The 71,162-nt window shown below is 37.1% G+C and overlaps 3 protein-coding genes, 6 long non-coding RNA genes and 2 pseudogenes across 14 annotated transcripts; 5 read left to right on the top strand and 6 right to left on the bottom strand.

Annotated features, from left to right (window-relative positions):
- Positions 1–239: 239 nt before the first annotated feature.
- LOC148737805 (DNA-directed primase/polymerase protein-like) lies at positions 240–19,981 on the bottom strand (annotated as a pseudogene). The gene is made up of 18 exons (XR_015996324.1): positions 19,799–19,981; positions 19,628–19,717; positions 14,824–14,902; positions 14,059–14,154; positions 13,444–13,490; positions 12,669–12,760; positions 11,875–11,948; positions 10,067–10,145; positions 9,557–9,755; positions 8,722–8,793; positions 8,514–8,608; positions 8,330–8,412; positions 8,103–8,197; positions 7,472–7,599; positions 2,658–2,731; positions 2,073–2,155; positions 1,347–1,390; positions 240–1,212 (listed from the first exon to the last, which is right to left on the bottom strand). The product of XR_015996324.1 is annotated as a DNA-directed primase/polymerase protein-like (transcript).
- Positions 3,565–4,330, bottom strand: LOC148737806 (uncharacterized). The gene is made up of 2 exons (XR_015996325.1): positions 4,125–4,330; positions 3,565–3,844 (listed from the first exon to the last, which is right to left on the bottom strand). It is a non-coding gene; the product is annotated as an uncharacterized LOC148737806 (long non-coding RNA).
- Positions 4,621–6,284, top strand: LOC148737807 (uncharacterized). Its single transcript, XR_015996326.1, has 2 exons — positions 4,621–4,758; positions 4,949–6,284. It is a non-coding gene; the product is annotated as an uncharacterized LOC148737807 (long non-coding RNA).
- A 692-nt stretch (positions 19,982–20,673) lies between the features above and the next one.
- LOC111340125 (putative pre-mRNA-splicing factor ATP-dependent RNA helicase PRP1) lies at positions 20,674–31,200 on the top strand (annotated as a pseudogene). Its single transcript, XR_015996323.1, has 8 exons — positions 20,674–20,843; positions 25,157–25,289; positions 26,647–26,897; positions 28,347–28,601; positions 29,232–29,495; positions 29,667–29,865; positions 29,965–30,087; positions 30,825–31,200. The product of XR_015996323.1 is annotated as a putative pre-mRNA-splicing factor ATP-dependent RNA helicase PRP1 (transcript).
- Positions 31,201–36,615: 5,415 nt separating this feature from the next.
- LOC148737808 (uncharacterized) lies at positions 36,616–37,568 on the top strand. The gene is made up of 2 exons (XM_088750346.1): positions 36,616–37,054; positions 37,132–37,568. The coding sequence occupies exons 1-2, from the start codon at positions 36,849–36,851 to the stop codon at positions 37,250–37,252; spliced, it is 327 nt and encodes a 108-aa protein (XP_088606472.1). The 5' UTR covers positions 36,616–36,848; the 3' UTR covers positions 37,253–37,568.
- A 9,821-nt stretch (positions 37,569–47,389) lies between these two features.
- LOC148737809 (uncharacterized) lies at positions 47,390–48,324 on the bottom strand. The gene is made up of 2 exons (XR_015996885.1): positions 47,946–48,324; positions 47,390–47,550 (listed from the first exon to the last, which is right to left on the bottom strand). It is a non-coding gene; the product is annotated as an uncharacterized LOC148737809 (long non-coding RNA).
- Positions 48,325–52,446: 4,122 nt separating this feature from the next.
- LOC148737810 (uncharacterized) lies at positions 52,447–54,621 on the top strand. Its single transcript, XR_015997415.1, has 2 exons — positions 52,447–53,434; positions 54,229–54,621. It is a non-coding gene; the product is annotated as an uncharacterized LOC148737810 (long non-coding RNA).
- A 5,860-nt stretch (positions 54,622–60,481) lies between these two features.
- LOC148737811 (uncharacterized) lies at positions 60,482–69,955 on the top strand. Of its 3 annotated transcripts, none has more exons than XR_015996661.1 (3): positions 60,482–60,956; positions 66,975–67,052; positions 67,588–69,955. XR_015996661.1 is itself a non-coding variant. In XM_088748768.1 (3 exons), the coding sequence occupies exons 1-2, from the start codon at positions 61,075–61,077 to the stop codon at positions 67,032–67,034; spliced, it is 342 nt and encodes a 113-aa protein (XP_088604894.1). In that variant the 5' UTR covers positions 60,970–61,074; the 3' UTR covers positions 67,035–67,052; positions 67,588–69,955. The 3 variants fall into 3 exon arrangements, 1 of the variants encoding a protein (XP_088604894.1); XM_088748768.1 differs by lacking the exon at positions 60,482–60,956 and adding an exon at positions 60,970–61,356; XR_015996662.1 differs by lacking the exon at positions 60,482–60,956 and adding an exon at positions 62,483–62,621.
- LOC148737812 (uncharacterized) lies at positions 61,736–63,070 on the bottom strand. The gene is made up of 2 exons (XR_015996663.1): positions 62,700–63,070; positions 61,736–62,616 (listed from the first exon to the last, which is right to left on the bottom strand). It is a non-coding gene; the product is annotated as an uncharacterized LOC148737812 (long non-coding RNA).
- LOC148737813 (uncharacterized) lies at positions 63,821–69,117 on the bottom strand. 2 transcript variants are annotated; one of them, XM_088748765.1, is made up of 13 exons: positions 68,984–69,117; positions 68,387–68,469; positions 67,580–67,853; positions 66,813–67,010; positions 66,368–66,641; positions 66,081–66,122; positions 65,413–65,472; positions 65,276–65,335; positions 65,141–65,200; positions 65,009–65,068; positions 64,881–64,940; positions 64,684–64,755; positions 63,821–64,382 (listed from the first exon to the last, which is right to left on the bottom strand). In XM_088748765.1, exons 1-13 carry the CDS (start codon positions 69,005–69,007, stop codon positions 64,348–64,350), a joined length of 1,302 nt encoding a protein of 433 aa, XP_088604891.1. In that variant the 5' UTR covers positions 69,008–69,117; the 3' UTR covers positions 63,821–64,347. The 2 variants fall into 2 exon arrangements, with proteins under 2 accessions (XP_088604891.1, XP_088604892.1); XM_088748766.1 differs by lacking the exon at positions 65,141–65,200.
- LOC148737814 (uncharacterized) lies at positions 69,488–71,118 on the bottom strand. The gene is made up of 3 exons (XR_015996664.1): positions 70,646–71,118; positions 69,960–70,110; positions 69,488–69,620 (listed from the first exon to the last, which is right to left on the bottom strand). It is a non-coding gene; the product is annotated as an uncharacterized LOC148737814 (long non-coding RNA).
- Positions 71,119–71,162: the final 44 nt, after the last annotated feature.

Below are 71,162 nucleotides of genomic sequence, written 5' to 3' on the forward strand. Positions count from 1 at the left end.
TCCTTTTACCAACTGAAGACCTTGAACCGGCCATATTTTTTATATAAGGCTTTCTAAAATAAATGAACATAGTACGCATCTTCTGATTGGTCAATTCAGTTTCCAAGCGGATGCTTTTTTAAAGGGGCCCGCATTTGATCGGTGACAACTAGTTATGTCATAAGAGCAATGAAAAACCTTTTTTCCGGGCTCTAAAACATGATCAAATAACTGGGAATGTGAGAAGAGACGAAGGCGAGTGATTTTTAAACTTCTTTTTTAAAGTTTTTTATTTGGGTTCTTACAGCTTCTTTTGAAAGCCTCTCTTTTTCAAAGCTTTCTTTTCCGTTAAAACCAGCTGATCACATATTTGAGAACTGAGATAACTCAGCGCTACATCGTTTACCACTCATTTATGTAGTTAGAAAACACTTCTCGAAACTGTCTTTGAAATCAGGGCTCTACAGGACAACATCGAATTGAACTTAACAAATAACTTACACTATCTTTGAAGCTTTTCCTGGTAAAGAGAGTTCTCACATAAAAAAAAAGTGTGCTAAACTAGTAGGTTAACTTAGGTAAAGCCGTACTTTCGGCCTCATCCGCAGCCATGGACAACTCTAAATCACCAAGAGATTCTTCATCCAACCACTCAGAAACTTCCTCTTTTGATAATAATTTTTCCCTCGCATCATCAACGCAATAATCCTCAAGTAATACCCCACCACACATATATTTTCCACTCATCCTGGCTTCTGTTTCATCCTGACAAATCGCATAATTTGGTGAGAGGTCAGTTCCAGCCGTTTTATTTATTTTGGTTTTGTTGCTTCTCTCGTCTGATAACTTCCATATTTCGTTGGTGTAATTCTCATTATCATGACAAGATTGTAACGTATGGTTGTTGTGATCCCTAAGGCTTCTTGTATGTGAAACTGCACCCTCGCTATCCCAACTGTGGTGTGGAATCTGAAGCTCAAGCAGTAATGCATCGTCCAAGTCATTACCGAAGTCACAATCACCAACTTTAGGTTGCGTAACACAACCACTATTGTCAAATTGCATTACATCTTGTTTATTTCTTGGGACACCATCTTCGTTCATGTTGTTCTCGTTTGTATTTAGCATTTCTTCCATTTCATCATTCCTAGAATCATTTAGCCTCTGCTCGCATTCAGATAACAACTTACAAAGCTCTTGGTCATCAAAATCATTACTTGAAAACTCGTAAAACTGAAAAATGAAAATAAACGGTTTAGAAAAATTTTTAAATTAATTAACAAAAGAGCTACGAGATTAATCAGCGTAAACTACATTTCATGAATCGTATTCAAATTTTTTACACAGGAGAGTGATTATTCAATTACCTCAAAACTTGACAACGGATTGATTTCCTGTGGTATAGGCTTTTCTGAAAGTAACCACACGATAAATGGTTTGCAAATTGCTTTTTTGAACATACGACAATAGGCTATGACTAGTTTATACGGTAAAAAGTCTTTTATCCCCTCAATGCTTCCACAAATAGCGCAACCGATAAAGCTTTCCCAATGTTTGGGTAATTAATGGATGAATGTGAAATTTAGTTAGGCCCTTCTCGCCGTTAGGAATAGACTCCAGACTTCTCCCTGATTATTTTTTAAGGCTGCATCTTTATTTCCATACTTTTGCGAAGTCTGGAAAATTTTTCGCAAAAATACACACCTTTCTTATAATTTTAAGAGTTAGCGTCTCTTGACTATCTTTTTGAAGGACTGTAAAAAGCTAGAATGATGCTGGTAAAGATTTGAATATAGATAGATAGATAGATAGATAGATGAGATAGATTAGATAGGTAGGTAGATAGATTAGATAGATAGATAGATAGATAGATTAGATAGATTAGATAGATAGATTAGATAGATTAGATAGGTAGGTAGATAGAAACTGAAGGTTACTTCTCCAGTTCCTGGAAAAAAACCCTGCCATACTTTGCATTTCAATTGGAATCTGCGCGAGAACTCTCCATGAACCGTTCTTCCGCATTCTCGATTTTTAAGTCTGCTCCCCGACAAATCCTACAAAATGATGTGCTTTCGGCAGCCAGAACATACCAGGGGAACGATAGTCAATCCCTCTACAGTCGGGGTCGTGGCATTTCTGGTAGTAAACACCAAGTCTCAAGTCTGCCACAATCCTAGTATAAAAAAAATTAACTGCGTGTTGGTGTATTTTTCATAATCATTGATTCACCTTTCTTATAATTCACGGACGATATTTTGTTTATTAACCTCATTTTCTTTCAAGGGAGTTTGGATAGAACAACATAAGCACCATGCAGTAGAATCGTCGTGATCCAAACCCGAAGTAAACACACTGTAAGGCAAAGAAAATACATGCACTTTATATGATAAGCTGAATAACACGTGCATTCTGATTGCTTCTTACTTATGATCTATTAGAGGACAGGCGCATAGATGACGTCACCATTTACATTATTTGCTCTCTAACAATATAAAACAAATATATTTCGTGTTGCAGAAGGTCTGTACAGTTATAGATCACAGAAGACGTTTAAATGTGGAAAGACTCTATGTTCTTACCACATTTTGACGTTACCTGTGATCTATTACTGAACAGATGCACGGAAACAGAATCTGCCTGTTAATCATTACTGAAAGAGTGGCTTAATGGCTTACATCACGTTATTACTCTTGTGCGCTCTTCCGATGTTTTCACACCAACGGTTATTAATAACATCATAAGTGATTAACTTTCCAGTTGAATAAAAAGAAATTTGTTTGTTTACACATTATCTCTAGAAATTCTCTGCACTCATCACCCTTGCGAAATGGTTTCCTAGCTTTCTAGGATTCCTAGGAATTTCCTAGGAATTTCTTAGGAGTCAGTGGAATTTTCCTAAAAACATTTAAGCTCTCTAGAGGTGTGAACAAACATTACTAGGTTCCTAAGAATTTCCTAGGAAATTCCTAGGAATGATTACAGGTAGAATTTACATAAAAAAATAGATTCTTGATCCTTGGGAAATTCTTAGGAATTTACTAGAAAAAATTATTTTTTAAAATAAAACCTTAATTAAGAATTATACTTGTGAGTTTAGCTTTTGAAAGAAAAGTGCCATTTTAGATGTTTCAAAAAGTCACTACTTGCAATATACCACAAATTTTTTTTATTTTGCATTATAATTTACAACACATTAATTTTAAAGCATATATTCTTGAAGTTTATACAATTTCCAATAAAACATTAATTTTTTATCCTTCAATTGCATATCACAATACATTGAAATAAAAATTTACTGTAGTAAAGAATACAAGCAGAAAACTAAATCAAATGCAATTCAAGTGGGCTTTCAATCCATGTGTTTGGTGCTCCAGTCAGATAATAAAAAATGCTATACTGCAAGGACAGCGACTCTGACCACACTGAAATACAAAGTTATATCAGCCTGAGGCATCCCTGAAAAATGGTTTATCACAATGTGTAAGATTCAGCCAACATAATTTTGCACTGTCTCCTGATTTATTCCAATTATATGGTGAATTCTACATACTTTCCATTTAAAGTAAACTTAAGTTCAGTATAGATAGTATCAAGTATCAATTTATTTGCCAGATTAGAATATTTTATACAAAAAGCTTAAGAACATATCTTTACTTAAATATTATAACAAGGAAGTCTTATTTGAAGCGATGGGAAATTTCAAATCTGGCATATTGAGACTTAAAAAGTGATATTTTCTTATATCTAACCACAGACAGCATTAAAGTTTGGAAATCTTGTTATAACATGGTTTCTGGAATTGCCATTTAGAAGCATAATCTTCTCCAAAATTTCAGTGACACTCTTTGCTTTCAGGTCAGACCTAAAACATTGAGAATAAGAAATATCAATGCGATGCTTCTTTTCAAAAAGTGCTAGAGGGATAAAAGAATAGTTGTAGGTTCAGAAGGAACAGTTGAGGAAGAGAGGATTTTGAAATTAATTTCTTAAGCTTAATTGCCATTTTTATAAAAGAATTGCTTATCAATTCTATAGTTTTTTTCGTACTTGTTTTGAAACTTACAAGCATCATTGAAGCTTGAAGTGCGTTGAGACATTGTGAAATGCGCTATAAGCTTAAGCATTACATTACATTTTCTTACCCGGTCCAACGTAACGATGCACAGAGCGCATGTGATTTTCCATTGTCTGTTGTCGTGAGAGAACACGTTTACAAGCCGTACATTCATACTTCTCTTGGCCGTTAAGTTTGACCAATTTGTAAATTTGATGTTCATTCCCATCCATGGTTCATACTAGCAGGCGTTAACACTAACTTTAAAAGTCATTAATCGCTACTTCGATCACCGTTCATAAGATGGCGACCATGGCGCTGAATGGATCACACGATCCCTAGTCCCAGTCTTTCATGAGCAAAATCTTCACATGACCGACACATGACCAAGTATAATCCAATAAGGTGAAGTTTCCAGGCTTGCCGCTCAATTCAACGTTCTATTCCGCTCTACAACGTCCTTTACTCGAAAGTTTTGTGCGTTGCAGCTGAGTCTTGCTGTGTTCTTCTCTGATCTAAACGTTTTAAAGCGTTCGCAGCGTTATTTGGGTTCTGGTCGAATGGATCGAAGAAGGTCATAGCATAAGCGTCTTAAAAGACAAAGACATAATACGTTATGGAAAAGAAATCGCAACACGAATAGAATAATGTCGTGGAATTGTCGCCATACGAAGTAAAAGAGGGCACTCAGATTTTCAAGGCGAAAGTTATTTCTGTTCACAGTAAGTATTACACTTTTATTTGGTTAATCGTTGTCATATGTATCATTTCTACTTCTATCGATTGATTGCAGAACATATGAATAAATATGTAAGAATTTTAAGCTTAGCTTTAAAAGTAGCTTTTCTAAGTTTCATTAGTTTAAACTGAATATAATGGTAATAAATGCTTCTTATTTGTGTCATTTTAAAGGTACTAAAGGTGAAGCTTTAAAGCAAGAACTTAGTTTGCTTGTTCCAGGTAATTTTGAGTTAAAGGCTTTTCATAACTTTTGCACGTGTGACAAAGCGAAGCGCCATTTTGCGGGGTGACGACGTTACAGCGGACCAATCCTTTTCCATCCCCCTAGAAAAAAGTATTTCTGCTTTAGAGTACACTTTAAAGCTTTTAATAGCCCATAGTCTTTTTGTATGCCTAGATCATTTGTGAAAATTCACATCACTTTTGGTTTATTTATACGACAAAGATCCAATATAAAACCTTCGCAAATTATATAGGAACTGTCTCAGAAGATATTGAAAGCATGAGAGACACCAGCGTTGCAACTTTATATCAGAAGTCACTGTTTATATGTAGCGATTATTCGCAGAGGGTGAGGTGAATATCGTCGAATAATCCCCGAGACGAAGTCGAGGGGATTATTCGACAATATTCACCGAGCCTGAGGTGAATAATTGTTTTAGTATAATTTCAGAGCTGAACAATAGAGAATTTTCAAAAGTCATAACATTTTAGTAACATTTATTAACATTTTATTTTAACACTTTATATAAACCGCACAGAGCGGTTTATATAGCGTCTTAGTATGATTTCTGAGCTGAGCAAAGAGTTCCAGCCATCTGATTTGTCGAGCAGTTCCTTATATGATGCTATATAAACCGCCCCACGCGGTTTATATAAAATGTTAAAATAAAATGTAAATGTTACTACAATGTTATGACTTTTGAAATTTCTCTGTTGTTCAGCTCTTAAATTATACTAAAACAATTATTCGCCTCAAGTTCGGTGAATATTGTCGAATAATCCCCTCGACTTCGTCTCTGGGATTATTTGACGATATTCACCTTGCCTTCCGCGAATAATTGTTAAATAAGGAACCACTCGAGCAATCAGATTGCTGGAAACTCTTTGCTCAGCTCTGAAACTATACTAATTAACAATTAAAATGATATCACATAAGAATAACAATCTTAATTAGTTCAGATGCCAAAATAGCATTGACATGTTTGTGCGCGCATTTTATCAGCCGGAATGAAAACATGCTCCACTGGAAAATAATGATTTTGCCAAAAATGTATATTTTGATCCAAACTTTTCAAATTGCATCAGCCTTGCACGATTTCTGATAATTGATATATGTGAATCCTAAGTTGTCAATTTATTAATCCTTTGAATGATCTTTTACTGTTTGTTTTGCATTCCAAGTAATTTTGTATATACATGTACAATCTATAGTAACAACAAAAAGTATTGTTAATTATAATGTTTATTTGAGTTGTATATAATAAATTCAATTCAATTCCTATCATATGGTGTTGTATGTTTTATGCAGTTAAGTGCAATTTAATGGAGTTGACAATGTGGAGCACAAGTGCTACCCGGCGCAGTCAGCGGTCTGGCATGCACCTGTATTCCTTTTGTTCTTGGTCCACGGGACGTTGTTCAGTTTTGTTAGTGTTTTAGTCAGTGTTTTTCTGAGCGTTAGCATTTTTCCCTGTTTTTCTCCTTCTGTGTGGGGGCTCATGGCTGGGTCGCCTGGATTTGCCATCCATGGGAGCAGTCTTCATCTAGGAGCTGGCTGCCAATAGTGGAAGCTCCTGGATGTCTCAGGCACCCTATCTCCACTTTGTGGGGCAGTTGTTAAAGTGTCTATATTCTATTTTTCCTATTTTCCTAAGAAATTCCTAGGAGTTTCCTAGGAATTTCCTTGGGGACCTAATCTTGGTCAGACAAAAGTGAAATGTGTATCCTAAGAAATTCCTAGGAATTTCCTAGGATTTTTTTCGAATTTTAATTTTTTCACTCCTAGGAATTTCCTAGGAAATTTCTAGGAATTCTTTGAATTCTTCGTCCCAATTTACTGTGAAATTTCACACCTTATTCCTAGGAATTTCCTAGGAATATTCTTAGGAAATTCCTAGGAAAATCTTAGGATTTCCTAGGAATTTCCTAGATCTTTTTGCAAGGGCACAGCCTGATTCACTGAATTTGAAAGAACAGCTGATCTCCTGTTCCTTACATTCATTGTCCAGAGGCACGCCTCAGACTGAACTGAATGTATGCACATCATAAATATTGATATAATGTTCCTATATGTTCTAATGCTTTAGAGATCAGAGATCAGTGATCCAGTAGCATCATCCCATATCAAACTAACAATAAATAGTACCAGTCAATACTTGAAAGAAAAAAAAATGAAAGAGAGGAACTGTCGTGGAGACTTGGAGGCTTTTCAGAAGGCTCAGTTTAGACGAAATGTAGTTTCGAGATTGTTGTTCAACCAATCGCGCATGTTTGCCTCTAATCGTCTCTGTAATAACCTACTTTAATGCTTGGCTCACAAACAAGTGATCTGTGACTCACTTGGAAGAGCATTCAATGGCAAAAGCGGAACTGATTGCGACTTCAATTACTAAAGATGACTCTTTTCTTGACAAACGTATAATCATTAATATATAGATAATTTTTTTATATGTAAAAGCTTTTGTCTAAGACGGTACCTTGTGGAAAATAAACCCATCTCCTGATTTGACCCTGTACTCCACCCTTGGTGAGAACACTTAAGATAAAGTTGTCAATTTCAGGATAAGGGGAGTGTTCATATCCATGCTGAGAAAGCGAACCTAGCAACAAGGAGAAGAATTTTAAGTGAAGACAAACTTCCTTCTTGTGATCAACTTTCTTTAACATCACCGAAAAAAGAGACCACAGGAGAGGTATAGAATCTGCTTCAACTAGTAACACATAGGTCAACAATGGGCTACAGTCCGTCAACTTTCAGCTGTAACTGTTGTTTAATTGTCGGCTAACTTTCTGATCACTTCCGGCTAAAATTAATATCCTTTGATCGTCACCTAACTGTCGGTCCAAAATGGGCTAAATGACCAGCAAGAAAGCCCTTGTCAAACGCTTCAGTGCCAGGGTTTCTTTGCCTGTAGGAAAATAAGGACTTGCGCAACGAGAGATGGCGATCGGTTTGCGAGGGGGTTAAGCACCAATACTGAGAGCCAGAACCCTGGTAAACCTCTCCCTGACTTGTCTTCAATCTTCCCATCGGCAGAAACATACTACAGGGCCGTTACGTCTTTACAAATATTCTTGATAGACAATTAACTACAAGACATACTTGAATCGCGTGCATCCATTCGAGAAGATCTTTTGCAAGATTTCTCCCAGCTGCCACATGTTAATACTTTGACATCTTTTCCTCCCACTTGCATACTGTTTGATAACGAAAAGGATTACAAAACAGAAAGAAACACTAATTACAGATTGAATTAATTTTAGAAAAAAGTTACACCGGGTGAAGACTCAAATTTGTCATCACACTTGTCAAACAAGTTGTGTGCTCACCTGACATTGGATACTAGTGAATCAAGAAATAGCAAGTACTCAGAATCTTTGGAGAAACTTCCTTTCACATTTTTGAAGCTAGGCTGTTACGTGACAAACAAAGACACGAAAAATGTGGTCAAACTCTCTCCATCTGACATGTGTTAATAATAAAGGCACAACAGAAAATTCCTTTATTACATACCTTATAGGTGTTCTGTCTGGAGAGAACCAGATGAGAATCTTTTCCTATCTTTGTTGACTTGAAAATTCGAAAGTTTCTATTTCTTGTATAAACCCCTGAAAGTTAAAACTAGTGAAGTCAGCAAGTGACAATTTTCTCATCTGCACAAGATCAATGCAACATTTACATTTATTGGCTTCTGATTTTACTTTCTTATTATTAAACACACCTTGGTCACAGAAAATCCCTAATTCACCTTTTACATCCTTCACAATAAGTTCTCTTAGTTCTTGCAGGTTAACTACAAAGGCAAATGAAAGTGCTACAATTACTCTGTGAATTTAGCTTCACAACAAAATTGATTTTTTTTTTGTGCATGTGCTCCAGACGAGAAGAGCGACTCTCTCTACTTTGAGATAGAAGAGGTCATCAGGAAACTCAGCCAAGTGATGAATGTTACCTGCCAACACATCAGTCAAATATCTATGCCAACATTGTAATGACCAGGTGGCATACTTTAAGGCTGTCAGAGCCAAGTTATGTCACGGCACTAATTACAAAAAAACACACAAGCCAATAAGTCACTGTATTTTACAAAATTTAATGAATAATTTTCTTGTTCGGTAAACCTCAAAATAGGATGGTAAATGTAAAGGAAACCCTCACCTAACTAATCTTTGTGTTTGAAAAAGTCTCGTGAAAGCGTTTTCTTTTCCTTACTTTTGTTTCCTTTTAAAAATTTCTGAAAATTCTTCAAATTCCATTTGCTTATTTAGGGAGGCACTGGTTGTTTCTTATATTTTCCTTTGAAATTTGGGCAGAAAATTGGTGAACAAGCAGCCAAAAATTAATCCCAATGCACACACTTGCCATTTGACAGCAGCGTTTTACCTTCCAAGGACTAGCTACAGAAACCTGGAAAGCTCTGGTAATGAGGGGCCATAATGGTCACAATGCAAATTCTCTGTTTCAGTGTGATGAATTTAAACCATACTTTATACCAAACATCAATAATATAATAAAACTGACTTTGCAAACACTACACAATCAGTCCAAAACTGCACCTGAGGTAAAGATTTCATGTTGTGTCTCTTCTTGTATTTTTGCATTAATTTCAGATATGTGGACAGAGTCATTTCCAGTCAAGACCTCACTCTTTGGATAAGTTGGTTGATAAGAGTCAGAACCCACATCTTTGTTTGCAGAAAACTCAGAACCAACTCTGAGCTTCCTTTCCAGTAATGTACAAATGTGTCGGACAAAGTTTCGTGAAAATCAGAGTTCTTGATCAAAATCAAAAATTGTCTCAATTGAGTAATACAGTATTATACACAACAACTTCATGTCTGGATTAAACATAGCTAAGGCCACAAAAATTAAGCAGAAGAATTAGGCAGTCAGAGAAAATCCATTTTCTGAAGGCTAATGAAGACCTTCAAATTGTTCCACTACAAAATAAGACAAGAGCAAGAAATCCTCAATCCTTCAAATTATCAGCAGAATTGCAGACTCTGAGTTTCTTAAAGTAGCATAATAGAGTAAATATTATTTTTCTGTGCCACAAACAACAGCATTTTACCAGCATGAATGTTATCTTTAAATACAGCACCAGGTAAGTGGAAGATCAGATGTCTCGAAAACTTAGAGGAAGTACTGAAAACAAATCAACAACAATTTACTTGTTAATGACTCAAGGGATTACAGAGTAATTATATAGATCAACGGATCAAAATTATTATTTAAAAATGAAGTTCTCTTGCAATTTTGGCAATGTGAATAAATTATAGGTAAAGAGATACCATGTTAAGGTCAGGGTTTGGTTGGGTCATTGTGACCTAACATTTCCTCTGACAATGTTACTTTATCATCTTAGCTGAACAACAGCAGTGGCCAAAGTCAAAGAGGAAAATGAGAGAAGCTATTGAAACAACAAAAGGAGGCCAAAACCTTAAAACAAAGAGGAAAAAACTGTTGATACATGAACAACATAGTTGTACTTCGGCATGACGCACTGAATGAAAGAGGAGCATTTCTCTTTGAAACATCTGAAAAGACCAAACCAGGCTCTGAAATAAAGTATCTCTATATTTTTAAAGTGATAATTATCATTAAAATTGTTGGAATCCCAAGTATGTTAGACCTCAGGAATACTTTCACTTGCACTGAAGAGAGCAACTAAGTTGATCAACTACCATTTTTTAATCACCAGTATATAATAATAATAATAATAATAAAATCTTTATTACCGTGTCAATGTATTTAGCTCATAGAGCTAATTGGGGACACCTACTTTTACTAAATTAATAAAAAAAAAAAAAAAAAAAAAAAAAAAAAAAACTATGTACAGTATCATAATAAGTAACAATACAGCCGATAAACTATGCATTAAAATTTTAAAATATTTAGAAATATCAACAGTGTTCAGATAACATAAAAATACTTGTACCATGCAGATAATTAAAAAAAAAAAAAAAAAAAAATCACGTGCTGCAAAGATTGCAGCAGTTGCCACTGTCTTCCACTAGGCTTACCAGGTCAACTCTACGGATTCTAGTTTTAAAGATACTAAGGCTTGGTAGTTCACGCATACCATTTTCTAATTTGGACCAAATATATGGTCCTTGATACCTTAGTGTGTGTTTACCATAGCGTATAGTGTTAAATCGTGGTATTTCAAAGTCACTATTCCTAAGGTTATAACGAGTACCCTTTCGAGTAAATATCTCAGATATGTAGCTGGGTACTAGATCGTTCTTTACTTTATACATTAGTGTTGCTATGTCCTGTAAGCGTCTATTATGAAGCGTAGGTAACTTAGCACGCTTAAGAAGTTCCTCATATGTCTCTGTTGTTGTTTTGAAGACCGCACGCAGGGCTCGCTCTTGGATGCGTTCGATTTTGCGCCCATCTGAAGATTTACAAAAGTTCCAGACTAAATGACAGTATGTTAAATGTGGCATTATAGCTGTTTTATACAGTATGAGCTTAGCTTGGCATGGTATTAGGTTACGCAAGCGCATGAGGACTCCTACTTTCTGGCTGGCTTTAGTGCATATTTCGCTAATGTGTTGTGTAAAGTTAAGGTTCTTGTCTATATTTACTCCTAATAGCTTGATTTCTTCAGTTTTCCTGATCGCGTCATTGGCGATGGTGAGAACGCTGCCCTTCTTATCTGCATCTATGTTTCTTGGGTTAATCGTAAGAGACTGAAACTTATCTGGATTTGCCAAGAGGAAGTTGTCCCTATACCATAACAGTGCTTGTTGACCCTGAGTCAACAAGAAATCCTAGAAAATAGTAATAGCACTTCCCAAGGATAATAAGAAATCTTATCTGAATCATGCATTTGCATGGAAAGAAGCATTCATTACTAGAAACTAACCTTGAATCCAAATCTATAATATATTTCCTGTTGCAATCAACACCATAAATGTTTTTCAGGTGGTGACAAACATACTGAAAAAGAAAAAAAAATATTCATATTCATTCCATAATAAATAATGTCCCCCTTTTAATGCTCCTCAGGAATGAAAGATCAGGCTAGGGTTTAATGCTCCCCAGGAATGACAGATCAGGCTAGGGTTTAAAGCTCCTCAGAAATGACAGATCAGGCTAGGGTTTAATGCTCCCCAGGAATGACAGATCAGGCTAGGGTTTAATGCTCCTCAGGAATGACAGATTAGGCTAGGGTTAAATGCTTCCCAGGAATGACAGATCAGGCTAGGGGGTTTTCACTGAGCAAACATTTCAGAGAATTCTCTAGTTACAACCCAGAGTTCGCCTGATACATTTGCATTACCTGGGTTATTTCATTAAAAATTATTTTTAAAGCATCAGGGGACCTGAATCTTAAATCCTAGGATCTGATCGAGTACAGCCTTTTACAATACATACAACTGTCTAGTATTTATCCTGTGTCGTTTGCTCCACAGCAGAAAAAAAGCAAGCCACCAGAAAAAATAGATATTAAGTTATTTACTGGTGTAGATCAGTCCATGTGACAAAAACTGTACCATAAGTCTTGAGTATTACCTGACATTGGGTGGTGCACTAGACCTTCAACACAGTTTTTCCCTATGCAGACCTTCCGCCACACACATTTACTCAGCAATGGAAAATATTCTCTTGTTTGTCCACATTTATTCTCTTGCCTTTAATCAACTGTCCTTTACTCACCTTGATGAAAATGTCTACCATATTGGCTCCATCCTTTTGTGGATTAAATTCAGTTTTTAATTCCAGGTCAAAGTATAGTCGGCAGGCAGCCCCTAGGATCATTCAAAGGTCAATAATATTGCGACAGAATCTTAAGTGTAAGATGTCAAACCAACTCCACAATAATTATAGTTGCTAGGGCCAGGTTGTTCAAAGGTGGGTTAAGATAACCTAGGGTTAGTGCGAGATCAGATTTAAGATCTGAAAGCTTTAAAAAAAAATTCAGTGCAATTCTTTTTGTCTACAATTTGATGACTGAACGTCCTTCAAAGAATAGAGAAACTCATCTGTTGTAAGAAAGCCTTTTGAACAAAGGAACAAAGAATCCTGATTAGAATTTAACCCTGGGTTAGCACTAACCAGCCTTTGAACAACTGGGCCCAGACCTCTATTTTGTTATCAACAACTACAATGGCCACCTTCTTCATCTCAACAGTATTTTACCAATCTAGAACAATTTGCTGTCTCAGTTTTCAACAGTTTTGATCCCACTTTACCCCTTAATTCCCAACTGAGTGACCATAACAGAATACCTCTCTACAACATCAATTCAATATCAAGCAGACAACTGATGAGAATAGTCAATCCAACAACAAATTCTCCAAACTAACATCACAAGAGAGTACAGTAAAGAGGCTTACTAATAAGATCTTGGAAGTGAAAGAACGAAGTCTGTGAATGACTATTTTAAAAATATGTATTAAACAATTAAAATGATACACAGATTTAAGAGTACCTTCTGGTATCACTTCATAATAATTTCTGTCCTCTGGCGAGCATATCCTGCCAAGTTGAAAAAAGAAATATCAGGAATGACAAGGAAAGAATAAGGTTTTTGTTTGTCTTTTTTTTTTTTTTTTTTTTTTGCACTTGTATCAACTTTCTTCATTTCGAGCTATTTGTACTGGAGATTTTAGAATCTGCGTAAAGGTCAGTTGAACTCTTCTTTGGTCAGCTTCACCTACCCTTCCCACCAAGCTTTTGCACTGCCAGAAGTTTTAAATATACCATGCCTTGTAGGGGAGAGATCCAGGGCAGGGATGCAGGAGATGTGCACCCCATCCCTCTGAGATGACCTGCACTTTTCTTACACCTGTATAAGAAAACTCAACAGTTTGTTTGTATTGGAGAAAAACATGAGACAGGATTGAAAAATGTATGTCTGATGCCTTGAGAATGGTAGTTTAGCATGGCTGTTTCAAGCAGTAGCCCTTCTTTTTGTCAGTGCAGACATCAGCTGGGTCATTTGTTAATGGTCCCACTGTGTCTTGAGAAAAACCCTGGATCCACCCATTTGTGCATTTTTTTTGAAGATTGCTAAGAAATGCAGTAAAATAAATGTGATCCTGACCTTTTGTATTTGTGCCAAAAATATGGTAAAGTTGCAACAATAATTATAGCCACGTTTTCCATCACAGACTTTCTCTTTGGCAAACACATGAACATCCTATCCAGTAAAAAAATTAAATTTCACTATAAAATGTGCTATTAGTTACAGTATTTCATTACTTCGTATCCTTATACTAGTTTTGCTTTATGGTGAGAATGAACCCAAAAGTACAGTGATTGTAGAAAGAGAAAAACAAATCCAAAAACTGCTATTCCTAATTAAAAGGTAAAAATCCAGTTACTTCACTTGCATTACAAGAAATTCTTTCAGAAACAAATAAAAATTTAGGTGAAGTAACTCTGCTGAATAAATTATGGCATGGTTGAGGCACAGAAAGAAATTAATGTTCTAAGATGAGAGGTAAACTGTAAACCTTCACTAATAATTGTCTGCCTTGGTGTGTGTTAGGAACAGCTACGTCAAATTTGTCAAAGGAGAATTCTTATTCTAAAATCTTGAGAAGCTGATCTTTTGTTAACCATTGAGATTCCATAAACTGCAGGTACGTTTTTCTTTGAGGATTAGAATTGCCTTTCTGAGTGATACTAGGCCTAGACCTGCCAATCACAGGGATATAATAGTTGAAGGAAGCTTTAAGAAAATGATAATTTTGAGGTGACAAAAAAATATATAATTTAAATAATATTACGTTTGCTAAAAAGTATGTCTTAACTCCCAGAAATGAGAAGAAATTAAAAGAAACTTTTAAACCTTTAGCTCACCTACCTCTTGACAAGTCTCAAGGTAATCAAAGGCCATCTGTTGTCGTGGGAAAGTTTCAAAGATAGGTGGAGGGTCCTCTATCCTAAAAAACATCATCAATGTTAGGGACGTAACTTCACAACTGAGTTGTAATTTAATTACCAGCAAAGATAAGAGTAAAGCTGAACATGCAGCGTAGTGGAAGTGACAGAGTAAGTCTTTTCTAAAGCACCCATTACACCCACTAGAAACACATTAGACATTCAGTCTTTTCTAAAGCACCCATTACACCCACTAGAAACACATTAAATATTCGGCAGCTATTACACCTCAGAGGACAGGCCTAACTTCAACAGCAACTAAGAGATTTAAAAAGTTCAGATCACGATGAGGAGGGGCATTGGGATTTCTGGTCTTGCAGTTTTGGCTATTTTTTAGACTGGTTTTCAGCTTTAAGCCGAAAAAAAATCTGCTTTTCAGTTTTGGTGCTCATTCCAGTTTGCAGATTTTCCATTTCTTTTAAAATGGTTTTGGGTTTTTATCAAAAAATTCCAATGGGTTTTGCATTTGGTATCAGATATGGTTTTTGGTTTTTCCTATTAGGTTTCCATTTCTCTTGTCTCACTGCATTAGGGTTTTGATAACAGGGATGTGGAAATTGAAATCATTTTGATGGTTTTACACATGGTTTTCAGCTTTGATCTGCTTTTTTTTCTTTTTTTTTTTTTTTTGCGGTCTTTAATAGACCCCAATACCCCAATGCAACATTGGTTCTACCTGCACACAACCTCATGGATCTTGGAGTGCTGTATTTTGAGGAGAAGTAAATAGGAAGGAAAATATAGAAGTCCATGCTGGCATTTTAGTGAGATTCGGAGCAAGCTAGGTTGTTTTCTAATCATTATTATCCCTTTCCTAATGAATTACGTTGATAAAATTTCCCATTAAACTCCTGCTTTATATGATCATTTTCATCTTTATCTTTATCTAAATTGTTTGGTTCACTGATTAACTATAGCATAATCGTACATCTTAATTTGGTGATGTATTAAATTTATTGAAGCCAAAGGTGTAAATTGGAATTGTGTAGGGACCATTTGTAACTAAAGATGACACGAGGGTAGGATTTCCGCACTGCACAGCCCCATACTTATGTATTATGTATTATGTACACAGTGTATGGATAAAAAAAACAATGAAGAAAAAGCAAATTGCCTTCAGGAAAACGTTTTTAAACTAATAGAAAATTGCAATAAAACATTTTTTATTAAAACATTAGAATACGTTTGACATGCTAGACAGGGACATTTTGGACATGGCAGTAACGTCATTATCCAGTCAAAATTATTCAGCTATTAGATACTAAAAGTGGTTGAAACATTTGCCAAAAAAATAAATAACTAAAGCTAAACAAAAGTACACTGATTCTGAAACTGAAACTATGCACTTAGATACAATGAATATATGAAAGTTCATATTTGAATATATGAAAGTTCATATTTGTATCTGATTTATCATCATGGGTTTATTAAGAATGAACTTAACGGCCTGCTCCCACTTGGCTTGTTAGCTCAATTGGTAGAGCGCTGCACTAGTATCGCAGAGGTCAGTGATTCAAATCCCATACAGGCCTGATTTTTTTCAGGTCTGATTTCCGCTATTGCATAAATAGCGCTCTGCATCATACGTAACTTTGCACTGAGTTGGTTATAATATTCTAGTTTTTAAATGTGTAAAAATCTCTGTGGGCCGGCCTCTACTTTTCATAGTAGCATTTCGCAAACGAAGCTCAAAAATCAGATATTGCCTAAATTGGCAATGTTTACATCTAATGTTGTCAACAATAAGCATTTCACACAAATGAAAAGTGCAAAACTTTGAAAGAATGTTATCTTCTGAGCAATATCCCAAAGAGAAATCTCATCTCTAGCTGTAATATTTTAAAAAAATATTACATGGAGGACTAACCAATGTAACTACAATCATGTAACTTAAATCGTGTACATATCATCCAGATTCTAAGTAACGTACCTTCTTTCATGTGAATTTGAGCAAATCCGAAATCCTTTGACGATACACCAATATACTTGTCTGTCATTTGAAACAAAGTCATGTTGAAGCTGGCTGATCTACACGAAACTATCGTAACACCCGTCATTTGTCATAAACATGTACATTATCACAATGGCGTGAAAATGACTTTCTCCATGAAGTTTATATCAGGTCGCTCCAAAGAAGAAGAAAAATTGACTTTTTTTAATATTAATTTTCAGCAGATTGCCATGCATTTTGAAGTAAAACAACCAAAAAAAGAAAAGGGAGGAAAACCTTGATTGAACTTTCATAAACACTGAGAGTGAGAGTATACATGTAAATTGCAACTTGTCAGTGGTAGTACTACACATAAAACCCAGTTGCCACAATATCAATTTGTACAACATATTGCTTCTTTTTACAAACAGCAGGTTCAAGCAGATGTCATTTCCGGGTGACAGGAACTGAGATGTTTCGAATCTGAGACATTTCGAATCATCTGAAAACTGTTAGAAAACTGTCAGAAAATTTGCACAAGATATGATAACGAGAGACTTGTCACCGCCGCAGTGCAATTGAGTCAGACAATGTTTCCTTCCATGTCTTGATCGATAAAAAATCAAAACAAAGTTCAAAATGAAAGATTCAATGAAATCATGTCATAATTCCACCTTTCAAACTACTCACTATCCACACGCAAAGCTAAATTTGTAGAAAATTATTGTGATAAAATCCCTGTTCCATTTGTTGTAATAAGGCCATACTGAGTTGTTCAAGGCTCACGTGGACTATGTGTGTAAAAAGGTGGCATCAAGGGTTAGTATTCTGGGCCGAATTAGAAGTTTCATCACGAAGGAGGTAGCAACACTTGTTCATAATGCTTTAATTCTTCCCTTATTTGATTACTGTGACATTGCCTGGAGTAACCTTCTACAGCAAGATAATTATAGATCGACTACAGCGCTTACAAAATAGATCTGCATGGATTATTACACATTGCTCTCGCTCATCTTAAGCAATAGAGCAGCTGCAATGGCCGAATCTTTCCAGTAGACGCTATTACCACAAGGCTAAACTTGTTTTTCTCTGTCTTCACTCATTAGTTCCTAGTTACTTTTCATCATATTTCACCAGATTTTCGAATATTCACAACTATTCCACAAGGCAAAAAATGAGGCTATACCTACCAAAAGTAAAACAAAATTTTGGGAAAAGGACCTTTCTTTTTACTGGCACAGAAATTTTTAATGAACTTCCTTTAAACATTGTGAAGAGTGAAAACATTTAAACATTCTGCCGCCGAGCAAGACATTTCTTTTTATCTTAACTTGATATTTTATCAACTATTTTAGGTCCTAACGGAGTTTTGGCTTTGTGGTCTTAGGCTGTTAATGTAGCTTTAAAATCCTTGTCATATATATAAATAATTGAGAATTTTGATGTAATTTATTTTTAAGAAACAGGGCCCCTATGGAAACCAGCCTTGTGCTGAATGGGCTACCCTGTGTAAATAAAGTTTTACTTACTTACTTCAAAATCTCCACTTTGTGATAGTTTTGGCATGAGTGGTTGATTTTGATTTTACATGCATTACTACCACTGACAAGTTGTGATTTATACTCTCACGCTCAGCATTTACGAACGTTAAATAAGGTTTTATTCTCTTTTTTTTTTGGTTGTTTTTACTTCAGAATGCGTGGAAATCTGCTGAAATATCGAAACAATTAATGTCCATTTCTTGTCTTTCTTGGAGCGACCTGATGGAAACTGGAAACTTTATGGAGAAATCCAGCGTCACGCCATCATGATAATGTACATGTTTATGTTAAATGATTGGTCTTAAGATAGTTTCCTGTAGATCAACCAACTTTAACATGTTTCAAATGACAGACAAGTGTATCGGTGTATCATCAGAGGATTTCGGGTTGCACAAATTCCCATGAAAGAAGATACAATACTCGGAATCTGGATGATACGCACATGATTGTCGTTACGTCGGGTAGTCCTCCATGAGGGTTGATCAACTGTTTTTAAATATTAAAAATAGAGGCAAGATCTCTCTTCAGGATATTGCTCAGAAGATAACATTCTTTTAAAGTCTTGCACTTTTTATTTGTGTGAAACATTTGTTGTTGAGAACATTAGATGTAAACATTGCCAGTTAATTTTATGTAATATCTGATTTTTGAGCTTCGTTCGCAAATTGCCACTATGAAAAGTAGAGGCTAGCCTGCAGAGATTTTTACACATTTTAAAACTAGAATATCATAACCATGAACTACCTGCATAGTTTCAGTTCCAGAATTGATGTACTTTTGGAGAAATTTAGACAAACGTTTTCCCTGTTTTACCCTACAGCAGAAGTGACCAAAACTGTACCAAAATAAATAGTCTATTGGTGTGTTCACGTCCACTCCAAGGGAAAATAGAATGCATTAAAGTAGAGATGAATGATGTCACTATGTATGGTAGAAGTACCAATCTGTAATGTTGCATGTAGCTTGAGATAGACAAATAAACATTTTACACTTCTTTTGCGATATTTTTTATATGAAAATGAGGCTCCAGGCCTCGAACAAGCAGCCATTGTTACCATGGCAACAGGAGTGCTGTAACCTTTAACAAGGGCATTTTTGTGCATCCCCACTGAGAGCCTAGGCGCATGCAAATTTGAAGGGGGGTTGAAAATTTTCATTCCCCAAGATGTTTGATTCTTACCGATGAATAACATTTGCATAATTTCAAACGTGGTAATGATTTCTGTCAAATAATTATACTAAAAAGTTGGGCGTACCTTTGACGTTTAAGTAAAATCGGGTGATCTCCGAATTCCCTGGCACATCTCTCCAATTTACTCATCTTTTTTTGCCAAGCTTCATTCGTTCTACAGCCAGAAAATTAAACAAACTAGCAGTAGTTGTAAATGAAAATCAACACAACAGCTGCTTAAGTGACGTGCAGGTACCTCTTTGAATTGTCCCCATAAAATGCCCTCGTAGTGACTGTACTTTCTGCCATCTTATAAGTATGTATCCATCACGATCGTGTTTCTACTCATAGATGCTAAAACTATTAATCTACCACACGAAAACGCGAACCAAACTTGAATTGTCGTCTGCCTCTCGTCTGCCATGTTTTTCAATATTTCGCGCGGTATACCGCTCGCCAGAATTTATGGGAAATTTTACCATATTTAGTCTCTTTTATGATCGCGGAGACTTGTGGGATAAAGAGATCAAAACGCGTGTCTTTTGGCAAGTAATTCATGGCAGTCTCCATATAGACTCCCTCTTACCCAGTCTCCGTATAGACTCCCTGTTACCCATTCTCCCTGTGTACCCTGTGTACCCTGTGTACCCTGTGTACCCTGTGTACCCTGTGTACCCTGTGTACCCTGTGTACCCTGTGTACCCTGTGTACCCTGTGTACCCTGTGTACCCTGTGTACCCTGTGTACCCTGTGTACCCATGTGTACCCTGTGTACCCTGTGTACCCTGTGTACCCTGTGTACCCTGTGTACCCTGTGTACCCAAAAACTGTTGGGCCACGCATACATTTCCCTCCTTTAGGAGTTTATTTCAAAATTCCAGACCAGCATCCCAGTCCATTTTATATGGGATTTCCCCCCAGGGTACACAGGGTACACAGGGTACACAGGGTACACAGGGTACACAGGGTACACAGGGTACACAGGGTACACAGGGTACACAGGGTACACAGGGTACACAGGGTACACAGGGAGAATGGGTAACAGGGAGTCTATACGGAGACTGGGTAAGAGGGAGTCTATATGGAGACTGCCATGAATTACTTGCCTGTCTTTTGCATTTCCTTAGCCGGCAAAATTCCATGGAAATCTCAGTGGCGCTTGTAGTAATATAACAGTTAGAGAATGTTTATTGGAATATTTGACTTTGATGTCCGTGCAAGATGTCGAAAAGGAGGTTAGATGTCGATAAGAACTCATCCAACTCGTTAACTACCGCGAAAAGGATTAAGGAGGAGTTGAGGTAGACTGTGATAAATATGTAAAGGACAGCTTTTCAGGTTTGAATATCGCCGAGCTTAAATTAATCTGCAGCTGGTTTTGGTACAGAGACTTAAATAAATCTATCTCTTCGATCACAAACTTCCTCAGGAAGGCAGTGCTCTGGAAATATTTGAATCACAGCTTATCTGGTTTAATTGTGGCCGTTTCTCGAATCTGCACAGCTGTGAAATTATTATGCAAGACGGTATTTTCCAAATCTCGAAATCATAATTGATTTCACAGGAGGTTCCCTTGTGTTATATATACTTAAGGCTAGGAAATATTGGAAACGATTTTCTTGAATTGCTGTCTAAATTTGTTTCCGAATTGATTACTATTCGCGCGATAGAGAACACCTAAGACATCGAATTCCCCTCTCGTGGTTTTATTAACTCTAGTCTGAAAACTCACGTTAGGTCGATTAAATTCATACGTCTTTCACTGGATTAACAGGATAAGATTCTTTGCTTTAAGACAAACAAATAATGAAAAGGACAAAAACAAAAATTATAAAAAAAAAAAAAAATCAACACATGTAGATAAGGAATTATTTTACAGTCAGAATGTCACAAGAAACTTCCAGTAATTCAGGCGATAGTTAGGTGAGACACGGAGAAATTACATGCCTATGCAAGTGCTGTTGGAGCTTTTTACTTGCCTTGGATGGGTAATTGTCTCTGTGGCTTTGTGTAACACATACTTGTAAGTTGCTGCTACCCTTCCCTTTTTTCTTGTGGCAATCGTTTTGTGTCAATTTACTTGGTCTTCAGCTGTTTTATTGGTAGGATGTTGTAGAGGTGGATGTCACTCATTTGGTTTTCACAGTCACTTGCTGCATCTGGTAGCCTGGAATTACGTTTGCTTAAATTTACTTTTCTATTGCCCTATAAGTAGTGTTCATCACTGTGAAGTTCCTTCTCTTATCCTTAAATTATTCCTTAGTTCATATGTATGATTTTCATTTATTCATAGTTATTTACAAACCAAAGTGTTAGGCAACCAGCATACTGCGTTAAACATAGGAACACTTAGATGCTGAGATCCAAATCCCTGAACAATTGCTTTGATTCTCTGGCTTAATATATAAAATACACAAGAAACTATAATAAATTATATACACAAAATAAAAGTTTCTTACTAAAGAAATGCACATTGCTGACTCATAATACGTGTATGTAAGTGTCAAAAAGGTGTTGTAAACTGTCCATAGCATCTTAGTGATTTTGTTATTGTATTGCAATGGTGTAAGGCTAACAAAAAATTGTAGAATCTTTAATAATGTCATTGTCATTCCATAAAACATCAAACCTAAACTTAAAAATGAGCTTATTGAAGTGAATTTATAAGTGCAAAGGTTGGTGCAAGCAAGTTGGTACCAGGACAGGGCTTGATACTAATGGTAGCCCACTAGCCACAGACTACAGTAGAAATTCAGTTTTGAAAAGTGGTTTTTGATTTCCACATGCCAGTTTGGCAGTAAACAAACTGAAATTATAAAAACATCGAAGATGTCACTAGTCACTTGGCTAGAAAGTTGAAAAGTTAGTGTCAAAAATGCAAGCCCTGCCAGGGAGAAATGTTTCGATACCATAAACCTTCCCACCCCTTAAATCTAGAATAATTCAAAAGAAAATTCTCTCTGACCTATTGTCAGAAGTATAATTGTGACCGGGCACAGGATTTCGTACACTAACGCTTTTCCGTTAAACGGGTAAAAATAAACGGTTTGTAAACGGATAGTAAACGGGTAGTAAGAGCATTTAAACGGTTTGCATGTCCATTTAAACGAATAGTCCAAAGCGTTAAACGGTAGAGCAAAGTCCAAAAACGGATTCTGTAAACCGTTAAAAGGCCGAGATAAAAAAAAATAAACGGATGGCTTAAAACGTTAAACGGTTGAACAACATCTATAATTATTTTATGGATAGCTCAAAACATTAAATGGATGGACAAAAACCTTGAACGGATGAGGAGGGCTAAAGAACAGCGGGAAGCCATGCACATATCGATCAGAAACCGTTGCGAACAATTATACGAATTGTTCATGCGGAACACTGACGTTTCATGCTAATAATATTCGACTGACAACAATAGAAAACTAAGTAAAATTAAATTACTAGCCTGCAATTAAGCTATCCACTGGCGAGTGAAGCGAGCAGAGAGCGAGTCTCGCCCTGGAGAGCTCGCAGTGCGTTTGAAAATTTGCATAAGCAGAGGAAGCAATCTGTCAATCATACCATGTGGACTGAACATTCTCGACAGAAAGAACATAGAATTGAGAAGCAAAGTGGTTTTTTTTTTATGTTCCTACATTGTTTCTTCTACGTATTGACTGAAATGTAAACGCACCGTCAAGTGAAAAACATTAAGAAATGCCGCTGATTTTGTAGATTTCACCGTCGGTTAATCGAAACAATTTTGCATAGGCATGTAACAAAACTCAACTTTCTTTCGGTCGTGTTTCATCTAGCATTCGATTTCGTAAAGTAATGTGTAATTACAGCTTTTATAAAGCAATTTCTGTTTCCTTTCAATCGATGGAAATAACAGATGAGAAACTCGATAGCCACAGATTTTGTAAATTTTGCCATACACGTCAATCGAAATAAATTTGCATAATCATGAAAACAAATCTCGCTCTCCTCGTTAAACGGATGCAAGTAACCATTAAACAGATGTATTTCATTTTAAACGGATAGGTTAACCGTTTAAACGTTTTGTCGAAAACGTTCAACAGATGAGCAAAGCGTTTAAACGGATGAAGAAAGCGTTTAAACGCTTTAATGATCCGTTTTAGACGGATGGTAAACGGATAGTAAACGGATTGATTCGTTAAACGGTAAAGCGTTAGTGTACGAAATCCTGTGCCCGGTCACAATTTATGTACACTATACCTCCTGATGCATTTTGGTCTCTTTTCTGTTGGTAGTAATCCAAGCAATCTTGGTGGAAAGATCAATCCTTTCAATGGGAAGCTATTCTCAGACAAATATTTTGACATTCTCAAGAAGAGAATCAAGCTACCAGTATGGGAGTACAGAGAAAAATTCATGGAAACCATGAAGGAAAAACAAGCTTTTGTTCTTGTTGGCGAGACTGGATCTGGTAAAACAACCCAGGTAATAGTTACATGTAGTATTTATTTGCTTTGACAAAGGGCAAACACTTGAAACCCTTTACAGTGAGCATTTTGCATTATCAACCAATGTAATAACACTAAATTATCTTAGTAGTTTATTAGAAGTTGGGTTAAATTGTACTCCTTATCAGATGAACTGTGGTTGGGGAAATTTGAGGAATTAGAGACTGTAAATATTTGGAAGAATTCAGGCTTCAGTTGGGCGTAAGGGATGCCTACTACATGTAGATACTAGTTAGTGTTGGTACAAATTCCAGCTGAGCTGCTGTGTGAAGCTAATTAAGGGAAGTGAGGTACATTTTAACAGATATTTTTTCCTTGTTCCTTGTAAATATAGTAGGGTCTCAACTGTTGTTGGTGTAAACTAAGTGTTTACCATGCATGCAAACAAAGTAAGTCTGTTCAGGTTTTTGTATTGAAGAGCACTCGATCACCATTTCCTCTCAGGCAAATTTGTTTTTTTTTTTTATTCTATACAGTTCCACTCTCTCTTTGCAGGGCTCAACACCAACTTTTCAACTTACAGTACTAGCCAAGTGGCTGGTGACATCTTAGATGTTACGACAATGTCAGTTCGTTTACTAGCCAAACTGGCTAGTGGAAACCGAAAACCACCACCCAAAACTGAATTTCTACTAGTCTGTGGCTAGTGGGCTACCATTAGTGTCCAGCCCTGCCTTGGCAGTGTAACAGACACTTTATTTTAATACTATGAAATGGTAATCATTAGGATCAACTTGTTTCTCACGATTACAGGCAGATAATACACCCAAGACTAAGTATTCCTAGGCTGTGTATTGTCTTGTATGTTGCATTGTTTTGCATTACTGTAAGTGCAGTTTGTAGTGAGAAAAGAAAAACAATTTTGACATTTGGGAACTTGGCTTGACTAAGTTGCCAAGTTTGGGGTGTGTCTTATAACCGAGTGCATCTTATAACCAAATAAATACAGCAATTAAGTAGTTAGGAGAATTTGGTTAGGTCAAAATGAAAATCACTAGTGGGAGATAGAGCGTTAAAAAACAGGAAGGAAAAGGGTGTGAGAAAATGCAATTTAAGGTTTAAGTTTGGCCTTTAGCTCTGTCTCAGATGTCTGAACAAATGAGATAATCATTCCTGACTGTAATTTAAAGCTCATTTTAATTTGTTTCCAGGTACATGACAGATGGTATGTTGTTGCGTGAGGCAATGACTGATCCTCTACTAGATCATTATGTAGTCATTCTTCTTGATGAGGCTCACGAGAGAACTCTTGCTACTGATATGCTCATGGGTCTACTGGAAGAGGTACAGTGTGTGCATGCATCTGGAGATTTCATATTCTTCTTACAAGAACTACAGGCAACAAAACTGTTGACACATTGACCTATTGAACCCGCCTGTTACTTCATTGTCAATCTCTTTTGTCCTAACTGTAAGTTACGTGGTAATCGCTTTCCCCCAAATCACTTTTCATCATCAGGGCTCAACATTAATGGTAGCCCACCAGCCACAGACTAGTAGAAATTCTGTTTTGGCTAGTGTTTTTTTTATTTCCACCTGCCAGTTTAACTGGTAAGCAAGCTGAAGTTGTCGTAACATCGAAGATGTCACTAGCAACTTGGCTAGTAAGTTGAAAAGTTGGTGTCAAGCCCTGATCTTGCTATTGTCAGTGATATTTTTGCAGCAAATAGGCAACTTTGAATTAGGGAAGGGGTGCTTTCAGTGATTTGCAGTGTGGTACAGATAGTGGTGTTACTTTACACATAAGAGAACTGTTTAAACACAAGGGGTCGGTTATTTGTACAAGGTCCTACCAAAAACATGGTTTTAGTCAATCAGTGGGCCTTACATAAAATCAAAGATGTCACTAGCAACTTGGCTAGTAAGTTGAAAAGTTGGTGTCAAGCCCTGATCTTGCTATTGTCAGTGATATTTTTGCTCCAAATAGGCAACTTTGAATTAGGTAAGGGGTGCTTTCAGTGATTTGCAGTGTGGTACAGATAGTGGTGTTACTTTACACATAAGTGAACTGTTTAAAGACAAAGGGTCGGTTATTTGTACAAGGTCCTACCAAAAACATGGTTTTAGTCAATCAAGTGGGCCTTAGGTTTCCCTTCAAATGGATCAAATGAACTAAATACATGTAAATGTTCTTTCCACTGTCAGCTTTTGACCCTCTTGACACTGTTCACAAAAATACATGTTCAGACAAATAGGTAATTAATTTTGGCAATATCAACTAAGTTGAAATGTAAATTGGCCACCGTAAAGAGTTAGAAAACTGATGTTTCAAGGGTTAGCCCTTTGTCATTCACTCTGACAAAGGGCTAACACTTGAAATGTCAACTTTTTAACTCTTTGCGGCAGCCAATTTACATTTCAACTTAGTTGATATTACCAAATTACCTTATTACCCACACCAATGCGGCAACATAGTTTCTTTAGAAACTTACCCCCTTTGTTCAGATAAATGGTTTGGTGCTAAATTGAAGATAATGTAGAAAGCAGTTTTGTTCAACAATGGCTAAAATTTGTTTAAATAATCAGACCGTTGTGCCTTGTAATAATGATGCTGATTGTACACGTGCAGGTGACAGTGCATTGGTCCGCTGTTACACCTGTAACTTACAGGAGTTGTATAAAATGCGTCGGTTTTCCACAGGTTGTGCGACAGAGACATGACCTGAAGATCATAATCATGAGTGCCACCTTGGATGCTGGGAAATTTCAGGAATATTTTGATGAATGTCCACTCATGACAATCCCTGGACGAACACATCCTGTAGAGATCTTTTACACTCCTGAACCTGAACGAGACTGCTTGGAGGCAACCATTAGAACAGTGGTACAGACTCACATGTGTGAGGAAGTGGAGGGTGACATTAATTTTTGTTGTTTCTTACTGGGCAAGAGGTGTGTGTTCAAAGTTCTTGATGCACTGTTGAGTTTAAATTGGCATGTTTTGTTTAATCCTTAAAAACCCTTTGACTCCCAAGATATCATTGGCAACTCTCTCTACTGTCTGTCATACAATTCTTATGATGTCATTTAGGAGAATTTGGTATCTGATCAATTACCGTAATTTCCAGCCGTTTACCTGCATGGCCAATTATTGCATACAATGAAAAAAAAAAGTCAACAGATTACCCGCACTGGTGGATAACCTACACCTTAAAAGCTAAGGAAATTTGTACAAAACTACTTGACAGAATGCAAATTCATGGACACATTTTGTGTGAACGATCATTCAGCGCCATGTTGATTTGATTTCTCAAAAAAATCGATATCTCTGGTTCTACTGGGCTTAACAAGTCCCTAAAGCAGGAAAATTTTCTTCAGCTCAAGCTAGTGTTGACTGGAAATTTGTCACTGATGCGCCGGTTATCCTTGGTTTATTTTTGTCACCATCAAGGTTTTGTTTACACGCATGCAGATAGTAACTTGTTCGTAGCGCAACTAATGTAATTGTGCGTGAAATAAACTTGATTGGGCATCATATTTTCATGCTGCTTTGTGGCACTTTTAATACAATAAAATTCACCTGAGAGGTGGAAATGCAGGTAGGTGAGAATTTTCTTCAATTCAACCGCTAGTAGATTTCAAAATTATCACATAACCCGCACCTCCTCATTACCTGCAGTGGCATGTGTTAAAGGAAAAATCAACAGATTACCCGTGGGTAAGCGTCACGAAATTACGGTAATAATCCCCTGATTGATATATTTTCTTTATTCTCATCACTTGTCTTCTTGATATTGTATTGTCATTGTAAGGAGAAATTCTGTCTTGGTCACTCGTGGGAGTTAAAGAGTTAATTAAACTCCTAAGAGTGATAAGCATCCAATTCTCCCAACAGCGTCACCCCTGAATCAAACATTTAAGGTCACGAGAATATTTAAAATGACCACAACTTAGAAAGCTCTTGATTGTTCAGAAAAAATTCTCCATGTCAGCACCTTAGGAAATGTATAAGAGAAAAACAATGCCGATGTAAGGAGGTAGTGGGTTAAAGGTGCTCAAATTTCAACATCTAAATTGCATTTACTTTCAAAAATTCTTTGATTAGAATGACTGCAGAGTTGATTAATATTAGGCCTGAAATAAAGAAAAAAAATCCTTTATCAGCTTTTGGTGTGTAATTGGCAAAAGTGGTGCAAGTAGATGACTTTTAGTTGCCACTATTTTAAACTAGAACTTAAAGTGCTATTTAACCCTAGCTTCGAAGGACCATTCATTCCTGAATGACATTTTGCAACAAATACGAGTATTGTATTAATTTTTTGCAGTTTGTATATATTTTAAACAAAGTTAAACTAAGTTAAAAGTAGCCTTTCAACATTATACTTTATTCTCTCCATTCAGGAAATTGAAGAAGCATGTAAGAGACTGAAGAAGGAAATTGATAACCTGGGACCTGAAGTAGGCGAGCTCTGCCGCATCCCTCTGTATTCAACTCTTCCTCCGTAGCAGCAGCAGCGCATCTTTGACGCTCCTCCAGCAAAACGCCCTAATGGTGCCTTTGGGCGCAAGTGCGTGGTGTCCACCAACATTGCTGAAACATCTCTTACCATTGATGATGTGGTGTTTGTTATAGATCCTGGATTTTCCAAGCAGAAGGTCTGTCTTACTTCAGTATTTGATCACTGTCTACTTTTCACAAAGTATTTTACCATTTTTCTTGTCTCTTAACAAGCATGGGACAAAGTAAACGTTCTGAGTTTCCATAAGGAATCCAACCCCAGACCATTGGATTCAGTGTGCAGGTACAGTTCCTCATGGGGTCTCAGAACTTTTTCTCTGTCCCATGTTTGTGACAAGATCAAAAAATATAAAAATAATAATAATATAATAATAATAATAACAACAACAACAACTTTATTTATCCTGGTAGAAAAAAACCGGTCAGTCAGTCAACAAAGGTTGATGGACTGGTAATAATCGGTGACCAGCAATATATGAGTATATAAGAATATTAACATGAAAAACAATGGCCTACAATAATGACAAAAACCCTAATGAAGAACTAAGCATTGATCTTACAAATATGATCAGCCTTATCCTTAATCATTAAGTAGGTAAAAGTTATGACCTTAAACTTACACTTAAACTGACCTTAAACTTAAACTTACCTGCTTTTTCTTACAAAGCTCAAAAATCTACATCTTTCTAATTCTGCATATATTATATTGTTCCTTATCAAGGTTGACTGAGTGTAAAGTCATTTTGTCTTTGGTTTGTCTATAATAGGTGTACATTCCCCATTTCCGTGTAGAGTCACTGTTAGTTTCTGCCATATCAAAAGCCAGTTCACAGCAGAGAGCTGGCCGTGCTGGTCGTACACGTCCTGCCAAGTGTTTCAGATTGTACGCAGAGAAAGCTTATCAACTGAAACTGAAATGCAAGACAATACCTACCCTGAAATCCTGAGGTCCAACCTTGGTACTGTGGTGCTACAGCTGAAAAAGTTGGGCATCGACGACTTGGTGCATTTTGACTTCATGGATCCTCCTGGTAGGTTCAGTGCTTGTGAGCGAGCTGTTAAATGTGTATTAGCCCTTGATTTGTGGTGATTCCCAGAAGTGTCATTTCCTAAGGAATGGCTCAAAGTCTTACAAGTAAAAGGTTGCGTACAAACCAAACAAAGAAAGCTAAGATTTCATTCTTTTTTTGTCAGTTTGATAGCACCAGAAACTTTGATGAGAGCACTTGAACTGCTGAACCATCTTGGTGCCCTTGATGACAATGGAGACCTCACATCACTGGGCTCCATGATGGCAGAGTTTCCACTCTACCCTCAACTTGCTAACTGAAGATGGTGATAATGCCAGTTGTGACCATAACTGCTCGAATGAAATTCTCTCTGTTACTGCCATGTTATCAGGTATACAGATATCAAGTCAACCTGTTGATTTACTTAAAAATAGCTTTTGATAAATTTTTATCATTATAATTTATTAATGATCCTGCCTCTGTCTGTTAGTTCCTCAGGTGTTTATGAGACCAAATGAAGCTAAAAAGGCAGCTGATGAAGCTAAGATGAAGTTTGCTCACATTGATGGAGATCACCTGACCTTACCCAATGTTTACCATGCATACAAACAAAGTGAGTTTGACTTGTAACCTGTACTTATATTGTATGCCAAGCTTTCTGATGTTATTGTGTGTGCATTGTTAACTAAAAAAACCACCTACTAATCTTGTCCTCTTAGTCCTTTCTGAACATTATGGAACCTTGTTTTTTTTTCTCCTTGGGGAAGATTTCTGCCACACAATTTGTCTGCCACACAATTTTTCTGCCACACAATTCTTGTAATGTTAGTTTGGAGAATTGGGTATTGGATCAACTCATTAGATTCTCTATTCTCATCACTTGTCTGCTTGGTATTGTATTGAAGTTGTAAGCCGAGAAATTCTGTCTTGGTCACTCGTGGGAGTCAAAGGATTAAACTTATTTGCAGATAATCTGACAATTCAGGTTCATGAGTAACATTGCATTTACCAGTATAAAGTACCGGTAACTCTTTGTTTGAGTTCTAGTGCAGAAGTTGGAGCAGTTTTCTTTCTGCAGTCTCCAGGGATTTTGTGGTAGTCTTAGACAAGTTTAGCTACAATCTCTTCTTTTCCTCCTGATGATCTAATCAGGGTTTACAAGGACCAAGAAAGGGGACTCATTTTTGTATAGTATTAAATATAAAACAGGGCCAGTGGGCTCATTTTTGGTGGTGAGATTTGCCAGCCTTGGGAAGGGTACTTTGCTATTCTGGGGGCTGGCTTGACACAGTCAAAGCCCAAAGATGTCCCAAGCTATTTCAAACAAAACTTTTTTATCCTTATTTTTAGACCATGAAGATACACAGTGGGGTTATGATAATTTTATCCAACATCGTTCTCTCAAATCGGCTGATAATGTGAGACAGCAACTTACCAGGATCATGGACAGGTTCAACTTTGCACGACGTAGCACTGACTTCAACAGATTCATGTGTGTTTGAAAATTACATCAGCAATTTGGACAGTGTAAAATTATGTTTGGCCACAAGCAGGTTCTCTTTTGATGCTGCCAACTCGTGTACAAGTACTTTAAGTACAGAATGTCCTACCAAAATGAAGAGTGGTGAGAATGGCATTTTTTTCCCCAAACTAATGCAGTGATCTAATTTGAAGTACTTCAGACACTGACCATTAAATCTGTAAATCCTACCTACCCACCCACCCATCCCTCCCATGTTACTGTTCTGATGAGAAGGTGGCTCATTTGGAGAGGTCTGGACACTACCTGACTGTCAAAGACAACCAGGTGAGACATTACCTACCTATTCTCTTTACCTACAGCACAAAATTTTCGTATCTATAGGTTATATAGTAATAGCACAACGTTGATTAAGCCCTGTTTTCATAATTATGCTGGGAAAATCCAAGCCAATCAGCAATTTCACTGTTTCCCAACTGTCCCAGATTTTGCAAATATAATTATTAGGAGATTGATGGATGTCTTTGCCAGATTCTTGGGTATGCCATTTTTCTTTGTGATGGGGGGGTACTGAAGCTAAGCAACTAGAGGACTGGTAACAAGCTAAACTACTGACATCACTGGCAGCAAAAAAAGAACTTGTCATGTGTAGGATCACCGAAGCATCATACTGAAAGCAGATAACTCCATGGGAAGGAACCCTCCAAATGCGTGGCTTCATAGCTCAGTTGTCAGTAGGGCCAAATAGTACCTGGGAGCCATGGGATTAAATCCCATCAGTCTGAGGTTTTTCCAGGCTTCTTTTCAGCAATTCTTAAAACTCCAATACAACTGCAAGGATTATACCCTTGCTTGATTTTTATCCGCAGGTCAATTGAAATTTACTTCACTATAATTATTATTTTATCAACCATTAGGTTGTACAACTCCATCTATCAACTTGTTTGGATCACAAGCTTGAGTGAGTGTAGTACAATTAGTTTGTTTTGACCACCAAGAGCTACATTCGGACCTATACAGACAGAAAGGTTGACCAGTAAGGTTAGTGGTACTCAAGGGTTTCTTGAGTGTATTGTTTTGGGGTGTTTACACAATAACCCTTTGTGACTGATCTGTGAAATGTTGTCACGAGTGCAACAAAAACAAATTCAACTGAATCTTGGTCAACTGTGATCTCCGGCAATTGATGATGTTATCTTTGTTTTCATCAAGACCTACTAGGAGGATCTAGTTTCTTTTTTGCCCATTTTTTAGGTCAGGTGTCATTTTTGTATAAGGTACAAGACGTGTTACAACAGTATCAAGCAAGATGACTTTATTAATCACGCATCAAGCTTTTTTTTATGGTGGCTCACTTATTGCACCACGAAGAAGACCTTCTGCTTTGGTGTCAGTCTGTTTAACAATTAGATTCCATATCGCCATGCATCTGTTCTGTTATAGGTGACAGATGAAGTCAAAATAGTGGTACGAACAAAGAGAGGAGCACTTGGCACTGCTGAGTGTAACTGAATGTTCTTACCACAATTTCACATCTTCTGTGATCTATGATTGAAAAGTCACACTGCAACATGGATTCTGTCTGTTTTGTATAGTAATGAAGTAAAAAACTTTCAATTATGCTGTAGTGAATGTGTCTGCCCTCCAATAGACCAATCATAGTTCAGCTTACTACATGAACAACAAGATGTAGCATTATTGCAGTAGGCTTGACACAGGAGTGCATTAGAACAGTGGATAGAATCAATTAAGCCTAGAATGCATAAGAGACCTTTTGGAAACCTCAGGAGAACCTCTGAACCTCTTGAATGACTACTGTAAGACATTTTAAGAAAGCTTCCTGCTTGATTTTTGTACAGGTTGGTGAAAATTACACCCCAGTACTATGACCGTGTGTGAAGCCAAGCGTGTCATGGAAAGGATTATAGAGAGGTTACAGAAGAACAGATAAAACTTCAAATGAACTGTGGACAACCTCAGTAAAAAAATAATAATAATAAAACTTGTGAAAGAAAGAACTTGTAAAAAACCTTATTGCTAAGAAAATCATGCCATCATCTGCATTTGGTTCTTTCTAACTTGAAAGTAAAACTAGATAATTATGCTTCTGTTTTTCCTCTGTTTGCTTCCTGAGATCTTTCCTCAGAAGTTTTTTCAGCTAACGACATAGAAACAGTAACATTCAGGCAAAGACTCAGGCCATCCAAGCGTGTTAAACAGTTTGCAGCTCCAAATAAAAGCTGCTCCTTGAATCCTTTAGTTGCTGATTTGTAACTTGTTGCTGTACATAGCTTTCAATCGCTTTCAATGTCTTTGCTATGTTAACTTTGAAACTCCAGAGACTGATTTAACTTCTCCCCTTCAGCTGCTTTAAATATTCTTGTAAAGTGTTTTCATCCATTAGTTAAGTTATTCCCTTTACCTGTTTTCTGATAGTAGTGGAGGTAATGTGGCAAGAAAAAGTTGCATGTTCATTACCTCTTGGCATTCATGGGTGAAGTAATCAGCTGCATCTCAGTTCTACAAACTTGATTTTCTTCTACAGGCTTGATTTGCAGGTCAGGGATCTTGAACGGAACCTTTCCCACTCCTTGTTAGATGAAACAATTGAAAAATTGCTTAATAAAATCCAAGGAACACACTTTCATTGTGTTGTTATTAAAAGGATTAACTTTGGGAAAACTGCAGATATCTTGAAGTAATTTAAGCAGCTCACGGTTATTGATCTTCATCAATGCTTTGCGCCACACATTTTGCCTGACGTTGAACATTGGGTTCTTCAAAAACTGCGTACACTTTCCAAGTTCTATTCTTCATTGCATCTGCTGCCGTTTTATCAATAGCAATGAGCTGTAAAATAAAACCACTACAAGGTTAATAGTTGAAAGTTCCTTGTTGACACCATTTCGTTACTGGGGGGCAGGAGAGAATGTGAATTGCTATAAATGAAAAAATAATTATTTACTCTCACTGTATCCCCTCCTTTAATGCCAGAAAGATTATCTTAAGTAAACTTTACTCCTGATGGACTGAAAAATACGGCACACGATAGAACACCCTGAAATGAAATAGTTGCAAGTTTCAGAATGTTCTGGAAAAGCAAACAGAAAAAGTCTATCTTCCAACCCCCTCAACTATGAATTTTTTCACTTGAGGTTACCGTGCACCTTCAGGGGTGTCTCTCGTGCAAGCGATGCATGTAGCGCGTCCGGTTTAAACTGCAGATGTCTAAACCCCACATTAAATTAAAGCTTATAGGACTGGCTATCAGACTGTACCAAAAATTTTGAAAAAAAATGAATTGTCGAATTTTTCACGACTTCTAAATGCGAGCGCCCGAATCACTTTTTAAGAGCTACAAGTCAAAGGGAATTTGTTTCATTGCTCTCAAATTTTGACAGGAGCTAGTTTTACATATAAACAACAAAACGTGTCTCTGAATATTTTATTTCTAAATACTTTTTTCTTCAAGAGCGATTTTTGTACGATCACTCCACATTTTTTAAATCCTATTTCAAAAATGTTCCGTAACTTTTCACTGAAATTAAATGTGGCAAATTGCAGACACGTTTTTTTAGCGCTTGGGCCCCGGAAGCGGAAGAACACATTCAATAAGCGAAAAACATCCGCCGGAAGTACAAAGTAGCGCTTTTGGGGCGCCGACAGGGAATACAATTTTTCACATTTTTCACACTAAGCCTCTTATGGACATAGTTTTATTTTACATTTACTTCTCTTTCGTTAATGATACGAATAAACGACGCTCTGAGCAACCTGCAACCTATAAACTGGGCAGTAATTAAACGCAAAATCATCAAAAATATTCTAGCAAGTTACTCTTTTTTCGAGATATGAAACTTTGCTGCAATTAAAATTGACTTACTTCATGAATATCATTTATGAGATTACCCTCACATGGAATCATAGACAATTTCACTCAAACACAAAATTAGACCCAAAATAGTCGCAAGACATATCGTAAGGTTGCCATAAGCATAAACAACAGCTGAGCTCCTCTTAAAGTAAATATCTAACATGAAACTTACTCTCGACAACATGAATGATGTTAATCCTCTTCAACTGACCATGTTCGTTCACCTCGCAACTGTAGTTTGTTCAGTAACTTTGATTCGGAGTCGCACACTAGTGCTGTTTTGTACAACAGTACCATTCATTCTCCAGACAATACGAGGAGCCGGTCCACCTTCCGCTGGCCACCATAAAGATGAAGAATGGTTGAGCAGGACAAACTGAGTCTTTGCGACTTCTTTTAGGCTTGTAGGAACTAAGCACAAACACAAAACTAGTGAGACATCGAAATCTGTACACCGAAAATTATATATCTTCATCTTCCTACAACGAAAATCGAGTATAAGACTCGGTGTCTAAAGTTAAGTACATCTACGCAAAATCGTTACTAGGGTAACATATCTTATTCTGTACGAAGGAGAAGAAGCACCCAAACATCATTTTTTATCTAGAAGCTGGATTAAAGTTTTCAAATTTGCGGAGTTAAAAACCTGCGCATAGAAAATCCTCGCAGAATTTAACCGCGCGAAACTTATTACCACATAGAAAATCTAAAACACAGAAAAAAGTGATTTACATGTAATAACAACAACATTTATACAGGATATGTATCAACAAATATACAAATTATAAACTACTCCTCCTGTAATTAATTATGCAAATAAGAAAACGAAAAAAATTAAACTTGAAAATTCTTACCTGTTTCATTCCTTACTTTTCCCTCATATCTAAGTCCCATTTAAACCAGTATCTATGCTGAGGTGAAAATCTTAACCACTTGTTATGTCCACTGGATCACCGAGTAAAATAAGGAGTGTCCCTTCCACAAAATACACCCAGTAGATTGGCAGACTGATTATAACCATCACGGATCTCAAGATACTCCTCATCAGCACAAGGTGCTCCAGGCGAAAAAAAGGACTTATAGATGCTAATTCTTATTTTCACATATTGTCCGTACTCCCCTTGAAGGAGCCGAGTTCTATCAAAGTCTCGAATCGTATATTGCCTGGTGTAAACCTCTTTGATTATTGCAACTATTTAAAAGAACATAGTTTGATGGAGTAAAAGTGATCACACTTTGTACATTAAATTAACTGATGACTGTCTTTCTCGTTTTCAAGCCTCTGTCATCGTGTACGTAAACGATAATGTAAACTCTTCCTAAACTCTGAGATTAGCCTCAGAGAAATTTTCCCTGTACTTTTCTAGTGCACCTGTAATATGAGAGGAATTTATTCTTCATAAATCAATGAGCAAGTGAAACTCCTACGTCAGTAATTAACAACTGTGTCTTCTGCAAGAAGCAAAGATCTGGAACGTTTAGGAAGTTGGTTTGAATCAGTTTTACAGTCAATTCTCCCTTCAATGGACATATAGAGGCATGTTACCCTCACACGAGCTCTTAGCCTGCGCACAGGCTCCCCGTTCAATCAGACGTGGGGACACAGGAAGGGGAGCCTGCACGCAAGTCTCCGAATACCGAATGTCTGCGTCCAAAATTTGGACGCAAAGCACTGATTGGTTGATTTTAATTTTTCATGCCGTAAGTCTTAGTTTTCAGTTCCGGTAGAGACAAAAATTAAAATGGCGGAAAGAAGCGATGCTGTTCTTCGCGAGGCTTGTGACCGTTTATCAAATAATTTGAAGTTTACGCTGCAATTGAAGCCCTAACAGCGTAATGCTGTGGACTATTTACTTAAGAAAGAAGATGTGCTCGCGGTTCTTCCGACAGGATACGGCAAAAGTCTTATTTTCCAACTCTTTGCTGTTGCTGCATCGATTGAAGGGGAAGAGCGGCAAATGTGTTGATTATTTGTCCTTTGAAAAGCATCATACAAGACCAAATTGCTGAGGCTGGGAGTATGGGTATCCCGGCGGCTTCCACAGAGGATGTCTCGGAAGACGAGTTGCGTGCCGCAAAATTTCAGCTAATCTTCGGTTCGGCTGTGACAGTTATGGAGAAACAATTCCTCGACATTATGAAAGATAACTGCTCTTCTCTTGACAGAAAGTTGGCCGCAGTTGTGGTGGATGAGTCCCATACTGTTGAGATGTGGACTGGAAAAAGGTATTATGTTTCTAACAAATCCTATTGGGGATACTTCTAACTAAATTGTTTCTCACTTGTTCAATGATCGTTCACAGGTCTGAGGCAAAACTCGGTGCAAATGTTGCTTTCCGTGAGCCGTTTGGGAAATTGTCGCAGATCAGATCCTTTTGTAAACAAGGAGAGTCAAGTTCTATAGTCATTCACCGAAAAGCTTAAGTCTGTGTTGCCGTGCCTGTTTACTTATTTTTGGAGTCTTTCGATTGCATTAATTGATTTCCTGACCAAGGCGCTGAAGTCATTCTTTACTTTGATTACGTTTAATTTATTCGTTTTATCTTTTTAAGGGACGCCAATACTTGCAATCACGGCGACTGCAGATGAAAAAACTTAAAATGTCATTATTAAACAGTTACTGTTAAAAATGCCTCCGTGAGACATGGCGCTCGCTCGCCGGGAGCCTGTTCGTTTGTTTGTTTTCTGTTTTGGATTTTGACTTCCGGCGCGCGCTGATTGGTTGACATTTGACAGTTAACAAGATGAGTTCTTGCGGGGTTCTTGTAGGAGGCAAACGCGATTTAGCAAGACGCGTGCAGGCTCCCCTTCCCCTGCTTCGCGCCGTTGTGCACCTCCAAGCCGGGAGCCTGTTCGCAGGCTAGAGCCGTCTCAGCTGTTTTTAAGTATCCACAACAGCTTGCATCCATTCTACAAGCATTGAGTCCAACTGTAGGGAATAAGAAAGATACACTGTAAGATACAGTGTTTTCGGTTTCAAATGAAATAAACTGCGTAATCAGGTTATCGTAAATAATTATAGCACTGCATTACACTAGCTTGCAGGGAATAATTTTTACTCGCGAGTAGCGAGTGTACTATGATTTGCAAAGTGGCGGTTCGCCTTTAAAGTCATGTTCCATAATTTCTTAATTGTCAACGAACACGAGCAATAACTTGAAAAAAGAACACGAGCGCTTTTTTTGGACAAAAAACAATAACAACAGCGCTTTTTTTGACAAAAAAAAACCAACAAACAAACAAACAAAACAAGCAAAACAAAACAAAAAGGCAAGTTAAATAAATAACATAGCCTTACCAGTATGAAAACAAACCACCGCCCAAAAATCGATATATAATTAAGTTCACATGACCTCGATGCGAAATTAAAAGAAACCAAACAAACTGTTGTCACTTACAAAACCATAAACTTTACAAGTGACCCCAGGGCTCTGGATGAATCTGAAGTGATTATTCAAGAAGCTCATAGTTATTAGAGGGGACTGGGTAGAAGACCCAGCGAACTTCAAAGGGGCATGTCTTTGTTAGAGTTTATTCGAGTCACGCGCTCTGATGAACGTGCACAGAATCGAAACATCTACAGAGCGTTCACTGAAAAACTCGAAGCATTGCAGAATACTTTGCAAGTTTCTATAGTTTTTAAGGCGTAAAAGTCATTTTTGAGGACAGCTTACTTCATGTGATGCCAGGGGATAACTGTGCGGTGTTTGGATGCGGTTTATCCAGACGATCGAGAGGAATCAGCATATGGAAGTTGCCTACAGCAAAGGACGAAGAGTCCAGAAAATGGCGGGAAGCCTGGCTTTACGAAATAACTAAAGCGAGAGAAATGGATCAGAGCCTTCAGAGCACAATCAAAGTACGACAGGATTTATACATGCGAGAAGCATTTCAAACCCGAGGATGTGTAAGTATGTGAGTATAAGCGTTATCTACCTTAGTAACAGCTGAATTAAGTAATGTTTGCCTACATTCGAAAAGTTCAGCTCGATCGCGTGCGTCGTGCGTCTTATTCGTTCATGTTCGAGTCTTTGATAATAATCTTTGCTTCTTTTATAGTTCAATCGGCGAAAGTGACAAGAAGGAAGCCTAGATTTGGTGCATTGCCTGTTCTTAATATGCCTCAAAGAAGTCACAAATTGTTGACACCGACACCGCGACCAGCAAGAACGATCATGAGAGACATTTTCCGAATTTTGTAAGCGGGATACGTGTCTGAAATCTTTAAATGAGTGGACCTGTAAGATGTTTCCCGATAAAGCGGTATTCAAGAACAAAATTGAGCCCTATCTTCCGCCTGAGTTCGAAGTCATTGTGGACGATAGCCTTGTTTTCACCGTGAAAGTGTTGGGATGTTACTTGGTTGAAGACCATCCACTGTACCTCAGATTTCGTCGCACCGTACGAAACGTAACTTTGTCAGTCCTGGTCAAAGAGTTAAACGACTGCACTTTCTGTAAAGGTGTTCATGCTTCTGAAATTACGATCAAACTGTACCACCATTTATACCTATAGATTCTTCAAAGGAAGATGAGGGAGGACAGCAGTTTCCACAGAAGGGAAGTTGGAGATCCCATGGATGTTCGTTTTTAATATGCGACATAGATGACTCTGTTAGTACTGCTTGCTCTAAATACCAGACTTCAGCAAATAATTCCATAAAGGCCAAACACAATAGGCGACACCTGCACATGTCAAAGAACCTGTATCCAAAACAGACCCTGAAAGAGTAAAATTGACATTGCAAAACCAGAGATTAAAATGTGCGCAGCTTGAAAATGAGCTTAAAGAAATGAGGACAGAACTACTGAAATCAAACATTGAGGTTGATGGCAAATTAAATGATGACTTGATTAAAATCATGGATTCTTCAAGAGCCAAAATTACACCTTTTATGAACTTATCGTATTCCTGAAACTTTCACCTCTCATCTTTGTAAAAACTAAAATTTTTTTTGAATCGTTTTCGGGATTTTCCGAGGTTAAAATATCTTTAAAGCCAACGTTTCGACCAGTTTTAAGGGTCTTCTTCAGGTTCTTTCAAAGGTTGTCATTATAGCGGATTGTTTAGTCTTTTAGCTTGGTGACCGCACATGATGTTTCTTGATCATTATACGACGTTTAAACGATGTCAAATTGCGCGGGAAATGTAGTCTGAGGTCTCTCAAGTATTTCTACTCTTTCGATAATTCATTGCCTAGTACAGTCTTTTTTCATGATCAAGGAATGAGTTTAGGACTGGTTTCCATGCTTCAACGGATGTTCCGAAGAACGCCTGTTGATTGGCGTGGCGCTGTCCATTGGAAAGGCCGAACAATGCCGCGCGCTTTTTATTTTTTGATTTTACTAATATATTCAGATAGGTCGTGATAGAAATAGGGTCATTTTTATTTTTTTGTTAAGCGCTCGCAGATGTCGGACTTATGAGTTTTTCTCTCGTTGTGGACTCGCTTTTTTTCGTTTAAAACACAATTTCCTCTCGTCGAAACAACGGGGTCAAAATTGTTAAAGACTCTCATTCCGCGATGTTTTTGTTGTAGTGACTCCATTCCTTCAAGAACTTTTCTTTGCCGTAATCCTCTCTCTGTTGCTACGATCTCTGCGTTTCCCCAGTCAACACCACGCACTTTGGCACTCCACGGTGTGTCGTGCTAGGCCTCCATCTTCTTTGCCCATCCATTTTTCGGCCGATAGAGTGTTTCCTTTATAAAGGTCCTCATTTGTTAGTCTCACTTTGTCCATGTGTTCTTTCTTTCTTTCTTGTTTGGAAACGGCGCCATGTTTTTTCTACATACACAGTATTCTGGCAGTTGCAAGTGTTAGGTTCAAACGGGTTTTTGTATATTTCGTTTACGTTAGTGTTAATGGTACCTGCTAAAAGTTTTATAGGACGTTTCGTTCGCTGGTCAATACATTACGTAATTTAGCTCGCTACGTAAGGACTCTTTCCGTTTTCCGACACGTGTTAGGTTTGAGGTTTGAGGTTTTCATTCGCGAGTGTATTCAGTGATTTTCTTGCGATCGGCTACGAGCTTAACGGCTATCTACCAAAGGTTTTCTTGCTATCGTGCACGCTGTTGTCTCCTCTAGGAGCTAGACCAAAGTAAGTTCCTGTACATTTATTTTAGGTTTGTTTTATCTTAGTTTCGTCACACAGTCCATTTTATTTTGGGCTTTTAGTTTTCTACATAGTCGTTTCTTTGTTCCTAGCGTTACGTTCTTGTAGCCCATTAGACTTCGGTAGTTGTCCTATTTCGTTAACAGTTCAAATCACGCAGTCACAAAGCTTTACCATCATAATTTCAAGCTATCGGCATGGTAGTCATACGTTGATTGTATTTACGTCTGCTGGATTAAACTTGGACTTTGGCATTATACGTGCGTTCGAATTCAGCTCCGACTCTATTTACGTTACACCAGTCGAGCTTTCCACAAGGGTAACCTCTCAAGGTTACAGCAAGGGATCCTATATACAAAGCATTTCTGCTTTTCACCAAGCGGCTCTCGACATGTGCGTTTAAACTCTTTTACTTTTCTTCCAGGCTTGAAAGCAACTCGAAAAGAGTGTCGGTAAGCAGTTCTTCTGAACTGCTCAGATAACCCTTTTAAATATGGTATGGTCACGACTCCACGATTTTCTTGTTCTTCCTTTTCTCTTTTGTCTACCTGTTGAAGTTTTTGTTCCATAAATCTTCTCACTGTTTCTCTGGGGTATCCGCTGGCTACAAACACGTCTTCGAAGTTGTGTAGTTCGTCTTCTCGGTGTTCTTCATCACATAAAGCCCGCGCTCTGTCAGAAAAACCTTTTATAATGGCTCTTTTCATACTTTCTGGGTGATCAAGAAGATAATGTACTCCGTCTATAACGAGAAGACTCACACAAACATAAATGTGAAGAGAAGGTCCAATCACCCAGAAAGAGGGGATTAAAGCAAAGGAAAGTTCTAGAAGGAATTGAGTCGCTACATGCGAGAAAAACATCACAGAATGAGAGTCCTTATAACAATTTTGACCACGTTGAAGCATGGAAACCAGTCCTAAATTCATTCTTTGATCATGAAAAAAGACTGTAATAGGTAGTGAGTGAATTATCGCAAAAGTAGAAGTACTTGATAGACCTCAGATTACATTTCCCGCGCAATTTCACATCGTTTAAAAGTCGTATAATTATTACAGAACATCATGTGCGGTCACCAAGCTAAAAGGCTAAACAAACCGCCATATTGACAACATTAAACAACCTGAAGAAGACCAGTAAAACTGATCGAAACGTCGGTTTTAAAGATATTTTAACCACGGAAAATCCCGAAAACGATTCAAAAAAACTTTTATTTTTTTTATGAACTTATTTTGGCAAGAACAGCAGAAACTGTTTTCTAAGACACCAACAGGAGTACGATATCACCCGATGATGATAAAATTTTGCTTTTCATTAGCAGCCAAGTCCCCTTCTTGCTACGAAGAATTGAGAAACAGTAGAGTATTGGTTCTTCCTAGCCAAAGACGCTAAAGGGGCTATCGCAATGCCATAAAGCCAAAAAGGGGCATCCAGAAGGAGGTGATCGAAGAACTGAAGGATGAAACAAATAATTACATTGATTTTCAACGATACATAGTTCTCCTCTTTGACGAATGAAGGTGACGGCAAACCTTGTTTTTGATAACACCACTGGAGAACTCATTGGGTTTGTAGACCTTGGAGATCCTGAACTGAACTTTGCCACACTAAAGAAACCCAACATGATTGCTACATGTTCTAGCTTTCTTCATCAGAGGAATGCGCACAGAACTTAAGTTTTGTTTTTCATATTATGCTACCTCTGGTGTCACATCTGTTCAACTAATGTCACTGTTCTGGGAAGCAGTGTGTGTGCTGGAAACAAGAGGGGATGCAGTTTGTTCTTACGGAGCGTTTTTTCCAAGACCCTGTTGAGGAATAGTTTGGCAAGCAACGCAAAATTGGCCGACGCAGTGATAACCCAGACATCCGCATGTTTGGGTACAACAACAACACAATCAGAATCCAGAGGTCAGTTTCTTGCCAGAGTGGCAACACAAGGGGTAGAAAGGACAAGAAACGAGCATGGGTGGAGGTTGTAGATACTAAATTGGCATGCCAAAAGAAAAGAAGGACTGTGTAGAAATATAGTATTGTATAGCAGTATCATGTAATGAATATTTCTTGATAAGACAAATTTTTTAATATGCTGTCAAGTAAATCAAATTTTAAAATAATTTTTGTTTGTAATAAAATTTGTTTAGACTACCTAATAGCAATAGGCCTGTAAGTTGATTCTAAAACTGAAGAAAATGCAATTTGAAAAATAGTTTTCTCAATGATATATTTAAATGTTTGCACATTTTTGTTGTTTGAAATAACATGGTGTTTCTCACATCAAGTGAAGCACACAACTACTTTGCACTCTGAGTATAATATTGATAATCTAATCAAAATTCATAAAACCTATTTCCACAAATTTTGATATGTTTTTTGTAACTTATAAAGATCATTTTATATTTGTATTTCACTTTCGCAGAAATTCTCACTTACGTTAGAAGGAAACTCTGCACACGCTGGTTCTACAGACTTGGACTGTATCTTTTCGGTTAACTTGACTTTATTCTTCCCAATCCAACATTACACGTTCTTTTCTATGAGCTATCTCAATCCCATCTTCCTTGAGTTACAAAAATGCTATGTTTTATAAGCTACGGATATGCACACGCAGATACGTAAGTCCGGAGTGGTAAGATAATTTAAGCTAAATTGACAAAGTTCCAGTTTTGTTTTACACATTCTTCAAGGATTCGTGGCCACTAATTTCCTGTTACATCGGCTTGCTCGACAATCATAGTGTTAATCTATGCATGCAGTTTTACTAGCGACTATTTGATTAAATACATCTTTGGCTTTGAAGGCTCGATTATACGACGCCGGTTAATACTTCCTTTGACATTCCACCAATCAATGTTGGCGACAAGAAATAATAACTCACTTAATCAACTACTAATTATACCGAAACAGGAAAACTTTATTATGAGCACGTGCAAACTTTTCACGACATTCACTTAGGTGAATAAAAATTGTTTTCCTTTAAAGCCTCCCTCATTTTCTCTACTATATTTCAACGAGAACAAGAACTCTATTTGAAATGATAATTTTATCTTTTTGGACTGTTTGCCGTACTCAAAGCCTTTGTTTCTACTCAATTTTATCAAAGTGGTCGGCCAAATCAGATTAAAAACAATTATAACGAGAATAGAACCAAAGGAATGAATATATATACAAAAACAGTCAATAAAAAGAACTGGAAACCAACGATAAGATTGATTAACGATACGATTAACGCGAGATTCAGGCACATCTTACTAAATAAACTACAAAAACAAGCCAAATGTGACATTTTATCACTCACATAAGTTTTATTAGGTGCAAATTCTTCCTCCAATGTCTTGAAAGTCTTCTAGTTATACTAAAACTGCAAGAAAATCGTCTCCAAACAAGCATATTTCTTCGTCACTGTACGCTATATTAAAAAGTTTGTTGTGCGCATTCAGCGAGACGTGAACTTTCAACATCAAAATCTAAACAAAAGGCCGGTCCTCGGAAGTTCGCTGGGTCTCCTAACCAGTCCCCCTCTACTAACTATGAGAAGTGTCACTGTCAATGAACCCTTTACAATCCAGCATTAGTATTGTTTCAGTGTGAATATTTGCAGACTCTTCGGCAAACATTTACCCTTTAAACTCTAAGAGTGACCAGTATCTAATTTCTCCCTACAATATCACCCCTAAATCACACCTCAAGGTCAGGAGAATTAAGGAAATGATCACCAACTCAAGAAGCTCTTGATTGTTACACCAATTCTCCCTATCGGCAACATAGGAAATGTATAGAGAATAGTAAGGAGAACATGCATTCTGATGTCAGGTCAGGGCGTAAAGGGTAAAGCAATTACATAGCAACCGGTTAACGCTAGTTACACTCCAATAATAAGTTTGATGCTTGGTGTTTCAGTCAGAAAACCTATTTCCAATTCATCTTACGGTAACATTATTCATTATCAAAAGTGCATTGTTTTGCAAGGATTTCAAGCCCTTATAATATTCCTAAAACTATGACAATTTTTACATGTGTTTGATACCTCCAATTAGCTGCTGACATGTCACTCGCCTTTCACATCACTCTGTCAGGATGATGAACGAAAGGAAATGCATTCACCATTCTCAATCAAAGGTCATTCGCAGTATTTCCTTGTCAGTAAAGGCCTATGGCGTTTATGTAATAAACAAAATAATACATGGTTGTTTGTAGATGTGGTCTGTTAATTTCTCTCCTTGTGTTCAACTCAATATCTCACGAGTGAGCGCAGCAAACGAGGAAATTTAACATAGACTTAGTGTTTGCCAGCATGCATGTTATCATGGCCAAGTGATTATAAAAGAGTTTATAATCTCTTCATTGTGGCATATCAGGACGCTTTTCATTAGTAACTTGTGAATGTGGGTTTTGGTGATCCGCTTCAAATCAAGTCAAACGTTTCCTTATATCCTCCCACACGTGAATTCACTGTCGGATGAATAGAACTTTATCAGACTGTAACACTTCTACATCCACCATCAGCTCCGTACAATCCGCCAGAATACTACTTCGTCGTGACTACATTTATATCCTGAATTCGGGGCAGGTTATTAGAGCAAATAAGAAAATTTAGGATTATTATGGCAGTTTGTTGAGGCACTGGAAATTTTCATTAAAAAAAATTCCCTCATGGCCTCTAAGCTGATAGAGGTACATCTAACATCAATATGCATATTCTCGAAACTGTCTTGAGAAGAATTTGTTTAACAATTGAGGGCTTCTGAATGTGACGATTATTTCCTTTATTCTGGTGACCTTACTGTTAGATACAGGGGTGATATGGTAAGGAGAAATTAGATGCTGGGAACTCTAAGGGGTCAAAGAGTTGAGGAACATGGGGGGAGGGGGTAAGGAGAAACTAGATGCTAGTAACTCTTAGGGGTCAAAGAGTTGAGGAACATGGGGGAGGGGGTAAGGAGAAACTAGATGCTAGTAACTCTTAGGGGTCAAAGAGTTGAGGAACATGGGGGGAGGGGGTAAGGAGAAACTAGATGCTAGTAACTCTTAGGGGTCAATGGGTTTATGGGTTAATGGATAGTTATCTAGAACAAACCACGATTTTTTTTAAAATTTTATTTATTTAGGCAGACATGCTTGACAATATACAGTGACTTCACTGGATAGTTGACAGTTTACCAACACAGATTTGACTGATATATATCACTCAGTTGATGTTCGTCTTCCTGCCTTTCTGTATTACGTCAGTAACATTTTTTTCTTTCAATTTGTACGAGCTTCTGCAAAATTTTCTCAGGAGTAGAGAGAGCAAAAAATCCAAATGAATAAATATGCGAGCCAGATACACATACCTCATCTGACTTGAGCACTTAGTACATGCGTGCCGTGGGGTAAATAAAATTTATGGCATAACACTGTTAAGAAATGCAGCCATCTACTAGTTACTTAAGATCTTGCATTGTTTTTTTAGCAAAGCATGAGTAAGATATCAATAGCCACTTAAAATTGGATAAATACGACTCAAGGCCTAGCATTGTTAAACCACACAAACTTCTACCAAACATAGCGGAAGTTACGATTGTGATGAAATAAATCCTGAGTGAGACATCATTAGTGAATTTAGACTGAATGAAGATGATTCATGGCTTTAAGCATTGTAATACAACACAGCCATTTATTAAACATATCAGATGTTACCACTGTTATGACAAAATCATGAGTAAGATAACTTCAGGTTGAATAAATATGATCATTGCTCAGCCTGCTACTGCATGCTTACAATAGGTATGATATTGATGGTAACTTCAAATTGAATAAAGGCAAAGTATGGCTTAGCATTGCTACACAACAGCCATCTACAAAATATATCATAAGACGTTAATATTGAATTTCAAAAATCATAAGTAAATTAAATTATTATGATTCATGACCTAGCATTACAATACGACACAGCCATCTACTGAGTGTCTCAGATGTTTAGGTTGAATTGAACAATTCATAAGTAAGGTATTGACATAAGCGTTAGATCGAATAAATACGATTTATGGCTTAGCATTGCCAAACAACACAGCCATCTACTTAAAATCTCACCAGTTTTAACAAATGACAAGTAAATAAGGATTGACAATAGTCTTTTCTCTATCAGTCTATTAAGTTTTCCTGCTGTTCTAATCAGAGCCTATATATTAAACAACTCCATATGCTGTTACTTTTTCTACACTTAGCACTAATTAAACTGAAATTCAATCTGCATCTGAAATAATTTTATAAATGATATAAACTCAAAGGTTAACTACTTATCAAGAAAGAACCCTTAGATATTAATGTTATGGGTCACTGTATCTGCCAGTCTTGAGTTGATAACCTTATGGCAACTGTATTTTGACACTATTTACGAGAACTAATACAGGTAACTACTTAATCCATTTCAAATGAAATTTGTTACACGAAGAATGCACTCATCTGAGAATACAGTGTTATGGATTACACACTCGTTTCTTTTATATCATCCAGCGCTTCGTAAAACTGATCAAGATCACTGTCATCGTCAAACGTGGCCAGCGGTGCTCTTGGAGACTCTCGCCCTAAGACTGCTGGGAGATTAGCATCTGCTTGGTGTCTATCTATCGCATAATAGCATGACACAAGGCAAAAAGAACTTACACTCTGCTTAGACTAATTCATAGCGAACTTGTTATATAAAGTGGGGCACCGTAGAACAACGCAAACCTCGCAAAAGCGCTTCCCGAGAACGCTACCGTGTCGCTTTGCGGAAAGAAAAACAGTTCCAAGCCTTCCCAATGAGCTTAAAGTTCTTTCACTATTCCAGTAAACCGCTGAATGTAGTTCAGCAGGGTAACAAAGGTGACGAAATTGTAGAAACAAACAATTTGGTTGAGGAATAGCGAGGAGATGTTATTCAGTATTAGTCCTCCAAATTGATGAAAAAGATCTCAATACATCAGAATTCTTATTTTCTTTTTTCAAAGAAAGCAGGGGCTAGGGTTAGTATACATACCCTTACTCGCGATTAATTGTTCGTCTTCCCCAGCTATATCGTCCATGCCATCTTCGTCTTGCTTTTCAGATTCTTCGTAGTCCTTTTTAAGTTCTTCGTCTTGTTTGTTAGGCTCATCTTCAATGTCATCTTCATCTTATCCATTGGATTCTATGCAGTCGTTTTCCGATTCTTCTTCTTGTTTGTCAGGCTCGTCTTCCATTTCATCCTCATGTTTTTCTTCAGATTCTTTTTCTGGTTCTTTTAGGTTGGTTTTTCTGCTCAGATTGGCCTTCGTGGTATTCCTCTGGTTTTTCATCCTGTTCAGTCTCATCTCTCTCTCCAGGCTCTTCACGATCGGTCTGCTCTGCGTTTTGCTCATGCTCACTTTGATCTTTGGATCCGTTATCACTGTCATCACTGTCATCGCTCTCTGCCTCTCGATCGATTAGAACTGAAAAGTGAAACGTTAGAAAATAAAAAGTGCTCTGTACAATAAGTGCAACTTCCTATGCACTTTCTCTTGACAGTATTTATTAAAACAACAGCTATGATAGCAGGTAGCAATGTTCATAAGGTAGTTTCTCCCATAAACATCAGCGGTATTTCTTTTGAACTTTACCGGGTAACCCTGTCGTTTAAATGAGACGTCCGACGGCTATTAACGGGTTATAATTACTGATCCCCATGAAATTCTATTGTTCTCTCTCTGCATCAAATCAACGATTGTAGTCTTTAAGATGACAAAACAACTGTATGAGGAAAGCGGAGGAGGTCCTTTTTGTTAGCAGGGAAATCATCAGGGGTAATATAATTAAACGCGCTAAATAAGCATGCTGCAATATAAAAAATATTGCAGTGTGCAGGTTACAATTATTAAAAATATTGCTTCTTCCACTCCTCATAGGCTTTCAAAACCCACACGTCTGAAACCCAACTTTTGTCAAATTTCTCGCATTCTGACCCTGTAATTGGCGCTCTAAATCTTTGCTCTGTTTAAAAAAGAAAATAGAAACGCCGCCTTTAGAAGTCGATAAAGAATTAAAGCACTGACAGAAATGTCCAAGCGTTACACTACATTATCTTCGATTTCTTATGAAATATCTGCCTTCGTAGAGCTCTGTGTTATAAATAATCCTTCGTCTTCCGACGAATCCATCCTCTTTCTAAACCCAGGTTCGCACTGAGTACAATGACTCAATTCTCAGGCTTATAAAGTATGCAACTTAGTAGTCTTACACGCCTTGCACGAATTAATTCCATCATTAGAATTGTTTTGAACAACTATAACAACGAGCTACAATAACAACCCTTGGCACAATTAAAATCTAAGATATATTCATCACAACAAAGAACAATAGCAATGAGCATCACAATCATCACACATAGGTGCGACTAAAATCGAAGATCCAACACAGACACAGAACAATAGGACTTCATGGGGATCAATAATTATAATAGATAATTACTTCGACACATGGCATTATGAGAAATATTGCAGCCAGCTGCAATATTTCTCATAATGCCATATGCCTCAATAATTATCCATTTATTAATTTCCGGTCATTTTAAGTGTTTTTTTCCTTCGCCAATCCTGGCCTCCGACTTCAAGGGTTAGTTGGTTCATAAGGCATGATAATCATTCAAGATAAGGCATGCTAATCATGCAAGATAAGCCATGCTAATCAGGCAAGATAATCATGCAGAGGTACAATCACCAGAAGGTTATCGCGTGGTAATGAAACTTAATCAGATTTCAAGAACTAATGAGATTTAGTGAAACAACCTTGCACGACAAATGCTAAGCTGAATCAATGAAAGCTGACATCACAGAGGGCCACTCTTAAATATGCAAATCCGCTCAGCAAGACTCTGATGATGACTTTCCTTCAGGTTGTCTTAACGTACCCTCAACCGAGGAAAATCAAACTAATTAAAATTACCTCTAGTTATTATATGGCTGTGTCTCACAAGGATTGGGAACTACTGAATTCACGAATTTGATTGACTGAAATCAATATTGAAAGCGGTCTAGATTTTCCCATCTAGACTGGCATCTAGACCGGTCTAGAGAAAAAAGGTACAAAGAATATAATATTCCGTTACTTTCTAGACACAGCCATATGATAAACATCTTCAGTAACCGAGCTAGGTCGCATTAGATCTGTACTGGTGACCTTGGTCAAGATTCTCCCACACAGACCTCCCGCTCGGTTGATAAGAACTAAGCATTCCTCAAAGTGAGAAATGAATTTCTCATGCCTGTGGTTGTTCGGAAGACTGAGGTTGTACAAACCATTACTTGATCTAATGTCAACGTTAAGTATATTTTGACGTAAACTTCAGTAGAACAGGTTTGTTTTGAGAAACCGCGTCTTCAATGCACGACAAAATGATGATAGTCCTTATTTCCCAAAAACATGGTTTTCAATAAACGTACCCTCATTGTTTTGATTTCGTCCACACTTTTCCATCAAATAGCCCAAGAATTGCTGGAATTTAAGACTCAGAATACGTCGTACCAAGATGCAAGGCATCAAGAACAAAAATAAACAGTCAAAGACTGTATGTGGCCACTGGTGAAGCAAAATTTTAATAGCATTAAAAAAAAGCTAGACGCTATCACGTAGAGTTGGAGAATATTTGTCTCACAGGCTAAACAGAAAACCTGCCGCATCCCACATAATGATGACTACCCTGTTCCACAAGAGTAAGATGATTCAGGAATACACTGTCCAATTGACATTCAACCAGTAATAAAATGGTAACAAATAATAGTATTAACAATAATAATAATAATGCTAACAATGTTAATATAACAGAGGGGCTAGCTCGAAAGACTCATGGTTTCCAATCCCCTGGGCTCCAACATGCCTATGCTTGTTTTACTTCGCTTGTGAATTATGAATAATTTTCCTATTTTATTGCAATTCCATTTTTTTTGGCTCTTTTTTTTCATGCGTAAAATGTATTCGGTCATTCCGCGTCCCAACATATTCCGCAGCTCCGCCGTCCACAGTTCTATCGTTTCTCAGTTCCTCCGTTTCATCAGTCTTTTGAAGAACTTAGCGTATCGTATTTCGCAGCTTACTCGCTTCGCAAATTTAGCAGCTCCGTTTCGGCTTAAGGTTACCGAGCACCTTCAGGGGTGTCTCGCGTGCCAGCGAAGTAGCACGTCCGGTTCAAACTGTAGATATCTAAACCCCATATCAAATTAGAGCTTATAGGACTGGCTATCAGAGAATAGCAAAAAATTTGAAAAGAAATTGAATTATCGAATTTTCCACGACTTCTAAATACGAGCGCCCGAATCACCTTTTGAACGTTACAAGTCAAAGCGAATTTTGTTTTTCCCTAATTTAATGTGTTCCTCCGTTACCGGGGCCAAAGCGCTACAAAAGACATGTCTGCGATGTGCCAAATTCAATTTCAGTGACAAGTTACAGAACATTTTTGAAATAGGATTAAAAAAAATGTGGAGTGATCGTACAATAATCGCTCTTGAAAAAAAAGTATCTAGAGATAAAAAATTCGGAGACATTTTTTATTGCTTGTATGTAAAACCAGCTACTGTCAAAATTTGAGAGCAATCGAACAAATTCCCTTTGACTTGGTAAAGCGTCCATGTAAGGCCCATAACAGGTCCCAATAACTAATACCTATTAATACTATGTATTATAGACTTCATGTATACAACATGATATGTCCTAGATAACTCTTCTACCCGCTGTTAATGTACTAACATTGACTACCACAAGCTATCACAGGCTATCACAGGCTATCACAGGCTATCACTGGCTATCATTGGATATCACGAGCTATCACTGGCTATCACTGGCTATCATTGACTACCACAAGCTATCACAGGCTATCACAGGCTATCACAGGCTATCACTGGCTATCATTGGATATCACGAGCTATCACTGGCTATCACTGGCTATCACTGGTTATCACGAGCTATCACTGGCTATCACTAGCTATCACTGGCTATCACTAGCTATCACTAGCTATCACTAGCTATCACAAGCAATCACTGGCCATCACTAGCTATCACTGGCTATCACTGGCTATCACTAGCTATCACTGGCTATCACAGGCTATCACTGGCTATCACTGGCTATCACTAGCAATCACTACCTATCACAGGCTATAACAGGCTATCGCCGGCTATCACCGGCTATCACTGGCCATCACTAGCTATCACTGGCTATCACAGACTATCACTGGCTATCACTAGCTATCACTGGCTATCACTGGCTATCACTAGCTATCACTGGCTATCACTGGCTATCACTAGCTATCACTGGCTATCACAGGCTATCACTGGCTATCACTGGATATCATAAGCTATCACTGGCTATCACAGGCTATCACTGGCTATCACTAGCTATCACTGGCTATCACTGGCTATCACCGGTTATCACGAGCTATCACTAGCTATCACTAGCTATCACTGGCTATCACTAGCTATCTCTAGCTATCACAAGCTATCACTGGCCATCACTAGCTATCACTGGCTATCACTGGCTATCACTAGCTATCACTGGCTATCACCAGCTATCACTAGCTATCACTTGCTATCACTAGCTATCACTGGCTATCACTGGCTATCACTGACTATCCCTAGCTATCACTGGCTATCACTAGTTATCCCTAGCTATGACTGACTATCACTGGCTATCACTAGCTATCACTAGCTATCACTGGCTATCACTAGCTATCACTGGCTATCACTGACTATCACTAGCTATCACTGGCTATCACCAGCTATCACTAGCTATCACTTGCTATCACTAGCTATCACTGGCTATCACTGGCTATCGCTGACTATCCCTAGCTATCACTGACTATCACTGGCTATCACTAGCTATCACTGGCTATCACTGGCTATCACTGGCTATCACTGGCTATCACTGACTATCCCTAGCTATCACTGGCTATCACTAGTTATCCCTAGCTATCACTGACTATCACTGGCTATTACTAGCTATCACTGGCTATCACTAGCTATCACTGGCTATCACCAGCTATCACTCGCTATCACTAGCTATCACTGGCTATCACAGGCCATCATTGGCTATCACTGGCATTGAGGTTGTGCACGTCTGGCGATATCCATGTCTAAACCAATCAGAATTCAAATCACATCTTTGGCGCGAAAATCCAGAATGGTGGTATACAGAGATTAAAAACAGAACCCCAAAATGCCCTCTTATCCAAAATTAATAGCAATAACCTTCAATAGCTTGCCAATAAAATCTCTAGAGACATTAAAAGGAACATTCATGAAACCATTCTTACCTCGCCAGCGCTTCGGAAATCCCGCCTTTTCTTAATTAATTTGGTGGGAAATTATGGCAGCTCTTGACTTTGTAGATTTTATTATTTTGTTACTTTCAACTTGTATTTTGCAGAAAGGTGTAATAACAGCGAAATTCAAACAGCTCTTCTCTTCAAAATGAAGCAGATTAAACCCGAAAGAAAAAATTGGAAAAGGAAAGATTAGAAGGTTATTCTTCCTTGAAAAATTCAACACTTTTCTAGAAAATGAAAAAACAGAGGACGATAAACCATCGGCTTTTAATAGCGGCCTCTCATTTACCCAAATAATTTTTCAATACCGCTTCGAGGCAGAAACATCTTCGTTTAATTAGTCTTTACTGGATGCTGGAATAAATTACAATTCAAGGCAATTGACTAAGTTTATTGCCATAGACTTAAGCTACAGTATCTGTTTTTTTAGTCAAGATATTTTTATTGAAAGAGCTTTTTGTTCCCTTTTTCTTTTTTGCTCGAATTCTTACAATCGTATACCTCTCAATGGATTTCCTGCCTGGAATTCTATTCTTCTTCAGCCATTCGTGGTTTCGGCAGATTCTACTTTTCAATTGTCGTTTTTTTAAGGCTATTGACTTGTTTTCTTTTTCCTTTCTCATTCCTATAGTGGTCAAATTTCGACTAAATCTAAGGGGCTTTTTTTGCTTATGATTTCTTTTATTATTATTATTATTATTATTATTATTATTATTATTATTATCATTTATTTTTCTTCTTTTTGGCAATATATTCAACAAAGTTTCCATGCGGTGATTTTTAGAGAACTGCACTCGCGTTAGGCCTGCCGTTTTGATTTAACTGAAACTTGATTGACGATCATTTGCATTAAAATTACAATTTTTAACTCTCTAAGAGGATTTTACACGGATTGTAAGAGGAAAAGAAATTGATACAGTGAGATCAAATTCGATTAAGGTAAATTATCTTTTGAAAAACTTTGCAGACTTCAATTTCTTTGTCTTGCAGGCTTTTACCCTTGCATAAACTTATTTTTCCTATTAATTATATTGGAAGGATTTGTATTCACGTATTGTGAAGGCCATTCACGCATTGGTCTTCACATTCATAGTCGCCGATGCTCCAGCCAAGCACACAATTAGGATGCCATACCCATGTTCGACCTTGACCGACGGAGGCCTACCACCATTTGCTTAAAGATGTTAAGGCAGAATTCATCAAAATGATGGAAAAAATTCAAGAGCTTACAACGAAAGAAATAGTATTATAGTAGGTCTATAGAACATGTAGGGTAAAACTGAATTTTGGCAGTCAAATCTTGGTTTTTTGTTTCATGATTTTATTTATTCATACAGATAAATGATACCCAATTTCGATTAAATTTTATATTTTACAAAAAGAGTGAAGTCCAGTCCAGTCCAGTCCAGATTCCAGTCCAGATTCCAGTCCATATTTTCCAACCGGCCACTTCGATCTAACTACAGCCATAATCGTGACTGATATTATCTTACAAAGGAAGCCTGACCGCAGTGACTTTACACTAGTCTTTCCTCTATCATTAGCTCTGAAACCAGAGGTGTTGTATATGTTTGATATTTTCCGGCCGTTTCACGTATGAGTACGTGATTTGTTTGGTATCAAATTTATTTTCGAGATGTATATAGTACCCAGAATGGATCTTCATCTTTAACATTGATATTTGATATTTTTTTAATTTTATTAGAGTTTATTTGAAACATCTTCGGAAAAAAAGTTCAGGCACAAATCTAACGGTACTTTTAATCGTTTGGAATTGTTGATTTTATTAATAATGGGTTTGGCGCAAGGAATCTGGCATGAAACTGCAAAATTCCCAACTTATGCGCAACAAGGTGACAAGGACTTTTGTTAGAAGAACAGCCCTAATCGTGACTCACGGGAAATCTGATGAAAGAAGCCTAACCGCAGTGGCCGTTACTTGGGATCCCTATTATTACACAATAGGTGTAATTAACTAAGTAACGCGTCAAATAAAGCTGCCAAATTCCTAACGTATCCGTAATACGGTAACAAGCACGTTTACTAAAATAATAATTACACCCAAATTTCTACGACAAAAAGTGAAAGGGGCTGTTTGCAGTATGAATGTAGATTTTTATCATTGGTAGTTATCATCTCAGGCGGCACAGAATGGCGCACATACATTTTTTACTTGCTCTAAACCTGAATTTTTTCATGGTAAATTCTATTGTCCTTGATGACATAGTACAAAGTTACGTAGAGAAGATTTTGTGCTCGTTTCAACAAGATATGCAAGCCGACCGGTTTGATCATGTAATTCAACCACCAACAAGGGCAAGAATGGCTGCCGATGGAGAAATATTTCTGGTTCAACAAAGAAACTTTTTGCTGCCAAAACTTTTCATTTGGGCGCCCATCGAACATTTCCAATTGCAATTAAGATGTCCTAAACACGGTGCCGTGATGACTGGCCAAAAATGGACGAATGTGATTAACAGAAAGAGCTATCTGAACCCGAGAATGGTCTATGATTTGGGCGGTAACATCATCCTTGTCCAACGTTATTACAGATGCACGTACAAAGGTTTTGACAAGCAGTGTTCTTACCTCTCTGGATCTTCAGCAATTATGAATTTTCTACCTGATTCTATTTCAAACCTTTTTCCCTTCAAGAAATATCACAAGTCTTGCTGCACGATGGATATCATTAATTTAGTGGAGACTTTGGTTTTGGAGGGTAATAACTTTTTACAGATAAGTGAAATCATAGCAAACTTGAATTTCAGAAAGTTTTCGGAAAGAAATAAACGCTTTCTTTCTTACTTATCATCAAAGCAAACCTCAGGTGTTCAAAATCGCAATGACAAAGAAAGCATCATTTTTTACGAGGACCTGATATTCTCTTTTCCCTCTGATTCCCAGTTAATCAGAATATACTTGGATCGTTTCGAGGAAACGAGGCTGTTATACCGGGAAGAAATGGAAAAGATCGAAGCAACTTCCTTATCCTTAGATCACACGTTTAAGGTTGGAAAAAATATTGGCTGTTATCGCGACACGGATGGTCGCTATGTTAAACAATTCGGCTTTCTTTTACTTTTGTTAAATGAGAATAGAGAAATCGTGGATTGGAGGCTGACAAAATCCACAGGTTATTCAGAAGTTAAAAACCTTTTGCGAGATGTAAAAAGTCGGAACAGGTTAAGGTTGAAGGCTGTGCATGTAGACAATTGTTGTCAATCAAGAAAGCAAATCCAAGATATAATGGAAGACGTCCCAGTCAAACTTGATTTATTCCACGCTATACAACGCGTGACCAATATGGTACCAAAAGGAAATGAATTTTCCAGGACATTCTGCAAAGAATTCTCCCTGGTTTTCAGACAAGATGGGGATTTAGGAGACGAACGTAAGATGAAAACCCCAGACGCTTCAGTTATGAGCAAAAATCTGGACACCTTCTGCGAACGCTGGAAAACATTCTTAGCGAGCGAGATTTATGAACCTCTTTCTAATGAAATAGTGAAGTTAAGACGGCACATTAATAATGACTGTCTCTCTGATATAGAGCCGGGCGCAGGGACTGCGGGAAACGAGAGAATTCACCGAAGTTTAAACAGATCTCTCTTATGTGGAACATCCGTTGTTGGTCCTGAACTTGCAATTGCAATATTAACAGTTCTTTTTCATTACATGAACACGAAAAGAAAAGGAGAAAAACATGTCAAAAATCATCGCGTGGTTCCAGATGTTCCACTAGAAAACGACCAGGCAGCTAATGATAAAACCACCAAAACAAATGATGACAATTTATTAAATGATTTAGTGAAGAGTAATGCAACTATCAACGCTGAAAAAGTCTCGCCTGTGTCGTGGTTCCAGCAAGATGACGAGTTGATATTAATGGCGGATGATATAAGTCATCTCCTTTCTGATGCTGTAGCAAAGAGAATATTAAACATCACCAATCAACTTTATAGCCTACTTGAAAAAATTAGTAACACTGTCAAGGACAGATCAGCAGATTTTTTTGATTCGCTCTTCCTGCAGAATATAACACAAAATTCATTGACCAGTGAAAATAAGCAAGGGATGGAAAATGCAAATAATCATCGCTTCAATCTTTCAAGAAACCTTGCCTCGTTTGGACTTACAATTGATCCCGTTTCCGGAGATGGTGATTGTGTTTTCACCAGCATTGTAAGGCAATTGCGAAGACTTCCAGAATTCATCGATAAGAATCCTGCTCTTACGGCGCACCTTGAAGATCTGGGTTTACTAAGAGGCTGCGAGGAGAAAAATGCTTATAACTTGAGAAAACTTTTTGTGGATCAAGTACAAAGTAATGAAAATTACCAATTTCTCGCAGGGGTGGATCCTTCTAGACTTAACGAAGAAACCGAACTCTTTAGAGAACGTGGGACGTTTAGCGGTAATCTCGGTGACTTTGTTGTAAGGGTTTGTGCAGATGTGCTTCAAATTCCCGTGGTTGTAATAACATCATTGGCATCTTTTCCTTATACAACTTTCGTCCCAGACTGTTTCATCGCCACATCACCATTATACCTTGCATTTGATGCAACAGCTTGCGGACATTACGATGCTACAAAGAAGCAAAGTGAGTACACCGCCTGTCAGTACTGCGGGTAATAAATTACGTAAGATTCAATTCCAAATTGATTTGTACTTATTGATTAACGTTTAAACTGGACGATGCAGTCAAAGTTTCATTCATTGATTTAACATGTAAGAGTTTGCGCATGCACATCGACAAGAAATATTACTCGAGGAATACTATAGAAAATTTCACTGCCTGGTGAGTGAGTTCACCTTAAATTTCACGTGAGAAACCTATAGCGCACGAATCGCGAAGTGATGAGTGCGATATTGGTTTTTCAAGTAAAATTTAACATGGAATTCACTCGTCAAGCATTGAGTTTTTCTTGAATCGCATAGCTAAAGTCATCAAATCACTGGGCGAAACAAGACGTTTCATATTTTTGTGCGCCATGCCAGTACATAAACAATGGAAACCCTTTCAAAGTCAGGTATCAAGATCTAGCGAATAGGGAACAAGATATTTTTAGAATGAAAACCACTTTTATTTCAAACTCGTGGAGAAAAAAGTGTCTCACATTTCTCAATCATCGGCGAAAAAAACTAAAAGTACAAAATACGGAGTTATTTAAGAAAGAGATTTTATAGAGAAGTTCTTTCATTCAATTAATGTCTTGGAGTTGCCTGCTACCAGTCAACTTTGCAAAATGTGGCGCCAACAATCAGCAACTGGATGCTCAAATCCCTAAGCGAAAGGAAAATTTCAAGCGTACCGGTATCAAAACAAGATCTACAGAAAACCGGTGAGTTTTCGTTGTTCTTTCGCGACGCTTGTTTGGTTTCCTCGGCATGAACTGTTGTTGGGCTTTGTTCCCTCGTCTCTGCCCTTTTGTTTTTTCATTCTTTGCGTTTTCTCGTACTTTGAGTAGGAATGGTTTCCTCAAATTTTCTAAAATTTAAATTTCAATTCATTTACAAGGTGAAATTTTCGTAACACGAGTTGCAATTTTGTTTCTACGTTCGCAATAATTTTTTCTCGCGACTCACGTCAGCAATATCGCTTTACGCACAAGTGCAATTCCACCCTAAATACCCTCTCATCGATAGCCAATCAGACCGCGAGTTTACCTTTAGCTATGCGATTACATCGGACGTTCTCCACTTTTAGCCGAGGCATAGTGGATGACGTGCACTGTTGAGAACAATCATGCACATATAAAAATACATGATGCATTAGAAATTAATGTAAATGACTTATTATTTCTCATTTTTTCCATTTTCTCGGCTTTACGCAGAATAAAGTATAACCCTTTACCATATAGCCAACCTGAATTTATAAAAAATAAAAGCTGATCCAACAGCTTAAAACTCATCATGAATGTTAAGCTGTTGACAAAATTAATTCCTGTTTCTTGCAGATTCTGAAATATCAGTAAAAGAAAATATTAAAGGCTGTTGCTGTGGCAAAAATCTGGCGAGAGGAATCAAGTCATCGTGCCTTTCATCCGCACGCAAGGTCTGCCCTTGTGTGCGGAAAGGAATGTCGTGTACTAGAAGGTGCAGTTGCAAAAACTGTGGTAATTTGAACCAAGATCCAGGGACCAATGGGGAAGATACAGCCGGTAAAATGCCACATAGATACTTAAGCTGTAGATGTGGAGAAAGTATGGCTAAGAAGAGAGAAGATGTCAAAAAATTCGCAGCCTGCAGGGATGGATTAATCAAGTCCAAGTGTCCTTGCCTGAGACACGGACAGGGATGTTCCTCTTCGTGCTCTTGTGTGGGTTGCGAAAATGAGTACGGTGCCAGTTCTCGTCCTACCTCGAAGCCTTCAGGGTTGAAGAGAAAAAGATCACCTGGAATCCATAAAAGGCTGAAGGGATCGGAATTTCTATCTTCGACAGGAACTCCCCAAATACGTGGACCATGGACAAATTATGAGTCGGTTCTGTTAGCAAGTGTAATAAAAGTTATAAATCTAACAGATATTGAGACATCTGCGGAAAATATCTCTTCATTATACAATTTTGTAGTTAGTTCAAGAATTTCAGGGCAAAAGCCTTTTAATTTGTCGTCTAGAACAGATGCACAGATACATGCCAAGTTAGCGCACATGCAAAAAAAGAAAGATTTAGTTTGCGCTCGTCTCGATTCAGAACAACATGATTAATGCACTGCTCGATTGATTTTCCGCTACAGTTTATACAACAAATTTAGCGGGGTTTCATAGCCGGTCTTCCGCGCTTACACATTTAGAAAAAATATTATCGTTGATGCTGCAGGTTATGAGCTATCGTTAGAGTCCTTTGTACTCGGATATAGGCAGTTTAGTTGGATCATTTAGATTTTTGTTATTTAGATATTAAATTCATCTTTAATCACTTAAGTAGGCTACGTTCACTTCACTTATAATCTTAATAATGAACCCCTCGCAATGATAAGCAATGATTTAAATTAAATAATAATTACTAAAGTCAGCTGCAATATCCACCATATTATTTCGAATACTTGATTATTTTGAAGTTTTTCCTTGCTTTTTCATGCCGGGATCTCTACTACATTCAGTTGTGGGCGCTGTATATGGTAATGAGGGACTTTCAATTCTCTATTCCTAATTCAAAAATGCCTATAATGGGGGTCTTTCAGAAATTTTTCAATTTAAATTAGCGCTGCTACAAATTTAGGATTACTATGTTTTGGAAGTCAGTGGAATTTAAGGATATTGTTGGGCAACATCAAAATTAGCACACTCAATGCGATGAACAGCTTCAGTACAGCGGAAACTCGCTAAAAAACCGATGTTACGACGCCCTTTGAATATGGCGACTATTTTTCTTGTTAGTTACTATACCTCACCAAATTCGACTCATTTTTTGGCTTACGCAAGCGCTTGTTTCCCTAAAGAGTTGAATACCTGGAAAAACATGAAATACGGGATTTTGTCAGCTATTTCGGCCGAACTTAAAAGGCTCTCTGTGCCTTGAAATATGTCTAAAATGGACGATCGATCATCGTAGAAGGCGTTCGTGGACATTTTGAAAAAACTACCATATATCGGCGTGGTGAGACTTGGATTATGGTAAATAAAGGCGAACTTAAAGCATCAGAGGGGCCATGATTAGTGAAAAGTGACCTTCCGGGGCCGAACTTCTTTACAAAGGGGGATAATAGGAGTTCTTGTGAGTATTGCTTATTTTGTTTTTTAATGATGTAGTAATTCTTCGTTTTCAATCACGTGATCAAAATTGGAGGAATCACTTCCGGCGGCCATGTTGGAAGATATACAAAGCTTTCATAATGGCGGACGTGACTAGTTCTTCTCACATTGATATTGTATTTGACGACTATTGGTTAGCTTTAGATGATATTACGAAGGCTCGCTATCGTTACAAAGCTCTACTGTATGGTTTTGATCCATATAAGTTGAAAAAGAGCGATTTTTCAGAAGATTTAAGCTTGCTTCCCGCCGTTCAGTACCCGGATATCGTGAACTATTTTAGTGGTTCAAACGTCTTGGACAACCATGTTACAAATGAAATCCTACAAAGCCATGGAAGCTTACAACTTTTTCGTCTCGGGGTGGGTAAACACTCTTAATATCAAGAAAACAGGAGAAAAGTCGAGTCAAGTTTACGACAGTATTACTATAATTTGAGCTTTGGCAAACAAATATTCCAGCTTATGTTGTTTAACTTGAAATAATATACTTCTGTTCTGCATTTGGAGTAAGAGGATAAAATCTTTAAAAGATCTATTGTAGGTCAAGTGTACAGTTTAAAGATGTTTTACATACAAACCTAGGTTTTAATGCTGCCACCAAATACCCATTTTTTGTTTCCAATTAGAAAAAGTAATAAGTCAATTCCTTCTCATGCAGGTTAATAGCAAATGCTTAGCCTTGCATTTGTATCAATGATAGCATCATATATTTTTTCTTAAACCATGTATTCATTGAGAATCAATTGTAAAATTCAACAGTTTATTGTACAGTAGTGACATAAGTTTTCACATTTTAGTCTTTGGTGATATTCTTGCATACTTAATGAGTGATGAAGCTTAACCCATTAGTGCTAGAATGGTTTTCATTCCCATTTCAGTAGATCTCTAAATGCTCTATGAAAATGAAAACGTTTTGCAATGAGGTGTATTTATAAGATTGCTATGCACAACTGAACAATAATTTACAGCTCTAATTGAATGGTACCACCGACTCAGATAGATTTGTCAAGGCCCAGGATACTCTAGCAATCTTGTCAATGGGGGATAATGATTCTCCGGACTTTGCTTTCACCAGGTCGATGGGTAGAGTGCTTTGCAGAATAATATATTTCCTCCGCACAATCCACCTATCGAATATTCTATGAGCAGTTGGTACAGAAATGTTGAACCTGTAGGCTGAGTCTTGTAAAGGCAAGTTCAACTTTGTCCGCGTCAATGTCAACAAAAATTCGTAGAATTGTTGTAAGGCATTTCGCTTTGTCGAAATAACATGTTTACAAACAAGGCTTAATGTATCTTTTAGCTGTGTCTGGATTGTTTTGACTTGAAAGATGTTCGAAAGTCGGTTGATTGAAGTCGCTGGACATCGAGTTCGATTCTACGAGAGTAAACTCTGATTTGGCAGTGGTGGAAGATGAATCTTTGGAAGGTCAGTCGACGTAGAGGCTTCGGAGGCACGGCGCGCAGCTTTTGAGGGTTTATTTTACATGTTCTGGGCTCTTGTTTTAGCTCGTTTTTCTCGATGAAAGCCTTTTGTTGGGTCTTTGATGCTGGAGTGGCCCATGTTTACAGTCGGAGCCCAATCTACATTTGTTGTATCTTCCAGTGCGGATGGCTGTCCTAAGGTAATATTTGCAAATGTTGTGAAGCTATATAGTACCACAAAACTGAGCAAAAAATTTCGTACTTTAGATATGTTTTACCTGACGCGAAATGAGCACTGCAAACACGAGTTCCATCAATCTTTTTTTCGGTGAGATCTTTGCTGTCTCCTTTGATATTTTTGATCCACTGTTGTCTTCGCTCCGCGGAAAGTTTAATAGTTTGCTCTCCCTGATGAGTTATTATTTTGGGTATTCTGAGGAAACTACACTCTTTGTCTCGAGTATTATGATACCCACAATTAAAAACAGCCCAAAGAGTTAGCGTAATAAAAAAAGTCACCAGTTTTAGCTTCACGACTGACTACACGTGCAGGCAAGCTTACGCTTTCGCGTGTTTGTATATCTTCCAACATGGCCGACTTCCGGTTTTTTAACCCTGACCTCAGAGGAAGTGACGTCAAGTGAAAACGAAGAATTTCTCACACAAAGCTTTGTACGGCAACCATTTTTAAATTCCGCAAATCTTTCACACTACGTATGCTCCGCCGCCATTTCGTATTCGATTTCTCGGCATGTAAAATTTTTCCCATTTGTAATTATCAAAAAAGGTCGCAAAGAATATTATTTGATTATGATCCTTTGATAGATAAGTCAGGTTTATGACGAAATTGTTCACAGATTCAAATTCAGAGGCTCTTTCGAATCCGTATATTACCTAATGGCTAGCAGGAGTCACTAAACCTGTGAATGCGTACATGCCAGTACTTCAAAAGTCATGAATTTAAAATGGGTTGTAAATCCATTGCTAAGGAATAAAAGGTAACATCTGATTAACTTTTATGCAAAATTATTCTCATTATTTCACCATGAAAGCGAGGCAATTCTTCAACGTCATTGTTGCTCAAAATTGACTGACAAAAATTTTTTCTATATTCCAATGAAAATCACTCTAACCTTACACTTATTCCAGCATTTGACAATTGGATTTTGACTTTTCTCATAGAATTTTTTGTCAATTGGAGGTGGTTACTAACCATGAAATGAAAATCATTTCATAAGTTGACTGGAACCATTCTGCTCGGTTTTAAAGGTCTTCATCTTTTTAAAAGCTATTTAAAGGTACACAGAAAGGAGAGAAGTTGAAACATGGATGTGATTAGCACCAATCTTGGTTTAAAAATCCTGCACCATTCTTGCTACTCTCCAGACCACTCAAGCAATTCACTTATTGATTTTGATTTTATTGTACTGAATACGTTTTCTATGAATAGCACATCACCATAGTGTAGTCACGTACATATGTATATGAGATATGTAATACATCAATGTATAAAATACCTGAAAAAAATCTTTAAAAAGATGAAAAGTAGAGTTTGGCCCTCTATTTAAAATAACCGTAGCTTAAACGTTCCCTTAACTTAGGAATGCCAATAATTGTTATAAAGATTGCCTTTTTGTGAAATCACAAATAAAATGATGAGCTTGTTTCTTAAAAATACAACAGGTTAAGTCAAGTTTAACTACATTGTATGTGCACTTACCACATGCACAAAAAAATACTCTTTTATCATACCTAAATATTTTAAGGTTGTTATTTGTGTTTCAAATTCCAATAAAAGATTTAAATATGTAAAAATTTAAGATAACTACAATCCGCTGGTGAGCAAAAGCTTAAGCAAAAATTTGGTCTCTGGAGTGAATTCTTGATCCAGGTTGATTGATGTTTAACTCGCAGGCTTTGTTGGTCTCACTTCTTTTCTGTTTTTCCTCTGATTCGTTTCCCTGGAAATAGAGAATACCATGATTGGAAGAACCTTTCTCAAAGCTAGTGATTATAGGTATTAGTTGCTGTTTGAAAATTTGGCCCATTTCAAGCACAGCTTACGTCTTTTCTCAAAAAACTTTTTGTCAAATCAGTGGCGATTTGTAAAATTCTTGAGCTCAATCTACTCAAATTTTATTTCACTGTGTTGTAAATGATGTTGTAAGTGGTGGATTAGGCTTGAATAAACATGTAAACAATGGCAGCATGGTATTGCCTTCTATCTTCAATTATAACATGTCAGTTTGACTATCATCCCACCTGGTAAGCAAACTGGATAGAGGGAATCTTTCAGGTATTCAGCAGCAATTCTTTTCCTCCTGCTTCTTTTAACTGAAAAAAATAGATTTTTATATATATATTATATATTTTGTAAAACAACTTTAAAATATAACCAATGCCTAAAGAACATTTTAAAGGACATTTTGCTCAATGTTTTGTGGGAAAAATGCAGTTACCTCTAGTTTCTTGTGCAATGTCACTTGCTGTCTTGACGGCTGCATCAGATTGATTATTAGCTGAAAGTAAAAAGCAACAGTGATAAATATTTGTGTAGAACAGTTTTTCATAAAGAAAATGCGGTTACCTTGAAAATCTTGTGCATTGTCACTGGTTGTCTCAACAGCTCCATCTAATTGATGACTAGCTGAAAGTAAAAATGCAATAGTGATTAATAACCTTTTGTCTATTACAGTTTTTCACAAACAAATGCCTTTACCTTGAGCTTCTTGTGCATTGTCACTGTTTGTCTCAATAGCTCCATCTAATTGATGACTAGCTGAAAGTAAAAATGCAACAATGATTAATTAATAACATTTGTCTATTACAGTTTTTCACAAAGAAATGCCGTTACCTTGAGCTTCTTGTGCATTGTCATGGGTTTTCTCGAGGGCTCCATCTGATTGATGATTAGCTGAAAGTAGAAAGCAGCAATTATTAATAATATTTGCCTATAACTATCAAAGTTTTTCACAAATAAAATGCTGTTACCTTGAGCTTCTCGTGCATTGTCACTGGTTGTCTTAACAGCTCCATCTAATTGCTGATTAACTGAAAGTACAAAGCAACAATGATTAATAACATTTGTCTATTAAAGTTTTCCACAAAGAAAAACCTTTAGATTCTTGTGAATTGGCTTTTTGCAATTGTCTGTCTTAAAAATTCAAAATAGTTGTTTTCACTCTAGAATTCAACATCTTAAAATATGGCAGAAACCATTTTTCTTGAAGCCAACTTTTGGTTAAAAAAAACTTTCCTTGATGCCTGTTACATTAATGTCATCAATTTGACTTTTTGTAGGATTTGGCTGTTATGAATGATGAATTTTATTCATAAACTTCATGTTAAATTTCATTGAGAATTTCATTTAGTACGACAAAAATTTGGGTTTGCCACTATTTGAGTTGCTAAATAGAACACCTTGAAAGCATGTCCAAGGAATGTTCCCGGGTCACAAAAATATTCCATTGGTACGTAAATATTTGATCACATGATCAAAATTTTTTTGTTCAAACAGCCAGGTTAAAATGTAGGTGAGCCAGTTTTAGTGGGATCCATGTTGTCAATAATTTCCTAAATCAGAAACGGATTCACTGAAATCATATCATCTCCAAAGAGAGAGAGGCTTTTATAATATAACAAATCACTTTTTTACCAACCATTCTTTCCCTGATTTATCTTTGTTTTTCTTCTACCAAATTCTGAAACAAAAGTAAACAAAACGTTAATGTGTTAAGTTGCCACACTTGTTTAATAGCTTTAGCCTCATCAATATTCATACACATTAGTGTTTCAATTAAAACATCTACCTTTTGCAAATAAGAAGAGAGCAAGTGTAGTAACCTCACCAAGACCATTGCTCTACCAACTAAGCTAAACTGGCTATTTACGAGTAATGGATTATGACACATGCAATTAAAAAATGGCCATTCCTCATGAGACTTACTTTTATGTAGTTCTTTTAAGGTTTCTTCTGAGAACCATGATTGTTGTATGTGGAATGCATTCATTTGACTAGAGTTCTTCCTGAAATAGACCTTGCAAGCATGGCCTATTTTCTGAGTCTTAATGAAATTTCGTAGCGAAATTCCAGTTATTTTTGGCGGTGGACTGGTTTGGCCTTCATAGCAAAACTTGATCAATTCATTTACATTGAATGCCATTGTTTCTCTGCAACCACAACTTGTTGGTGAGAAGTCTTGATCAAAAAACCTTAAGACCTGTTTTAAAAAAGGATAAATAAGTGAAGAAAACTGATCAACATGGTTTGATAATTTATTCATGTATATAAGCTCTACAAACAAGGGTTCAAACTAAAAAATATATTAATTGAGCAATTTAATATTGTTTGTTTATTAATGTTTTATGAATATTCAATTAGTTACACTTACCACCTCTGGATCACCCTGAAGCAATTTTTTTATCATGAATGAATCTAGGAATTCTCTGACATCATCATTTGTATGGGTAATGCTTGTTTCTTTACATGGCTTCATCGTCTGGAGTTGTATATAACTTGGTATGATAACTTCAAACATTTTCCTCTCTACTAGCTCAAAGAAATTATTCAAACCAACATCCTGAAGCATCTGAAAAGCAAAATGTATCATTGAATGGTTATGGAATTTATGGTGAGGTTGTGGTTGTGATTTGTTATTAACAATAATTAATTCTCTAAAGTATTCTGCAAAGCAGTTTTAATTGGCTATGATCATAGATGTCAGCTGTAATTACCAGAATTGCAAGCTAGCTAGCTAGAACCTCAATTTCAAGCTAATGTTATAAATTAAAACAACTTTTTAGTGGAGTAACTTGCTTAATGCATGCAGCATGACTAAAGTGAAAAAGTATAAAGGGTACAAGATCACTTGGTCAAGCTGCATACAAAGATTACAAGAGGAAAAATGAATCCATGACAGGGAAATGTTTAATAAATTAATCAATGAATAGCTATTTATCTTTGCTTAAACCAAACTTGTACTTGATTGTTAAGGTTGTAATCAAATTATGCAATATCTTCATTAATTTAATTGTCTATTTCAAGAATCATTTCCATTCAGGGTTCAGGGAAACCTAAAATAGCAGAAACTTTTTCAGTTTCCCAAGGCGTTAAGATTAATAGAGATTCAAGCGTATTACAAAATTATTTTTTATTTACCTTTTTAGTGACATACAACAAGAGGGAATAGGAAGCACTTGCCCTCTGATCCAAATCTGGAAAGTCATCTTCCAGCTTTGCAACTATGGATGCAAAATCTTCATCTTGCATGCGATTGTAAATGTAGTTTGAAGTGTTAATGGTTACGACGCGCACACTTTTATGTGCTGTCTTCATGGCTTCCCTCAGTCCTCTCTCTGCAGAATGGCGATCCATGCCAGCTAGCTTAGGGTTAGGGTCTTCGAAGATAATCCTAAGCCATCTGCTTTTATATCTATAGCATTTATTAATAAATTAGCAAAGTAAGAAAGGAAATAATCTAACAAATCCTTAAATGCGTATGATGGGGAAGTTAGCTATCTTTACAAACATTACATTTTTTTATATTTAATCAACAAAACACTAATGCTGGAGGTTTTCAAAAGATGCACATGTTTCTAGGTTTTTCACTCTACTTTGGAAAATGAATTTGCATGAAATTTTGTAAAATGACTAAATAAAAAAACAAGGCTTGGAATTATTATAAAAATGTCAACACAAATGGCATGTTGTGATTTAATCAGTTGACAAAATTTCATGCAAAGCCATTTTCCAAAGTACATTGAAAAACATAGAAACGTGTGCATGTTTTGAAAAAGTTCAGCATCAGATGCGCGAATACTGTTGAAAAGTTCTTGATACACATGAGTGTAGAGCGAACTAGCGCAAAACTCAGAGTTAGAGGAAATCGTGTGTTTAGTTGTTTCAACTTTAACATTTAAGCTAGAATTTATTAGATTAATAGAGTTGAAAAAATTTACAACTTACTTCAAATCTCCTAAATCAAGATTGGTGGTGACCAGTGGAACTGTACGTGGAATGTAGGTTTTCCTTACATTTGCACTCCCACACTAAGGAAAAATAAAAACTGAATGTTATCCTATGAATCCATGAAATAAATATAACATTCAAAGTTTTATTTATGTCAACTCGACAAAATTCTTTGTTTGTGGGTATCATTTATCTGTATGAATAAATGGAATCATGAAACAAAAAACCAAGACTTGACTGCCAAAATTCAGTTTTACCGTACATGTCTATAGACCTAATCATGGTAATTGGTTAACAATACTGTTAAAAGCTCTCAATACACCTATGTTGAGCTTAATGTGATTACACAAGGCAACGCATGATTGTCTATGAATCAGAAAATTCTGTTCATGTACTTGTGAGGCAGATTTAAGCTTGTATCTTTACAACAAGTGTACAAACACGATAATTTGAGTCACAGAGAATCATGTGTTGTTTAAAAACCCTATACTGTATCAATATATCTACAGTTGATTCTCAGACTTTTGGAAAAATGGTATATATGTATATATTTATCTGTTAACTCCTATGATATACAGGCTTCAGCATATTTACCGCATTGTATGAATTCACCGCCATGTTTTTTAGTGTCTTAACACAAGAGCAATCATCCCATCCAAAAGGGATGGTAGAGATTCCTTGCTTGGTCTCAATGAATTTCGATGTAGCCTCTGAAAGTAATGACCCAAACAGAATAAAAGCAAATGCAGCAACACTTACTGCTTTTCATCAATATGATAAAAATGGGTAAGAGGAAAAAAAAAACTGAAAATAACATACCATAGATTCATAGTGCTTTTTGGCACTGTAACACTGATACTACTGATTAATAATCATAAAATTAATAAAATAGGTATCGCGTAACTTTTTTCACTCATCAGTTCAAATTTCTTTTATATGCATGATATAGGAGAGGTTCTATTACATATCTACTTTGATTTGAACTTACCACTGATGCAGTCATTTTTTTTCTCCAAAACACTCAGGGCAGCTTTCATGGCTGTGGTTTTTCCTGATACAGGGCAACCCTTGAGTACAGGTATAGAGCAACCATCAAACTCTTGAACAACCAGCTCATAGTTTGATGCAATTGCAGATGCAGCATGCACCATGAGAACCTGGGGGAAGTTGTTCTTAAAAATTTTTGCTTCTGCCATAAAGAGATTCTTTAAAGATTCTCCTTCATCAAAGTCTGAAAAAAATTATCAAAGATAGAAATAAAATATTCTTGCCTCGTAACATTCAAAAGGCTTATCTTAATCCATTAATTTACTGCTCTTTGTAAATTAGTGAAAATTATATGAACTTCTAATATACCCCGATTATTGCTTATTATCTAGATTAGATTAGATTAGAATACCTTAGATAAACCTACTGTTTATCTAAGATACTACTGAAAAATAGTATCTGTCTCTTACAAGCCATTTAAGCCTCTGCCTTGGGCCAATCTTAGGAATTCGCTTGTATGAAACAAACAATAATAAAGATAAGATAAGATTGGTAATAAAATTTTTCCTTCATTATCAATTACCTCCAGTGATGCAATTAATCACCGGTAGTTTTTCATCATCCTCAATGATCACATAGGTCAATTCACTTTCTGGAATCAGAACCCCTGAACCATTGATTTGGACTTGGTTATTAAAAACCCAAGTACTTGAGTCATCTTGCTTTCCAATAACCTAAAAAAACAAACAAACAAAAATTGAAATGATGGATAATAAACTTTCATAAGCCCCAAATGACTACGTGATATTTAATACCTTTTAACAAAGTATGAGCATGCCATCGGGCCATTCCATTTAAAATCCGCACCCTCACCTCTATTGAAGGCCTCCCTGTAACACCCCTTCAGAAGAGTACATTTTCAACCTCCTTCAGAAATCACCTTCTGGAATTTCTGATTAGAGGAGTTAATACCTTCCACGGATTTATCTAGAGAAACCATTGGAAACTTTGTATGAAGTTTAGCCCCTTTCAGAAACTACCCATGGGAACTTCAGTTAAGAGTACTTCTGACCCCTTTGGGTTTGACCCCTATCAGAAATATATAGTATTTGAAATCCTCCCCCTCAGAAATTATAGGCCTTCAAGGGGGGGAGGGGGGAGAGGGGGTGGGTGTAGATATCGAGTGGAGCGGTTCATTTCATTTACATACCAAAAAGCAATATTTTTATCTTACAGTAAATAACTAATAAATCTAGACAACTCTTTTACCTTCACAGGCGTAAAACGTTTTGGGTTCGTTCCCTTTACATAATCTGTGCATAGCTTGTATACATATTGAGGGAGGAACGTGTCCTTTGATGATTGAGCCACCCAAACTGCCTTGGATTTGCTAGTTAAAGCATGGATTATGGATCCGTGGTTGCCAAGCTGGCGGTTGGTGAGGAAGAATCTCCTAAAAAATTGTTTTATAGTATATTTGTCTGGGTAATCAAATGATTTTTCTCCTGCGATTTATAATAAAAAGGCACGAGTAGATTTTTTGAAAGGCTAACAACATTGCATGAGCACGTAGGGCGAGTGCAATCTGTGGTATTTGAAAAAATTTTACAATTGCCTATTTATTCCAAATTGCACGAGAAAAATCATGTGATAATGTACATGATATGATAATATACATGATAATACATGATAATATACATGAAAAAATATGAGGCAGCTTATCATAATCATTCAGAGGAAAGCGCGCGCGCAGTGCAAAAATATATGGACATTGACATTGACCAAT

This window comes from Stylophora pistillata, chromosome 2 (assembly GCF_964205215.1).
Source record: "Stylophora pistillata chromosome 2, jaStyPist1.2, whole genome shotgun sequence".
Taxonomy (NCBI): Eukaryota; Metazoa; Cnidaria; class Anthozoa; order Scleractinia; family Pocilloporidae; genus Stylophora; species Stylophora pistillata.

Excerpts from the sequence above, each read along its gene's own strand:
- LOC148737808 (XM_088750346.1), top strand. The coding sequence starts at position 36,849 with ATGGGTATCCCGGCGGCTTCCACAGAGGATGTCTCGGAAGACGAGTTG. Across the intron at positions 37,055-37,131 it reads GAGATGTGGACTGGAAAAAG|GTCTGAGGCAAAACTCGGTG; the intron begins GTATTATGTTTC and ends GATCGTTCACAG.
- LOC148737813 (XM_088748765.1), bottom strand. The coding sequence starts at position 69,007 with ATGGCGGTGAATTCATACAATGCG. Across the intron at positions 67,011-67,579 it reads TGTTGTATGTCACTAAAAAG|ATGCTTCAGGATGTTGGTTT; the intron begins GTAAATAAAAAA and ends TTTGCTTTTCAG. Across the intron at positions 64,756-64,880 it reads CATTGCACAAGAAACTAGAG|TTAAAAGAAGCAGGAGGAAA; the intron begins GTAACTGCATTT and ends TATTTTTTTCAG.
- LOC148737811 (XM_088748768.1), top strand. The coding sequence starts at position 61,075 with ATGGCGGACGTGACTAGTTCTTCTCACATTGATATTGTATTTGACGAC. Across the intron at positions 61,357-66,974 it reads TACAACTTTTTCGTCTCGGG|CTCAAAGAAATTATTCAAAC; the intron begins GTGGGTAAACAC and ends CCTCTCTACTAG.